Here is a 72,089-nt window from a genome sequence, read left to right as displayed (position 1 = left end):
CCGACTTGGTCCGACATTAAAAGATATCTTTATAAATGAACAAGAAGATAAAATCAAGTTTTTAATCGTAAAATAAATTTTTTCGTAATTAGAATATGTCAATTTATTTGAAAGGGTTCAACTACCATATTTTCTACAGGAATTAAAATCCTGCTTAAACTTTGAAGGTTTTCGTAATATTTATACTGGTCGAATAAATCAACACGAGTATATAGACACACAAGAAAACTACATGGTTCTATCAGCTGACACCCTGATCGATTAGATAATATAGAAGTAGTTTCAACAAAATATACCTACCGCACATATGGAAGAATTAGTTAAGCTCCAAAAAAGTTTTATTCGAAAAACAAGAAGAAATGAAACCAAAGCGTTGCTTTATTCTGTAAAAAATCTTCATCAATCAATCCAAAAGAGACGTATTGTTTGCAAACAAGCAAGTGACGGACATTTTAAATACTAAATTTGACGATTAAAAATGCTGCGTCCATTTTGGTTTATCGCAACTTTTTTATTGATTTATTTTAATACTGCATACGATATCATTTTAAAGAAAAGTTTAAGTATTTTTGTTGTATGACAACAAACATACAACTGTATGTTTGTTGTCATACAAAAAACAAGACTTGTTGATGTAAGACTTGTATGACACTCTGATGCAAGACTTGTTTAAGGAGAATGTTTCTTGAGAATGAAGTAATAAGTGATAATTATTGAAAATAAAATAATGTCAATACTTTTTGTAATCGATGTATTTTAAATAAGCTTTAAATAAAAGACGCACATATTTATTAAAATATTTTCGTGCACATATTAAAAACTCTCTATGAATCTAGTGAATGGTTGCTATTAATAAAAAAGTTTAATGTGCAGTTCATGAAATGTTTTAATGATTTGTGATTTTTTATAAAGCTCCATTACATCGATCTGTCTACAGAGTTAAACTTGATCAACTTGTGGGTCTTACTTAAATATTGAAGGAAAAATAATATTTGCTAAAAAGCTTAGGAGCTCACTAAAGCTATAATAGGTGTTTATTTTAATGGTCACACCATTCTACTTGACTGGAAGCAAAAATTACAATGAAAATCTTATTTAAAACATGAAACCAGAGCTTAGTGAGATCAATACTTTTGTAAATCTAATTTTTTTACGCTTTATTCAGAGTATTTTGAAAGGAAATTCTTTTGACAAATAAAGGCCTAAAGATTTTAAACAACTATGTTACTATTACTTTTTATATTAATGCTTACGCATGGAGGTTTGTAATTCGTTTTTATATATAATTAAATATAAGTGGAGTTTTAGTTGCGGAGAAACAAAAAGGAATATAACTTTTTTGAGTTTCAACATTAAATTATTTTTGAGCGTGCCTTGTGCACCACACTGTAAACACCAAAAAATAACTTATTTGATTCCGGTGAGTAATTAAAAAAACTTATAACAATCGAACGTTTATAAAATTTTTTACTGGATCGTTTTATTATTGCAGACATAAAAAAAATAGCATTATTATTAAGTAGTTTGTTTACGTTTTTTTTTAAAAAAAACTTTTTTCTTTTCAAAATAAAGCGCTTGGTTTGAAATGCTACGTCTGGTATGGTGATATACCTATGGTAAGCCAGACTTGTGACGAAGCTGACGGATTTAAAGCTTGCGTAGAGGCATCTAGAATAATTTATGGTCGGTTAAATATAGTAAAATCTTGTCTTTACGGAGCCGAAGCATCAAACTGTAGTTCATTGTGTGCAATGGAGAAAGCAGAAAATAAATGCAAGGTATATTAGTAAACATGGTTTGTGATTTGATATATCGCGACCGGTGAGCTCATTTGTTATAAATCCCAAAAATTCATTATTGAAAAATTGTGGATAAAAGATTCAAAGTTTTTTTACACGAAATTTAAATGTTTCTAAAATTTCAAACAAACTTTATTTGGAAGAGATGGCAACATGTTCTTTCAGAGTAATGAAAAAATGAAAAATTATAGCAAAATTACTTTTAAAATTTGAAATTGATTGATTAGGAGTCAAAATTATTCAAAATATTATATGTAAAAAAACGATGCTTATTAATTTTATCTCCAGAAACAGAAATTACGATCACATTCTCACTGTTTGTATTGCGAAAGTGGATAATTAAACTGTACACAAAAAAGATCAAACAATTGAAACAGAAAATCATTTTGAAAAGAAAACAAGATTATTTCAACAAAAAAATTATCAGTGTCAGTAAAATAAAAAAAATGTTGATTTAATTTTAATGTTGTTTCATGAAAAGTGCAGTAAATTGCACGCATAAAACAGAGAATTGATTTTATGGCATTAGTTTTTTCTTTACTCAGAGGAATTGGTGCTTTTAATAATGAAACACTGGAGAATGGGACTATTTCTTGCAAATGTGTTTTCTTTCCATCTCGTAACTTTCTTCCTTTTTTTCAAAATACTTACGCATATATCTGGTTCGATGTGAGCGTGAAATTCTTTGCATGTTATGAAATGTGGAAGATTTGAATGATAATTCAGCTATTTGACTGAAAAAGCGTGATCTTCAAAAAATTCATTGTCTTTGGTAATTTTTCAAAGTTAAAAGATATCTGCTGATTTTATCTGAAGTATGTGGAGTAGGGGCGTTCTACTCACTGTTTTTAATGTACGAATTAAGCTGATTGGGCTAAACACCTCATTTCTTTCTAAAAAATATTTCAATACAGCTGTTATTAGTATTAAGTTTTTTTCAAAGAATGACCTTTTTCTGCAAATTTTTGTAAAATTGTCTTAAACTGTGCATTTTCAATAATAAAACTTTTTAAATTAAAACCAATTATTAGCTTTCTATTTTGCAGTATACATGAGTCAGACCAAAGGATAATTTCTGTTACATTAGGATTTCTGTTTCATTGCATTTTCAAGCAAAGTTTGTATCTAAATGTGACTAACTAATGTTTGAAACAAAAAATAGTTTATAAATGCATTCAAGTAGCCATAGTACTTCACCATAGCAAACAGCTAATTTTTTTTCTAATCAATAAGCACACAGCTATATGATTAGACAACTTTGTATTTTTGTTTAGGCCTCTTGCTGCTATACTGATTACTGCAACGCTGCTGGAATAATATCTGTTAATGCTTGGATTTTTTTGGGTGGATTGCTTTCGATAGTTTATGCAACAAAAATTGTCAACTAGGATTTTGCTGTTGCTACTAGTAATTGACGTATGCTAGATGGCAACATTTGATTTGCTTTCATTTTTTTTAAATTTCATACCTTTTAGTATTATACAATAAGTCAGCGGCAATCGCTTGTACTGTTTTTTTAAAAATTTCTTAACAATCGTCATCATAACTAACTTATAAAACTAAGCAACTTCTCTTATTCTAGCTCAATGTGGTGTGCTGAAAATAACTTTGAAAGAATTCTGGCCTCTTGTTTTAAACAAGTAACTCGAAATGCGTTTAAAGTAAGATAGCGTAGGAAACAAATACTAATCTTGTTTAAAAGTATGGAATCCAAATACTTTTTAAGATATCAAAAAAATTATTGGATTTTCCCAACAGTAGTGTTTTTTTTTTTTTGTGAAACAGTTGTTAAACCAGAAAAATATAAGTTAGATGTGGTGTTTGCTTGTTTACACCATGATATTTCAATTAAACAAGACAACCGAGTTAACGTAAAAAACTACTTTTCATAATGGCAAATATCCTTTTCCGAATAAAAATTAGATGCTTTAAGGCATTGAAGCTAGAAAATCAAGAAAGTATTAAATTTCAACTTTGATGAAAAATTAGAACTTTGTACAAATTTGCTCTTGATATTTTGATATTTTTTAGTCTATAGTGTCAACTAGATTCTATAAGAGGTAGGGCTGCAACCATCCACTATCTTAAGCGGCATACTTTTTTGATGAAATGAAAATTTCAAAAGAAATATAACACTGTCCGGAATGATAATAACCAATGGGATTTTAAAAATATTTTTAAAACCAATAATCGTATAAGAAAAATATTCCTTTTTAAAGCAAATTTATCACCGTTACAAATAATATAAAAGTTAGATTTATAAAAGTTGTTTGTAAAGAAAGAAAATGTATTTGTTTTATATTGTTCAGAGGAAAACTGTCAACCTTATCATCAAACCGTTCAGGTGGTGGATTAGAAAGAAAGTTGATACACCGAGAAAGAGCTCCGTCAACTTTAAAACTTGATCACAAAGTACTTTGGGAGATCGATGCTTATCCAAAGTACTCCCATTCCGGATATCGAAAAAAAAATGGTGTTCACAAATAACAAACTAATAAATGAGAATTGGCCTCAAGACATGTAGGAAGAAATCAAAAGTACATTATAATGGATGATGAAACCTACTACAAATTCAACAGCTCGATGGTACTAGGCCAGCTATTTCATACAATCTCAAAAGGAATAAAACCTGCTATTTTTTTAAAAGTAGTTAAAACCATAAAATTTGGCAAGATAACGAAACTTGATTTAGCGAGCCATCTGTTTTCAGTACATAGCATAGCGTTCTCTATTACAGGCCTATTCATCGCGCAACCGGATTTTTTTGTGGAGGCCTACTTTTTTACGGCAAAAAAGATAATAATTTCGTAATTTTAAAACTAAAAAGTATTTTTAATTCTCTGTATAGCTTAATAATTTTCTTTCATGAAAAAAGAAAAAGAAAGAAAAAATATTTTTAAGTAATAAACAATGTAAATAAAAGACAAAGAAATTTTTTCTAATTTAAAATTTCACACATTTACATTATTATCACACCTTTAATTTTGGCTTTAACATCGAAATACAAAATTGATATTTTCTTAAATTGAGTAGAAATGTTATTAAACCAAACAAAGAATATTAGATAAATTTTGATTAAAATTGTTAACAAAATCTGAAAAAACAAACAAACTACTATATGAAACTTTTACAAATCTTTTATAAAATAGTATACTATATATATTATAAATAGTAGACAACTAAGTAGACTTCTAAGAGATTTTTAATACTTTTAGAGCAGGTTCTTTGCCAGATCTTGGAGTGACAGTGGTACATAAATTTTTTAAAAAAATGTTGCTCAATATTACACAATGATGTTCTTCCATATCCAATAAATAATGGTCTGATATAATCATAAAAATACTACTTAAAGATTTTCTGCAAACATGATCTTTAATTATTTGAAAAATTACAAAACAAAAAAATGTCCATTGGCAGTTATCAGTTGGAATTTTTAATCCACCACGATCTAAAAATTTAGAAAACTGACCATATTTCTGATAATAGAACGTTGTTTGATCTAAAAGTTCATAATCAGTTCGTTCTTTATCATTTCGTGTAACATAACCAGCTATGTGAATAAGTGACATTTTGACATCATCAGCAATAGAAGATTCTAGATCTTGCAAGTTATCAAGAATTTCACAGCAGTCTTCAGACAATTTGTAATGGCATAACGCACATTGATGACCAGACTTCACATTAAAATTGTCAACATCTACATTTAATTTCAAAAGTAAAGATACATGTTTGATACGTAATTTCTCAATAACTTGTTGAACACTAAGAAAATATGTACCACCAGAACCTTGACGAAGTATACTATATTCTTTTTCCAGGTGATCTGTTGTAAATTGACCAAGAAGTACATAGTTTTGCGTAGTGTTAAGTAAATATCTACATAAATCTACTAGTCCATAACAAGTTTGATGTATACAAGTTGCAGTATCTTTAGAAAGCTGTTTAATGCGTTTACCTTTGGGACCTGCCATTTTAAGTGCCATATCACCAAATTGTAGTATTAAATTTAAACGGTTGTCATCAGGATTATTGATAACAGCCTGCAAAGGATCATTATGCCTTGTATCAGCACCAATGGCTTTGACATTTAAAATTTTCCACCAACTAATAACTTTATTGATAAATATAGCAGTGTCGTTAACATCACTATGAATCATGTCAGGATGTTGCAAAAGAGCAGCGTAAGTTTTTTCAGAAAATACTCTTAAAACCGTCAATACACACTGTCGTTCAACAGGTTTAGGAGAAATAGAAATTTCATTCAGGTCAGATAACTTTAGAAAGCTTCTGGATTCTGCATTGTAAAGCTGCTTCAAATGAGTCCATTTTGCAATCCTGGTTACTCCGTTATCGTCAAATATTAATTCCTGAGTTTTTTCAGTTAACCAAAGATTACGAATATTTTTTATGAGGTGTACAAAATCATAAAGTAAATACTTTCCATCTACTGTTAACCATGGTTTTCCCGGAACAAATGTGTACATTTTAAAAAAAGACTGATTGACACGATTCCCATCACATATAATAGCTTTTACATTTGCATTGACTGAATCAATTATTTGATTGGTTAAATTAATCTGTTCAAAAATCAGATCGCAATTTTGATATTGGTATCATTTTAATTAACACCTTTGGACCTCCATTTAAACAAACAGCCATAATCCCTAACAATGTTTTGGACAATTCTACTGGGTTATCCTCTGATCTACCAAAAATAGTTCCACCATGGTAAAGCAAACTTTTTTTAACATATATTTCATCATGTAGTATGATACATAATTTCTGTTTATCCGGAAGAGAGTTAAAAATTGAGTTAACAAATTTGTTTTCATTAATATTAGAAATTTTTGAAGTAATTCGAGTCAGTGTTGAAATAGATGGAAGTTGATAGTCATTACTTAAGCGATTATATAATGCCCTTGATGTTGAAAAATATACAAAAGAGCGTATAAGTATTTCAGGTGTATAAAGTTTATCTCCAACTGTTTTTGGTCCCATAACTGAAATATGTTGCATTATTACCTCTTTTTTATTGTCCATTTTCAAGGAGCTTAAAAAACGAAGTATCTCATCAAACTTAGACCAGGTGTCAACAGTTATGATTCGATTTACTGTTAAGCTAGAAATGTGACACTTAATCCCATAATGAAATGTTTCAAAGGTAAGATTTTCATAAATTTTAAGTACAAAAAAAGGTATTCCATTAAAAAATTGCAAAGATTGTATAACAACATAGCCATCAACCATAAACGATATAACTGGATATTGGTGATCACTGCTATTGATAAACTTGTTTTTGATGTCACAAAAAGTAGCTTTATCTCTTTTAAGAAATGTGTCTAGCTCATCATCTAATGTACTTTTAATGCCACCTAAAGATCTTTTGGTAGTCCTTTCAGTTGGATTAGCAGTTGGAATTTGAGATAAAGGTATTCCCAGCCAAACAGAAGGAGGATTTTTTGGTCGACGTTTTCCTCCACGCACTATAACTGTATCAAAATTTGGAGGCCAGTGTAACTCACAGATAACAGTATACTTGTTAACAACCAAATTAGAGTTTGGAATAGCTTTTATCCATTTTGCACGCTCAACGTTATCACTTGGAAACCGATACACTGATATTTTATTAACTTCACTAGATATTTTGTTTTTTTCACTTTGATAGTTGGTGCGACAAGCATACACACAACATTTATTTGGCATGATAATTTAATCTAAATTTTATAAATATATTATTAGCTTTGAATTAAATCTGAAACTCCATAATTAAATTATATAAGTTTACTAACATTGTATTATATTCCATTATTTAAATATATATCATAAACGACATGACATTTTATCTGGTCTGAACATGGAGAAATAACTTTTTTTTTGCCGTAAAAAAGTAGGCCTCCACAAAAAAATCCGGTTGCGCGATGAATAGGCCTGTAGTAGAGAACGCTATGGTACATAGCCATAGTATCAATAAAATGGCGTCAACTTTATCCCAAGAAGCATGAATCTACCAAACGTGCCACAACTTTGTCTAAGTGAAAACTTTTTAGCAAGCTTTTGAAACGTGAGCTTTGCAATTGGGCAAAATTGTGGCAGTCATGAACTGACTCTGACAAATTCGGTGCGTGGTATCACAAAATATACGAAAAGTCTCGTTCAAATGCTCATCCGAAATGCTCGCATTAAATTCAGAAAATATTGTGATCAGCTTAAAGATTATGTTTTCTTAAAATTTCTCTGTATTAGGAAATAAACATGCTTTAAAACAAGAAAAAAAATAGTTAAAACTGATTAACTAGCTTTGAAAATATTTCAAAAATCCTTTTGATCATTATCATTTCTAAAACATCACCATTTATAGTAAATTGTCAATCTGGAAAATTTAAATGAAGGATACTTTTAAAGATAAAATATCTTCTTTTCTGAACTCTTTTGAACTTTATATTGTAATCATTAAATTTCGTTTTTGCTCTTCCCCTTTCTAAAACATTTGAGGAACACAATTTCTGAAAAAATTTAGATAATAAGTCTCTACTTAAAGTTATAAACCTCACCGTTTTGTGCTGTGTTTAAAAGTTATTATACAGAAAGATTTTCGTGTGCGTTTGCCATTTAGAGAAATTATGAAAAGCAAATTAAAATGTTATGTGTTATACAAAGCGTTTATTGTTAGCATAATAAACTTCTTTAAAATTTTATTGAGTTTTTAAGAGAATATTCAACAAATATACCGTTACACTTACAATCATTAGAAATAGTTAACAGTTTGGATTTTTGGTCCTCAGAGATGCATAAAAATAGAAAAAGTTTTCAGCATTATTAAAAATTTATTTTCTTTAAAAAGGAAATGTTTTTTAGAAACCCAAATAATCAATTTTACAAAGATGGTGATACAAGAGCATCAGAAATTCACGATTTCATTTTTTAAAACTAAAAAGTCATTTCTTTGAAAATCCTTATGTGCATACTGATTCTTTATTTAAAATTGCAAGCTCTAACATTTAAAAAAATAACTAGATATTCTCTTTTTAGAAAGACTGCTATGTGTTTCTGACGCTGACATTTTGCAGACATTACACCAACTTGCTTGAAAAAAAATGCAATATTTAAGTTTTACCATCGCCGCATATATATATATATATATATATATATATATATATATACTATTATTGTTATCATATAAACTAAATAATTAGCTTGGTTTATATTACATTACTTAAAGTAATGTAATATAAGCCAAGCTAATTATTTAGTTTAGATAATAACAATAATAGTATATTCGCTCTACTTATTCTACGCTGTATTGAGCACTCTTACTGGAAATATTAACATAATTTCTACAATACTTTATATATATATATATATATATATATATATATATATATATATATATATATATATATATATATATATATATATATATATATGTATTAAGTATCCATTATCACGTGAATCCATATTTCGTATACAAATTTAAAAATAGACTTTAGATTTTTTAGTTATAATGAGATTTAAGAATGATATTTAGAAAACAAAATATTATAGTAATAGAATATTGTTTATGTTTGTGAATATAATTGTTCTTTTATATTTACATGTTTCTGGCCACTTTGTACTGTAAGAAATGTTATAGATACGCATGTTCTATAATAGACTTAAGTCAAACTTTCATGTTAACATTTTGAGGCTGTAAACTTAGCAGCGATAACAGCCGCACAACGATTTGGCATTAAGTCAATTAATTGATTAATACAACCTGCTGAACTTCTATATCATTCTTCCTTCAGGACTTGAATAATCTAGTGTTTCCCATAAGTTAACCATAAGGTTTGATTCCGGTATTTGAGATGGCTTGCTTAAAACTCTTAGATTTGAAGCAGAAAACCAGTGTTTCAACAACTTAGATCTGTGGTTTGATTCATTTTTCTAAAAAGCGAATAGTCAGCTTGAAACTTCAAATGCACACCAAGGTGGAGTGCATTTGAAGTTTCTCATAGAAGATACTTTATATCAAAAAAACTTCTTTTTTTAATTTGTCCTGCAGTATTATGGTAATACTCTTTTTCTAATTTCACCAAAGAATCCTCCAAGACTATTTGTTTTACCATCTAGGTAATGCAATAAGTGTCGGAGAGGCAACTTATCAGTGTGCAAAAGACATACAAGGCCTTATAGTGTGTAAGCTGTAAACGTTTCAAATTACCTAATAACACCCTTTTTAAACCCTGTATTTATGGGAGTATTATTGCACCCAACGGCCTTCAACTCATCCACACTGTAATTTGAATTAAAACCCTTTAGGAATGCTTTGATACACATTGTAATATTTATAGCACTTCCAGGCTTCGGTGCTACTTGACCTAGATGTTTTAAATTTGCTTCGGAAACTAAGATAGTTGTTTTTCGGCAACAGTTTTATTGTTATATACAAGGCTTTATTTCACTCTCTGAATTGTCTTATCCTTCCTCCTGTGAAAAGGATAGGAGCAAGGATAAGACAATTTAGCGAGTGAAAAAAGGCCTAATATGTTACAAAAAATCTTTTCCCAAACGTTCCCTCAATTTTGTTATTTTATCTTCCGTTGTCTTCTTATTTTGCTTCTATCTCAACATTTCATTTTCAATAATTTGCAAATCCATGAGAACTGCGTTTACAAGTATTGAGGCTGCTCTATCTGAAAACCCTGTCCAACTTTTACTTAAGAAATTTTGTTTTTATATATTTTTATAAACTCTTCTTTTTAATATCCTATTATTTTTCATTGAAGTTTGCTATCAAGCTGAAAATTCTTTAATCAGAAACGTTTCCAAACATTTTCAATTCTAACAGTATAACCCGTGAAACAACACTCACACTGGGATATTTTCCATTTGCATTAGCTTTTAACAACAACCTTCATCATAAACTACATTTATAACATCAGAGTTTATTGGAAGAACCTTTAAATTCTTTTCATACAGCATGCGCTTCACAAAATGATTCTTTTTGTATTTTTGGCATTCCTTGTTTTTATTAGGACCTTGAATAAGTTCTTGCCGTTTTTTTGACAAAGTAAGTACTTTGAACAATGGACATTCGGTTTCATATAAGATGTCGATGCATGACCTGGCTTACCACATAATTTTTTACGTCTGGGATTATCATACTTGATCCAATTTTCATCTCCAGTGACTATCCAATGCAAAAAATGTTTCCTTTTTTGCCGTTCAAGCAACTGTCCACACATTAAGTGTCGCCGTTCAATGTCTCTTGGCTTTAACTCATAGAGCACCCAATGACCTTGTTTTTGGATCATCCCTAAAGCTTTTAAACTTTTCAAAACTTTTGTATCATCAACTTGTAACAATTTTCCGAGTTCATTTAGCGTCTGACAAGGATCTTCATCAAGCAACTCCTCCAACTCCTTATCTTCAAACTTTTTTGATGCCCTTGAGCGTTCTTTATCGTCTACATCAAAATCATTGAAGCGTTGAAACCAGTTTCTGCATGTCTTTTCCGATAGAGAACGCTCACCATACGTCTCGACAGGTATTTAGTGCGCCTCTCCTGCATTTTTTTTTTAAAAAAATAATGCAACAAAGTTCCACACAAAAACAATTTAACTGGTACTAAGCTAGATAATCCATTGTTGACACATTATTGTGTATTTAGGATATGCACGAACATGGCTTGACGCAATTTTAAACAATTTTTAAATTGCTTTGTGTGCACTAAGATGCAATAAATAAGCAAAAAACTGCAACTAGTTTACTGTTGCGCTTCAGTTTTCAAAGTAACGAATAAAAACTATTTTTAGAAATAAAAAGGTGAGTAAAAAACTCTAAATGTTTTTCTTAAAAATGAAGTAAAGCACCTTTCACAGCCTACGATTTACGTAGTAAAATTTTATTACCAGCTGTTTTATAAAAAGCAAACAACTAGTTCATAAGCTTTGCAGCATAAATTACTGCAAATAGCCCTCCCACAAAAATCCAAACATTAGTAAAAGGCAATCCAGCAACATTACAGTAGTCGGTGTAACAGCAATTGACCTGAATAATGACAAATATTAACTACTAACAAAATTGGTGGCTTTGTAAATTCAAATAAAAGTTGTGATTTAAAATCTTTTAATAACTTTGAAGAACTGTTATCTATATCTGTATGTATGTATGTATGTATGTATGTATGTATGTATGTATGTATGTATGTATGTATGTATGTATGTATGTATGTATGTATGTATGTATGTATGTATGTATGTATGTATGTATGTATGTATGTATGTATGTATGTATGTATGTATGTATGTATGTATGTATGTATGTATGTATGTATGTATGTATGTATGTATGTATGTATGTATGTATGTATGTATGTATGTATGTATGTATGTATGTATGTATGTATGTATGTATGTATGTATGTATGTATGTATGTATGTATGTATGTATGTATGTATGTATGTATGTATGTATGTATGTATGTATGTATGTATGTATGTATGTATGTATGTATGTATGTATGTATGTATGTATGTATGTATGTATGTATGTATGTATGTATGTATGCATGTATGTATGTATGTATGTATGTATGTATGTATGTATGTATGTATGTATGTATGTATGTATGTATGTATGTATTTATTTATAAATCCTTTTTACTTAAATTACCTTGCATACACCACTTGTATCACCGAAACAAAAGTCATTGCAATTTTTTACGTCGTATGCGCAGAATTTATCTATTTCAGAAGACTCTCTCATTTTGAAAGTTACGCAAGCTTTAATTCCTTTTCTCTCACCACATGTTGTAGTTACATCTGTGTTGTTTCTTCTTTCGTAACACTTCAGAGCGAAAGCTTTTAAAAAGTAAAGTGAAAGTTAAATTGTTTTGAAAATAAATATATAAAATGATGAACGAAGAAATAGAGTAAACTTATATTTTTATTTGCAAATTCACATTTAGGTTATACAGTGCTGTGTCTTGATAATCTAATAAAAGTCTCAAAAAGTCTTCACTTTTTTATAGCTTCTTGGGTATTTAACTTTTCCTAAAATTTATAAAAACACAATTTACTAACCTCCTTGAAAGAGCAAAAGAAAAAATATTGCTGACATCATTATTGTTTTAAAGCCTTTTAACTTTTTGTTTTCAGAAGAATATTTTTTTCGATCTCCGAATAAGACGTTAAACATATTGATCTTTCTAAACTGCTGTTTTCACCGTATTTGTCATACTAATACTTATATTTGAATAGCGCTAACTCAATGTATGGTTTCATCGCTCTGGTTTCATGTTTTAAGTAAGATTTGCAAAACCACAAATTTTCTTGGTTTATGCTAAGTTGAATATCGGTTTTACCATGAAAATGTTGAAGACGTGGATCTTTGTTGGTTCACAAATTAAACAGCACATAAGAGATTTTGTAGTAAACATAGGAGAAACTTGTTAAAAAATACAAATGCTGAGTAAGTATCTCCCAGCTAGCACACTTACGTTGGGCCAATGTATGTAAAACCATCGCGAACGTCGGCTGTTTTTTCTAATGCAAATTAACGTTGATCCAATGTCATATGTTTAATGATGAAATTAATACCGACGGAACGAAAAACAACTGGAAAAGTTACATTGGTCCAACGTATGTTTTTACATCGCAAAAAGTTAATTGCTTTTACGATGTAAATCCAACGTTGATCCAATGTATTTAAATTGACTTTGATTCAACCAACGTTGAATAAATGTATGTTTTTACATCGCAAAAAGTTTATTGTTTTTACGATCTAAACCCAACGTTGATCCAATGTAATATATATTGATCGTAAAAACAATAAATTTTTTGCGATGTTTTTAAGGGAAATGTAAGTGTTTTTTTTGCTTTGTTTATTATTTTTTTGCCTCTTTTTTGTCAACTTTTTGCGATGTATTTTCATATGGATGATCGACGTTGATCAAATTTATGTAAAAACATCGCAAAAAGTTGTTAGTTTTAAAGCCTTGTTGTTTTGACTAATAACTTTAGATCAAATTAAATTCTTGTTATGTTATGCTGCATTGTTGCTAAGTGGTCTTTATACGCAAGATCTGCATGTAAATATACACAGGATGTCTGCCAAATCAGGGAAATGTCAGGGAATTCGGATATCTTCAAACAAATCAGGGGATTATCAGGGAAATTAGTTTAAATTTTAGAAAAATCAGGAAAGATGACTATTTATCAAACTTATATAACTTAAATAAGTTGTATATAGTACACGTAATCTAAAAGTTTATTTGGCAGATAGTTTTATAAACTTCTCTTGATATATTTAATGTGGGTTGTATTATTGTTTATATTTTTGCTGTTGAAGAGGATTTTTCTAAACGATAAATAGGTAAATATCAGGGAAAAGCCAGAGAAATCCAACTTAAAATATTGGCAGACACCCTGTATATATATATATATATATATATATATATGTACAGTGCGTCTGCCAATACTATATATATATATATATATATATATATATATATATATATATATATATATATATATATATATATACATATTGGATAACACATTTGCAACCAAATAATGCTAATTTAGTTTCTTTATATAAAAGTGCTGCATTTTTACAATTTAGAGAAATAACTATGTAACTGTTAAGAGACAAAGTTCTTCAAGCTTTATTCACCACAAAGTTTATTATTTGTACACGAAAATTAATAAATTAATCAAAAGTATTAAAAAAAGTTGATTTCCTTCTGTACAAAACAAGTGCAACTGGACAAAATGTTGACCAAGCTGTATATCGCTATCAATATGTTCTGGCGAATCCTTTGTTGTCGATCACAGCCTTGCATCTTCGAGGCATAGATTCGATAAGGTGCTCAATGAAACTTTGTGGAATCGCTGCCCAGGCCTTTTGGATTTGTTTAAACAGTTGATCCTTATTACGAACACCTTCACGATTAATTCTGCGATTGACGATCTCCCATAGGTTCTCGATAGGGTTTAGATCCAGAGATTGAGGCGGCCAATCCATCACCGATAGATGGTTGTCTTGAAACCACTGCTTGACTACTTTTGCAGTGTGTTTCGGATCGTTGTCGTGCTGAAAAACCCATTTTATTGGCATATTCCATTCAACATGAGGAAACATAACATCTTTCAGGATATTTTTATACATGAAATGATCCATTATTCCATCGTTTCGATGTATTGGACCTAGACCGTTAGCAGAAAAATACTTCGAGACCATTACATTGCCTCCACCATGCTTCTTATGGCAGTAACGTAAATCAAAGCGTTTTCCGGCCGGTCGACGTACACGGCAAATGCCATCGCTCCCAATGATGTTGAACTTCGATTCATCACTGAACAGGACAGTTCGCCATTTCTGCACATTCCAGTCAATATTAGATGTAGCAAACAGGATTCTTTTCTTCTGGTTTTTTAGTGAAATCAGCGGTTTCTTTGCAGGGCGTCGAGAAAACAATCCGGCTTCAACAGCACGTCGTCTGATTGTTCGGTCCGATACAGGTAGCTCTAATTGCTTTTGTATCTCGACTGATGGTATCCAGGGATCCTTCTGGACGGATCTGAAGATCATAGAATCCTCTCTAGAAGTGGTGAAACGCGATCTTCCACCTTTGTTATCTGCTGCCAACTTCCCCGTAGAACGATATTTGGACCATAGTCTTGATACGGTCCATTTTTTCACGCGATATTTATCACAAATACTTTTTTGTGACATTCCACTTACGCAATCGCCAATAATTTTCTTTCTTAGTTCCAATCCAAGACTGTCGGGAGCCATTTTTGCACTTGAAGTCATAAAAATAATAAAAATAAATAATCACGCTTCTCAAGGCTTACCGTGTTACATTTACCTTGTGATGATACAATAATGCTCTGTGGAACACAACGTCTTGGTTGGATGTGGACTGTATTGATGTAATAAAACACTTGTTGTATTTCACTTCTTGTATTGATGTTCTTCGATAAAACACTTTGATAAAGCTCACTTCGATTAACTGTCTTGATAATATGGATAATACCTGTGTGAACCTGTTCTGGAAGATTCTAGATGCTTCTTTTCGATGCTTCTGGAAGCTTCTGGATGGGTCTTGATGCTTCTGAATGTTTCTGGATATTTCTGAATGCTACTGGATGCTTCTGCATGCTTCTTCTGGAAACTTCTGGAAGCTTCTGCATGCTTCTGGAAACTTCTGGAAACTTCTGGAAACTTCTGGAAACTTCTGGAAACTTCTGGAAAATTCTGGAAACTTCTGGATACTTCCTTTAATTATTAAAAAACTTCCGTGACGTTGACACGGACTAGACTTAAGAAAATGAAACAAACCAAAAAAGTTGCACTTGTTTTGTCCGCTGCAAAATGGCACTTGTCAACGAAATTCTGCCTGTGTGTTGTCACCTGTCAGCTGATTGCTCATGTCATGGCATGCTATGACTCCAGACTCCTGAACTGTTTGCTGTGGTAGTATAGTTCGTTTCGTTTTTAAGAAGTAAAATTAGGAACACTTTTTAGTATTGTTCGATGTTGGTTGCATATGTTTTGTCCAATACTGTATATATATATATATATATATATATATATATATATATATATATATATATATATATATATATATATATATATATATATATATATATATATATATATATATATATATATATATATATATTAGGGGGTTGATTTTTTTACAACTATATATCAGTATAGTGCCAAAATATGACATTCTACATTAGGTTACCGATTTTAAAAGTTCTATTGAGTCAAGTTACAAAAACATCCCCCGTAATTAGAAAAATATGTTTTTGTTTGAGAAATACATAAAAGTCGACAAATTAGCATATAAATAATTTATTTTGGCAAAATAACTTTTAGTTAAACAAGATACAATTTAAAAGTTCTTTTGCAAAAAAAAATCTGTTGTTCATTTTGTCTATATCTCTGGCATGAATTTCTTGCATAACTTTTATGGCTTTTTCAGCACAAATATTGGATCTTTGAGTTCCTTGTATTCAGCTGGGCTCCTCTGACCAAAATCTTTTTAAGCTCTTCATGGCTGAAGTAGAAGTTATTGCTTGTTTTATTGAAGTTATTTTTAAAATCGTGTTCTGAGTATTGCATGTCAGAAAAATCATATATCAGACCAAATTGATGCAATGAAGTCTCAAATCGAGCGCAATTGATTATTATCCGATTCAGTTAAAATAAAAGCCAGAAGAGCATAGATTGCTCTTGAATTCCATCTGGCAATGTGCAACGACGGCAGACTTTAGAAGTTTATAGCTGGAAAGCTGCCAGTCACCTTCATGTATTGGTAACTTTGTACCAACTCGAACAAAAATTCCATTTCGTCTCTTCATTTATTAATCTTAACTTTACAAATTTGTTCACCTTGCTTGAAGCTTGACTTCAAATTTTCATAATTTTTTTGCAGGTTTTCAATAAATTTGTAATGCAATTTTGGCGATTTTGATACTCCTTCGTTAAGAATTTCATTCATAGTATGTTTCAAAATTGTGTCCAACACATGATGCTGACAACTAATAAATTGAAATGGTTCAAGATTTTTTCTTTCAAATTCTCTTTGCAGTTGAATTACAGCTCCATTTCTACTCCCAGTATTCACACTTTTAGTTTCAGATATTGTAACTTTAATACTACTTCATAGTTGAAATTTATCCAACAGTTCAACTATTCCACTGTAAATACTAATAGCTTTCCGATCATCTAGTTTTAAATTGGCTAGTTTCACCTCCTTTTCTGCATTTTTTAAAACCAAGAATTGATAGTCCTTCTCTGACATTCTTTTACTGTCAAAACGCAACACCCAATTCTCATTTTTTAAATTACTTATCATGTGCTTTTCAACTTTTTGAGCTGCTCACATTGTAGCTCCATAAACCCTAGATTTAGATGGGGCTTGTACATTGACACCACATTCAGATAGGTTTTTGCAAACTTCTGCTGATTTCTTAATACTTAGCTTTGACTTCTTAACTAAGTTAACAGCCACAGCGGTGTTCTTATACTTTCTCTTAAATATTTGTCTGGAGGAATATAATTAGAATCTTGCTCATTATTTTGTTCATTGCCTTCTTCATTCTTGTCACTGACCTCTACTGTTCTGTTTCAGGTATGCTAGGTCTCTTCCTGCCAGCCTTAGATGGGTGTCTTAGATGTCTTAGATGATTATATGAGACCGTCAGCTTCAAAACCGGCCCTTTGCACTAAAGCAAATTTTACAGGATACACTTTTTTTTTTGTGCAAATAAAAAAATTAAAAAAAACATATACACCTCATTTTTAGTCACTAATGAATGGTTTTCTATGTGAATATCAGTAATTGTGATAATCATTGAATAGAAATATTTAATTAAAGGGCATTTTTTTCAAAAAAGAGCCGGTTTTGATCCAGCCACTGCACATTTTAATAAAATTTTAATTGTTTTGTGATTAATTTCGTTGAAACCCATGGTTATTTAAAGTCCACCGCGATTTCACACGCTTTTCAGTATATTTACGCCATCTATGGACAATTTTAGAAAACTCTCTCCCCCCTTTTTTTAGCAGGATAGCCCGCTAATGTTTTTTAAAAAGTTAAATATATTTCGAAATAATTTTTGCTATCCATTAAATTTCTATTAAAATGCAATAACGTAACTAATTATTAGTGGTCATAAAAATTGAAGAAATACCTGTATCACATGTCATATAAGTTTAGCTACCTGGGTTTTATAAATACATGTGTGAACAACATTTAAAAGATTAAATTTACTTATGTAATAATTAGCAAGACAAAAGTTATATAGCTTTCTTTTTTTTATATGCACCTTAAAAAACACATTAAAAAGGCAAGTCAATTTCATAATAAGAAATTCTTTACAATAAAATAGTTTCAAGTTCACAAAATTTAAATTACTAAATCCTAACATCAGCATCATCAACATCAGATGATCCATCTTCACCACAGCACAGCTCATTATTTTCTTCTGATTCACTGTCCTGATCAGAGTCAATGCCATCTATTTCCCCATTAGGTAAAATTTTATTGTAAAACTCAAGATTTTGATCTTGTCTCCAATCAACACCATAATGAGAGTTCAATAACTTTTCTACATCCTTTATTTTCTTCGGGTTAATTTTAATTTGTGAATGAATGATTGGTAAATTAATTGAATTAAAATTTTTACCTTTCTTGGTCAATGACTTAAAAGCATTAACTTCTACTGTATAAAAAGGTTCACCTCTCACCTCAATAATTCTTGGTCTTTTTAACACAATGATTCTTTTACAACTAGCTATTTTAAAATGCCAAGAAACATTATTTCTTAGAACTGTTTTCAAATAACTTTTCCAATCAAAAATTTCATAATCTTCTCCTAAGTGGAAAACTGCAGAATGTTTTTCAATGACCTCCACATACTCTTTGGGGCTAACAATGGTCTCCTTCTTATTGATGACCTTTTCAATGGTGCCAAACACCCTATCTGGTGGGATAAAGGAGTGACCTGTCACTGGGAAATCCAGTTCCACTGTTTGAATATGAGGATGAGCTTTATTGTGGAGCCAATAACTGATCATACCAATCATTACTGTATTCTTATTTTGCCCAGGGCATCCATCACAGCACAATCTGACTCTTTTTATGTTGCTAGACATGCTTAAATTATTCAGAGAAAAATAAAGAGCAGATGCAATTTTATTTGATCCCTTAGATTGCTCCCCCTCTATCCAATAGTGAGAATCAATATTTTCTTTGTTAAGTGTATTATGAGAGCTCCCTTTTACAATTGTAAAATTATAAAAGTTGAGCTGCCTCCTATAATATGCAGCTTGATCTGATAGTTTAGGTAAGACTTGGTTCTTCTCACAATCAAATGAAAGGGTAACAAGGTCATCACTTTCTTCCCTCAGCTTGTCAAAATAAGCATCACCTCTTTGGCAATGGATGTTTAATTTTAAAACTATTTTTTCTCTGGCTTGGAGATCTTTTGTATTTTTGATTCTAGTTTTAAGTTCAGAACATGCAGAGCCGGTGTCAACTCTAGGGGTCCCAAAACCTAGATTATACTCTGTATTGAATATATTAGTAAAAAACCATTTGGTAACTTTTAATTGACTATCACACTTTTTGTTATACATCCTCCACATTGCAGCAGTTGAGAGTTCAGCTGGTAAGTACTGCCTACATTTTGAGTGTGACCTACAGTAGTGCTTTTCACTAACTTGAAATGATTCTATGAATTTATTTACTTTCTCTTTTTTCTCAACAAACTTCTCTGCTTTCCTGTCTCCACCTCTACTTTCTTTGGCTGAAGTACCAGATTTGTGATATCTACTGATAATTCCAAGCAGTCTATGTTTTTTTATGCCTAATATTCCTAAATATGTTTTCCTACAAACTGGTACTCTTATAGAGGAAGAGACAGCCTTTGTAACAAAATATTTTACAGTAAATTTTCTTTTCCTATTTGATTCACCTTTAACACGTTTCGGCTGTAGGGATGAACAATCCTTCAAAATGAAGTTGTCCTGGTCCATTTTCTTACTTGTTTGATAAAATCGCTCATTGAAAGTGATGACATCACTCTGTGACAGGCAGTGACATTGGAAAGCACCCAATTTGTGCTTGCATGAAGGGATTTTTGGTGGACTCTTCTTTGAATACCTGCAGAAAAATAGAAGTTAAAAGTTAATAAACATAATTAAAAATAATACTTCATCAGTAATGCATACCTAGCTTTCTTCTCCCTTGCTCGTTTTGTGTTTTCGGGGTCTGCCACGCGTTTGCGTGAAAGCAGTCTGCTTGTTTTTTTTACTTTTCGATCGTTTTCCATCGCAAAAAGTCTGTAAATGTTTAGTTAGTTAATATTTCATAAATATTTTCTACTTTTTCTATTACTTACAAGACAAATCACGAAGAATTTGCAATTTCCAGAGGATAAAAGCATTAAAAACGAAAGTATTTTCAATATCAGCTGTTGTGATCACGTGGTATGATAAGTGCTTTCCTATTGGCTGAAATAATAAACTGGTTTTGAAGCAGCTGCGCAAACAAAAAGAGCCGGTTTTGCACCATTTGCTGAATTTTACATAGTAAAAACTATAGGATTGAACAAGTTTTGCATCATTTTTTTAATTTTTCAATATAGTGCGAGCCATTACGAAGCATTTGGCGTGCTTCATTCAAAATCGAAAAAAATGTCAAAGGGCCGGTTTTGAAGCTGACGGTCTCATATATATATATATATATATATATATATATATATATATATATATATATATATATATATATATATATATATATATATATATATATATATATATATATATTACCGTTATTCGTAACATGCAAAACAATAAAAAATGTATAAAAAACGTAAAAAAGGTTACCTTTTTAGCTTGTTTAAAAAAAAATGTTTCTACGGGGGATGTTTTTGCAACCAAAGATCTAAAAGCATGTATTTCTATAAACAAATGTAATAATGTCAGCTTTTAAAAATATACCCATTCATTTTTAAGTGAAAAAGTTGAAAAGTCAACCCCCTAATATACATATATATATATATATATATATATATATATATATATATATATATATATATATATATATATATATATATATATATATATATATATATATATATATATATATATATATATATGTATATATATATAAACTATGTTAGCGTATTCTATAAATAGAGTGCTCAAAATTCTTAAAGAGCAGAGCAGCAATAAATTAGTAAAACCACTTATCTTATTTTTTCTTCCACAACTTGCTTCACCATCAATAAGTAATCAGGAAGGTTAACAAATTAATCATTAGTTAACATGTTATATATTAACCTTACATATTTACAATCTTATCTTTCACCATCACTAAGTTCATCAGACTTCCTGATGAACCTACTGATGGTAAAACAAGCTGTCAAATAAAAAATTAGATAAGTATTTTTGCTAATTTATATATATATATATATATATATATATATATATATATATATATATATATATATATATATATATATATATATATATACACTACCGTGCAAAAGTCTCCGCTCATGTGTAATATTTGCAAGGAACAGTAAATGCAATACATTTTAGGATGATTTTAAATATATAAAAAGAATAAAATGTTAATATAAAAAGTTGATGAGGCTAAATCATATTTTTGCATACTTTTTCCTTTTCTTTTTGTTTCAAATAATTTTGTTTACATTTGTTTTGTTGAGTTCTGCTGCTAAAAACATGGCAGAAATTTTTCTATATGAATAACCTTTTTCACGTAAAATAAATATAAAGTTCTTCAGTATTCTTTATTAAATTTAAAACTGCACAAAAGTTTTAACCAAAATATTTTTTGTAAGCTTAGGTTTGACAGTAGCATGATACTTTCCGGCATGGTAAGGATGTTTTCAGTAATTTTAATTGGTTGCTTTTAATAGACTTATGTTTATATTTATACTTGAAAATGGCATTAGTGTGCGCATTTAATGTCTTGAATTTAATAAAGAATTTGAGAAATGGTGAAAGTAAAGAAAGAATATTGTGAAGAACTTCGTGGCAAAATATGTAATTTACGTGAAGAAGGTTATTCATATAGAAAAATTGCTTCCAGGTTAAAAATATCCGAATCAGGTGTGAGATATGCTCTACAACGATTGCATGATATTGGTTCCAACAGCGACAGATCACGTTCTGGAAGACCAAGAGTTACATCACGGCAAGAAGATACGTTTATTGTTGTGTCCAGCAAAAGAAATAGAAAAATTCCAGCCACAATTTTAACAGCAGAACTCAACAAAACAAGGGTAAAGCCAGTATCAACTGATACTGTAAAAAGAAGACTAAGATCAGTCAAGTTAATTGGACGCATTGCTGCACGTAAACCTTTGTTGAGGGCAGTAAATAAGAAGAAAAGATTGGAATGGGCAAAAATGCATAAAAATTGGGGATTAGAAGATTGGAAGAAAGTTCTATGGACAGACGAGAGTAGGTTTGAACTTTTTGGTACCCGACGTCGCGTGCATGTTAGGCGTTTACCTAATGAAAGAGTGCTTCCTCAATGTATACAAAGTACTGTAAAACATGGAGGTGGTAATATTATGCTTTGGGGATGTTTTGGCAATGGGTTAACTGGAGATTTAGTTAAAATCACATCTACCATGGATAAACACATGTACCATAATATTTTGGTTAAGCACGCGATTCCATCTGGTATTTGTATAATTGGGAAAGGATTCATCATGCAGCAGGACAACGATCCAAAACATGCATCTGGATTATGCAAAAATTATTTGAAACTAAAAGAAAGGGGAAAAGTTTGCAAAATTATGACTTGGCCTCCTCAATCACCAGATCTATGACCCATCGAAAAGTTGTGGGATGAACTGGATCGGAAGATCAGAGAAGCAGGTGAAACATCTTTTATTAATCAGCAAATGCTATGGGAACGTTTGCAAAAAGCTTGGAATGAGATAACAGCGGAAACCATGAATAAATTATTAGCCCGAATGCCAAGATTATGCGCTGCTGTTATACGCTCCAAGGGGTCTCATATTGATGAAAATAAAATTTAACATTTACAACTTAGTATATTACCATTTTCTTGATTTTATATATTTAAAATCATCCTAAAATGTATTGTATTTACTGTCTAATTCATTGTTTAATAAACAATTAAAAATAATCGCAATTTTCTTGCAAACTTTTGTTACTTTATTGAAATATTACACATGAGCGGAGACTTTTGCACGGTAGTGTATATATATATATATATATATTTAGTAACTAAGATCCTAACTAACGAAATTATTGTGATATATGTATGTATATATATACAGTGAGAGAAATAAGTATCCGAACAAAAGATTTTTTTATGGAAAATAAACTTTGTCAGGTTTTTTTCGAAAAAAAACACTTTATAGAAATAAAAGAAATGATTATTCTGAAAGAAAATTTTATTACAAATTCAATATGCAAAAAAAAAATATCAATAATAATATTTAATTGATAAAAAATTAAGATACATTTAAACTATGCAATTTTTTAGCATTAAATAAGTATCCGAACAAAATTTTAAAGATTAAGGCTTAAAGATTAACGTTTCTCCGAGTAATTATTTTTTTGACTTTTTAATATCGAGTTGGACCGCCTTTAGCTTTTATGACTTCTCCAAGTCGACATGGCATCGATTCAACTAATTTCTTTGTCGTATCTGAGTCGATATCAGCCCAAGCTTCTTGGAGCATGATTTTTAAATCTTCTTTTCTTTTTAGACATCGTGTGCCACATTTTTTATCCAGAATTGCCCAGAGATGTTCAATTGGATTGAGATCTGGACTTTGCGCAGGCCATTCAAGTAACTCAATTTGCTTTTGGATGAAAAACCCTTTTGCTTTCTTTGACGTATGTTTAGGGTCATTGTCTTGTTGGAAGATAAAATGCTTTCCTAATCGCAGTTTTTTAGTTGAAGCCAGAAGATTTTTATTGAGAATTTTAACATAAACCTCAGAGTCAATAATTCCATCAATAAACTCTAGTTTTCCTGTTCCGTTCCAAGCCATCGATCCCCATACCATAACATTGCCTCCACTAAATTTTACTGTGCCTCGAATACAACTGAGTGTGAATGCTTCCCCTTTTTTTCTCCAAATTTTTTGAGCTCCATCGGACTTCACAAGATTAAATTTTGACTCGTCCGTCCACAAAACTTTCCTCCAGAATGATACCGGCATATTTACATATTTTTTAGCAAATGCAAGTCTTCGTTTTCGATGGATTTTTGAAAGGGATGGTTTCTTGCGTGGAACTCTTGCTTTGAATCCACTTTCTTTCAATCGATTTCGAATAGTACATGAGCTCACTTTTAACCCAAAATCTTTCTCAAGGAGGCTTGACACTTTTGGTGCTGATAAAAAACGGTTTTTTTGCACCATCTTTACAATTTGTCGATCTATTCTTGATGTTGTTTTACGCTTTGCTCCGCATCTGGGCTGATTTTGCACATATCCAAACATATTATACTTTTTAACCAGATCGCTGATGGTTCCTAATGCCATTCCAGTCGCTTTATTTATCGACCTAAACGTTTTACCTTGCTTGAACAAGTCAATAACCAAATTGCGCTGAGCTTGGGACCATTCCTTGGTTTTAACTCCCATACTTGATGATATCAATGGTAAATCAAATGAATTTAAAAAAATATCAGTCAATTATTAAAAATTACTCGTTGTAAAACAACAATATTTCTAAAACCATTGGTTTAAAAACTTTTTTTAATAATCAATTTCAAAACTTCGCTTACAAAACAACATGTTCGGATAATTATTTTTCATTGAAGTTTTAACACTCCTTCGGGAATCGTTAAATTTTAGCAACGCAAGTTAATTACCTTTGATTAATTTTTTGCAACATAAAATCGTAATTAAATTTGCTTTTAGAATAATTATAAAAGTATTTATCAAAAACATATGTTTTTCGAAAAAAACCTGACAAAGTTTATTTTCCATAAAAAAATCTTTTGTTCGGATACTTATTTCTCTCACTGTATATATATATATATATATATATATATATATATATATATATATATATATATATATATATATATATATATAAAAGTAATAAAAAGTATAGGAAACAATGCTTTTAGACCAACTTAATATTCTCTAAATTCAATCTGAAAGTGTTAAAAACTCATACGAAAACGCTAAAACTCGCCATTTTTTCAACGTAATGACGAATTTAAAAAAATTAGTAAAATGTTTAAATTATAGACCTGGTTTTTATTGCTTGGTAGTTTTATTATTTTCGCAATGATTACACAGGTCAACAGCATTTTGGGGGCCAAAGATATTTCAACGAATTTAGGGTAATGTTTAATACTCATGCATGAGTTTTTAACTAGCTTGTGTTTAGTTAAGAAGCATCTCCAAAAAAGAATGGTTTTAAGTAGACAACAAAGAAAAATCCACAAAGTTTGATTGCTTAATGAACAAAATTAGGTTAATAACAATAATTTTGTTATTTACCATCTAGATTACTATATATATATATATATATATATATATATATATATATATATATATATATATATATATATATATATATATATATATATATATATATATATATATATAGTAATCTAGATGGTAAATAACAAAATTATTGTTATTAACCTAATTTTGTTCATTAAGCAATCAAACTTTGTGGATTTTTCTTTGTTGTCTACTTAAAACCATTCTTTTTTGGAGATGCTTCTTAACTAAACACAAGCTAGTTAAAAACTCATGCATGAGTATTAAACATTACCCTAAATTCGTTGAAATATCTTTGGCCCCCAAAATGCTGTTGACCTGTGTAATCATTGCGAAAATAATAAAACTACCAAGCAATAAAAACCAGGTCTATAATTTAAACATTTTACTAATTTTTTTAAATTCGTCATTACGTTGAAAAAATGGCGAGTTTTAGCGTTTTCGTATGAGTTTTTAACACTTTCAGATTGAATTTAGAGAATATTAAGTTGGTCTAAAAGCATTGTTTCCTATACTTTTTATTACTTTTGGACGACGATCTTTTGTAATCTGCAATAAAAGTAAAAAAAGTAGGTGGGTATACAGTCGACTCTCGATATCTCGAATACTTGATATCTCGAACTTTTGAGTATCTCGAACTTTTTTAGCGGTCCCATGGACATAACGTACTAGTTTAGGCTAAAATCCTCTCGATATCTCGAACCTTATTATCTCGAACTTTTTGGTATCTCGAACAATATTTTCGGTCCACAGGGCAATTTTCTCTCGTTATCTCGAACTTTTCAACATTTTTTTTTTAAAAAATGTTTTAATAAAATTTAATTTTTTTAAATTCCAATTTTCGAAAAAAAAAATTTTTTAATTCGATTTTTAAATTAGATTTTTTTTAAGAATTGAATTTCTGAAAAGTTTTCCTTTAATATATAATTTATTCTTTTTGTCAAACGCAGCAACATGCCGCTCGTTAAACGAAAACTCACGAACAAATCTATTATAGAAAAATGCAAGGCATTAAAAGACCTAGAGACTGGGATGTCTAACAAAGAGGTTGCCAAAAAGTATGGAGTCCCAAAGAACACATTATCAACCTGGATTAAAAATAAAACCAAGTTATTAACCTGGAAAAAAATGGCACAAAATCTAAACGGAAGAAACTTCGTAATGGTAATTTCAAAAATGTAGACAAGGCCATATACATGTGGTTCGTTGCAAAATAAAGTCAACAAGTACCAATTGATGGTACCATACTAAAAGAAAAGGCACTAAAATTCGCAGAAGCATTAGGAGAGTTGGATTTTAAAGCATCTGATTGTTGGTTTCATAATTGGAAAGAAAGGTCAGTTAAATTTTGTCAAATCTTGTTCAATTTTAATATAAACAAATAACATGTATCTGTTTATATTTAATTTATTTAGTTTTTTAAACGTGTAATTAAAATTCAATTATTCTGTTCCTATTTTTAGGAGCGGCATCAGCTTTAAAATAATCTCAGGCGAAAGTGCCGCCGTGACGAATAATATGACTGCTTCGTGGAATGAAACTACACTTCCAACATTGCTTTTGAATTACAAGCTTGAAAACATTTTCAATGCCGATGAGTTTGGACTATTTTACCGGTGCCTACCAAACAAAACATACCATTTATCACGAGAAAAATGTTTTGGGGGAAAAAATAGTAAAGTCAGACTAACAGGCACAGCAGCAGGGAGTGCAACGGGAGAAAAATTACCTATGCTTGTTATTGGAAAATCTAAAAACCCACGGTGTTTTAAGCACATTAAACAACTTCCTTGCACATATAAAAATCAGCTAAAAAGTTGGATGACCGGAGACCTTTTTACAGAATGGGTAATGAAACTTGACTCATTTTTTCGTGCTCAAGACAGGAAAGTAGCACTCCTGGTGGATAACTGTTCTGCCCACCCACACATTGAAGTGCTAAGCAACATCAACCTAATATTTTTCCATAAAATTCTCTATAATAATCAGCAATAAAAAAAGGGGGGTGCGAAAGTGCAGTGGCGCCGAAATTTGTTTCTATGACTGCATTTTAAAACCAATTCATTCGTCTTATCAAACAAGATACCTTCTTGAAACATTATCATCATGTACTTCTTTATATATATATATATATATATATATATATATATATATATATATATATATATATATATATATATATATATATATATATATATATATATATGGCGCTACTGCACTTTCGCACCCCCCTTTTTTTATTGCTGATTATGATAGAGAATTTTAAGCTGAGTCAGAAAAATATAAAAACATGGACCTGAAAATTAACGGAAAGTGCTCTAATTCGAAGTCAAAGTTGTAAAAAATCCCACTAAAAACCCTTATATTCGCCATTTTGAGAATAATAAGTTAATGATCGTTTAGCTTACAAAAGCAATACGTTAATAGCATGGTTTTTACGTTACAAAAGTCGTTAAAGTATGTTTTTCCCACTGATCTCAAAATATAACTGGATAGCGTATAAGAAAAAATTTTTTGAAGCCAGTTTTGGCCTCCCAAGATGGCGGCGGAATTAAGGAATGGTGATATGAAAATTAAGAAACTGATGATAATCAAGTTTTATATCTAAGCTCAAATAAAAATCTAGTTTTTTTGTTTAACATAAGATTTTATTCATAAAAATAACGGAATATTACATATTTGCATAAATTTCAAATATAAATATTTTTTTATTTAACAAAACATATTCTTACAATAAGTTGCTTTATATTAACTTTCTGTTTTTCGTTTTTTAGAATAGATATAATAAAATAAAAATTCTCAGTAAAACTAAGTACAAATTTTAATTTTAATTTGCTTAAATTTAGTTTGTTTAATAAAAGTAAAGAAAAAGTATTTGTTTGCTTGTGCAGAAATCTCAAGTTTCAAATAGTTAGCATTTGTTATATAACTTATGTACCTTTTAGTTCTTAACTACCCAATGCTGTGTGCTAGAAGGTTAATAACACAACAGCATGGTAGGCAGCTGATTTTGTTTTTAAGATAAAATGTTTTTTAGGCATTAGTTCATCAGATAGGCACTAAAAAATTATAAATGTTGCATGAACTATTAGCTAAGCACTGTGATTACACACAACTCAGAGGTTCCTTCTAGAGTTATTATATATATATATATATATATATATATATATATATATATATATATATATATATATATATATATATATATCAAAAATATTTTTGATTGGTTTTTGAATAGGATAAGTTTTGTTACTTGCTTTCTAAGCTTTTTTCCAGTTATTTTGGCAGTTTGTTTTTTACCCAGTTGATAAAGATATATATTTGCATAGTTTTCTGAAATAAGTTTAATCAGTGCAAATAAATGGTTATCAGTTATAGTCAAACATATGAGATGTTTGTTCATTAAATATTTTTGAGTAATCAACTGATCTCAAAACAGCACCAGAAATGGCATTTTGAATTCCTATTTCATTTGGAAGGTTGCCATTTATTGAGGCAAGCAACCTTTGGAAACATCTTTCAGTTTCTTCGCATATGATAGTAACACTTTTAGTTGGTTTAATTAAACATCCTCTGTCTTTGAATTTTAAAAAACTGGTTTGTTCGAAATGATAAGAAAGTACTAATCCATTCCAACATTTAATGCAGATAGTTTATTGTAAATTTACGTATCATAAATTTTTTGATCAGATACATAATGTTGATAATGTTTGATAACATACAAAATATATCTTATCAAAATATTCCCTTAATGATTTGTTTTGAATAACAAGTTAAAAACAATTGACTCAATTATTAAGAGCTAAAATATTACAAAGAATAATATATAAGTAAAATAACATATTAAAAAATAATATTTTGTACTTAATATTTTTATTAAATACTATATCTATTAATTACATATATGTATTAAATAATCCTAGAAGGAACCCCTGAGTTGTGTGTACTCACAGCGCTCAGCTAATAGTTCATGCAGCATGTACATATCTTGCTACAAAAATTGAAAATATAAAATTTGTCAAAATTGTAAGTAGACACCACTGCCGCTTACCATACAGTCATGTTATTAACCTTCTAGCACACTGCATTGGGTAACTAAGAACTAAAAGGTACATAGATTATGCATAAATATTATTTAATCGTAAAGTAAATATTTAATCGTAAAGTATCGAATATTTTGTACCTTAGTATAAAAATAATTACTGATTTTTAATTGTCTAATTTTTTAGAAATCATTTCATTTCTTTAAAGTCATTAAAACTTTGTTTCATAGTCAAGTTTTTCTTTTAAAACTCTTTTTATTTTCTTTAATATTTCTGTAAAAAGCCTTATAAAATGTACATCGATCACCGCTAGGAGCTCCGATCGCCGCCATCTTGGGAGGCCAATTTTGGCTTCAATTTTTTTTGAAAAAGGCAATTGAATACGCTATCCAGTTATATTTTGAGATCAGTGGTTTTTCCCAAGTGTCTTCGTAGAGCGCAATGCGCTCTACATAGTCATAAGCTACTCAGAGCGCAATATTGTACACGCATGCGCAATTATTTTATTATAACTACGATTTATATTTCACAATAAAGCTGGTTTGGGTAGGCGGTTAGGGATAGGGATAGGGATAGGGATAGGGCAATACAATAATAATTATTCATCAATTTGTCAACATTCTCACATTCTACGTTCAACCTATATTTGAAATCTTCCATTAATTTCATTTCGTTATAACACTTTCGTTAAAATACTTTAAAATATAAATGTTAAGGATAATTGAAACCAGGTCTGCTTATTGCGCAATGTAACGGTAATTAATTTTCGTTAAAACTGAAAGCGTTTTACAAAAGATTTTTAAAAAATGGCGAATATTAGGGATTTTTAGTGGAATTTTTTACAACTTTGACTTCGAATTAGAGCACTTTCCGTTAATTTTCAACTCTATGTTTTTATATTTTTCTGACTCAGCATGAAATTCTCTATCATAATCAGCAATAAAAAAAGGGGGATGCAAAAGTGCAGTAGCGCCACAAATTTCTTCTTTCCAAGTTTGACACTGGCGACTAGGCCTAAATTCTTACTTTCTTTCTTTTTTCTTTTCTTTTCTTTTTTTCTTTCTTTCTTTAATTCTTTCTTTATTTCTTTCTTTCCTTTCTTTCTTTCTTTTCTTTCGTTCTTTCTATATTTCCTTTTCTCCTCTCTTTCTATTATGATGTCAGAGCACACGACACAGTAATTTTTGTAATTTTGTAACAGTTTTTACATTTTTGATTTGTATTTCATGGCTTATGATTGCCATTAGGCATGAAACTTTAAGTACCATACAAAGTTGTTTTTTTGTTATATATATATATATATATATATATATATATATATATATATATATATATATATATATATATATATATATATATATATATATATATATATATATATGGTAAAGCTACAGTTAAGCGGCCTAAAATAAATTTAAATTTTCGCTTTTAAAAATACGGTGGAGAGTTTGAATGCATTTAATTAGAACAATAGTATGCACGCATGAGTGATTTCAAAAAAGAAATAAATTTTAGAAGTGGAATAAAAATAGTACAGCGCGCTTGATTTCAAAACTATATCTTATATTTCTATAAAACTTAAAAAATTGTCAGGTAAACACTTGCTATTATAATACGGCTATTTTCATAGCCACAGGTCTCTTAAAAACACATCAGCATGAACAATTATCATTTAAACTTATATTCTTTAACTATTACAAATAACTTTAGTAAATAAATAATCAAAAATAAATCTACGCATAACATATTAAAGTAACAAAGTAAAAACAATATCATAAAAATAACAATAACAATAGAAAATGTTATATAAAAATTACACTGATCCAAATTCAAAAAAAAAAAAACTAAAAAAACTACTTTGAAATTTATCTACTTTGGTTTTATCTACTATTTAATGATGCTTTTAGTCTCTGCGAACGAGAGCGCAAAAAGCGAAAATGTAAATTTATTTTAGGCCGCTTAACTGTAGCTTTACCATATATATATATATATATATACATACAAAATTATATTTAATCTACAATAAATAATTAAAAAAATTAAATTGTATTAATTAGTAATAGTAAAAGTATTTCTTATTACTAATCATTTGTTTTATTGCAGCACTTTCTATTTTATTTCTTGTTTGGCTGGTATAAACTGAAAGTTTAATTAAAGTTTTCCATTTGTCTGTGGGAAAACTTATATCATTAGTATATTAATACTTATGGTAAAGCTACAGTTAAGCGGCCTAAAATAAATTTACATTTTCGCTTTTTGCGCTCTCGTTCGCAGAGACTAAAAGCATCATTAAATAGTAGATAAAACCAAAGTAGATAAATTTCAAAGTAGTTTTTTTAGTTTTTTTTTTTTTGAATTTGGATCAGTGTAATTTTTATATAACATTTTCTATTGTTATTGTTATTTTTATGATATTGTTTTTACTTTGTTACTTTAATATGTTATGCGTAGATTTATTTTTGATTATTTATTTACTAAAGTTATTTGTAATAGTTAAAGAATATAAGTTTAAATGATAATTGTTCATGCTGATGTGTTTTTAAGAGACCTGTGGCTATGAAAATAGCCGTATTATAATAGCAAGTGTTTACCTGACAATTTTTTAAGTTTTATAGAAATATAAGATATAGTTTTGAAATCAAGCGCGCTGTACTATTTTTATTCCACTTCTAAAATTTATTTCTTTTTTGAAATCACTCATGCGTGCATACTATTGTTCTAATTAAATGCATTCAAACTCTCCACCGTATTTTTAAAAGCGAAAATTTAAATTTATTTTAGGCCGCTTAACTGTAGCTTTACCATACTTATTACTAGTTAACTAATTTCATTTAGGTTGTTCGATTGGACTTAGTTAAAGGTCCAGTTGTATATGGAGAAAATGTTGTTGTACAGTGGTCATCAAGTTTTTTCAATGCAATGTTGCAGAACCAGGCATTAAAGTCTGGTTCTCCTACTTGGAAAAATTATGAGGCAAAGCTCTTAAAATCGGGGGTAAGCAGAATTTAGGATATATATACATTTATATGCAGGTGTAAAATTTCCATTTTTTGTAATGAAACAAGTATTATACTATTTTATATTTTAAATGATTAAGATGATTTGGAGGAGTTGAACAATCAAGCAACAATCAAGAACAATCAACTTGTAAAAGTTTTTCCACCATTACCAAATCAGATAACTTTAATGGTGTGGTTATGATGAACATTTTTAAAAACTGTTTTTTATAAATGTTAAATACTATTTTAAAATATTTCATTCAAATTCATCAGCTTATTTTAGAAATATGATTGTAAAAGTTGTGCAAAAACCAAAAGATTGCGTCTTGAAGAAAACATTGAAGTTATTGAAAACATTGTAAATGTATTGTATATTGTAAATACTTCTAATTTTAGCTAGTTAAATTCAGTATTCCTTTATGTTCTTATTTTAGAATGCAGATAAAGTTGCTATAGAAATTAATCTTGGTGAACTTATTCAATGGAGTTTTGCAGTTAAACAAGCCCCCCATGATTTATCTTCCTTAACACATCATATACCAAAATTGACAAAAAGTACACGATCTTTTGGTGTCATTGGTGGGAAACACAGACTATCTAAGAAGTGTCAGTATTTCTGGCAAGCAAAGTAATGCTCACTCTGACAAAGTAGCAAAACCCAAAATTTGTCAAGACCTTGTTGATGGTGTTGTTGGTAAATAGTTATAGCATTTGAATTTCTTTATTAAACGGAAGAAATCAATAAAAAATTTAACTCTTTTGTATTTTTAGCCTTTGCCTGTCAAATACCGGGTGTGTTGTCAAATGATATGTGAACAGCAATCAAATTGAAATTAAATATTGCGTTGAAAGTTAAGAAGAGTTAAAATATGAAAGATGTTATAAGAATGTACATAGTGTATTTCTTGTTTTAAAAGTTTATAAACGCACTTTTTCTTGTTTTCTCTCCCAATAGGAAATATTCCTCATATGTAATTTACAGATGGTCTATAGAATATCATAAAAAGCCTATGAAATTTGTATATGAAGCAATTTTATTTTCTATAATATATGTAGTATATTATTTATGTAATATATAATATAGACTATAATCGATGGAATATATCCCAACGATTCTATAGACCATCTAAATGATAATAGAAAATATTTTCTATACACTCTCGAAAAATACGATCAAAAGAAACTTCTATAGACTTTCTGTAGTTAAGTTTCTATAGGCCTATAGAAAATAATATTGACCTTTTCTATAGAAACTTCTATAGACTTTCAATTGCATATTCTATAGACTTTTAGTAGTTGAATTTCTATAGAGAATATGTTCCAAAAGCCTATTTTTTGTATGGAAAATCTATACAAATTTTGTCCTGGGTACTTGAATTTAAATTATAGTCACATTTAGGTAATTTTTAACTTTCGAAATTATAACTTAACATACTAACACAAATTATCTAAAAACATCTACAACTTTGTAGTCCTAACATATTTTTAAGATCTAACATATTTTATTTGACGATAGCAATAATACACTTGAATTAATTAATTTTTGAAGCTTAACAAACCAACTTGTTATTTTCACATTTAACCAAAACATGACTGACTGCTATATGCTATATAGTAAACCTATATAATATAGATAACACAGTAACACTACTTTTTTTTTTTCTGTTGAAAATAGACAAACTTGAAAAACACCAAACAATGTTTCGAATAAGCCTCGTAAAACTGTAAAACGTTTTCTTAATCCAGTAGCATTTTAGTTTCAAATTAAGTTTGAATACATACAATTGGTTTTGCGATCAGGTACACTTTGATTAATTCATGATGTGTATACGCTAAGTTCAGAATTGAGATTAAAGTTGATGCACACTGTTCTTATTTTAGCTGCTAAAATGATGTTCTAAAAATATTGTAAATTTTTCATTTGCATTAACATACCATATGTCATATAGCTATTTAAAATAATTACTTCTAAACAAAATCAAATGTAGCAAGTGAAACTTTGTGTTAAAACTTATACAGATTTATATTTCAGGAATAGATGGAAAATAATGCAACTGCCGCCTTCTTATTAACAACTTTTATCATCAGATCTCCCATTTGTGGTGAAATCACATTTTGACAAGGCGTATTGTTTCATGCAATAAAAACTTTGAACGCCCGGAAAATGCAGATAGTTCAAAAATAAAGCTGGTGGAAAATGCAGATAGTCCAATTTTGTTTTACGCGGGGATTGCAGATAGATCAATTGAAGACCTTAGTGCTAAAAGTACTTAAGTCACAAAATAGTCTTTTTGAGAAAATGGAGTTTGAATATTCAAACTGACCCTGAAATCAGACAAGACATGCTAATGAATTTCTAATAACTCCTATACATTTGCATTATTATAATGAATAAACCTGCTTATTTTAAAGCCTTACGCCCTAATCTTTTAGAAGATATGTTTAATTTATTATTTGAACTTAAGTACTTTTTGTCCTATTAGGAGAGTTAGGTACTTTTTGCACCAAAAAAAACACACAGAGCTAATGTAACTTTTCAACATAATATTACAATAAAGAAATAAGTATATTCTATATCTTCAATGTCACTCGTGTCTCCATCTATGCCATGAATATTGCTATAAATAGTAACTCCTTCGGGAAGATTGACATGTGTTAAGAGATCACAAATGTCATGAAATTTTGCAGTTTTAACAGGCAAAAAATTTACGTATGCTCGATTAGGTTTGAGTGAAAGGAGAGTTGAAAGTTTTTTACCACATTTAAAAGTTTTTATGACATCACAACATTCTCCGGTCATTGAATTTCTACTTAGTGGTACATTGCCTCGTTCGAATTTTGCTCCTCTAAGCTTGCTGATTCCAGTTACTGGTTTTATTAAAGGATCATTAGCCCTTTTAAAGTCCAGTACTTTAACAACTGGGGTTCCATCTTGGATCATGTTGTCTGTAAGAGGATGCTCCACGTAAACAACATTAAATGGTTTTCTGGTATCTGTATTCTTCACAAGCGATACCCACTGTAAAGGTAGAATTACCCTGTCCTTCTTTCTTCTCCTTTTTTCAATGCGCCCAAAATTACGATCACAAGGCATTCGGCTATTTCCTGGAAGGGGATACTTTACATAAGCTTGTGTTATAGAGACATTCTTACTTACCAATCTTTGTAGATAAGCAAAGATATAACGGTTTTTATTCTGTGAAAAACAGTTATCCATGAAAATCACAATCTTTGTAGTTGTAGGATTTAAGACCAGAAATGTAATGATCCAAACATGAAATGACTTCATTTGGGCCCTTAGCTGCAAAATGCTCAGCATACATAAACATGTGAGCAGATTCATTTATATTGTCATGAATGCACAGTTTGTGAATCCAAAGTTGACGCTTATAATATTCTTGTCCAATGCCAGTTAGAGGAAGCGGTAAATTTTTTTCAAAGTCCAAACAGATCACTGCAGTGTCTTTGGTTAAATTTGCAGCTTCTGTGGCTTCGTTGATTTGCACATTAAACACATCAGCTTTCTTTATGTGAAGCTCATGTTGAAATTTCAGTTTATTTACAAGAATGGCATCATTAATTGACTCAGCTGCTTTTATTTGTGCCTGGAATTTTTCACATTTATCGCATATGTCACTCCTTGGAAATCCAAATTTAATATTAAATTTAAAGTTAAATATGTCAAGGTAAAGCCAGTATTTACAATTATTAGGTATAAGATCTGGGTTTGCCTTTAAAAATAGGTGATGCATTTCTGCCACAGTCAGAGATGAATCCAGGTATTTTTTGCATTTGTATTTTGATCGGCTGAAGTGGCTTTCACGTACAGGAAACAGTTTAATGTGATCACAAACACGATCTCTAATTTCTTTAACAATTGTTTTGTGATTTTCGTGTTTACCCCGGCCATTTTCAATGGGAACAGTAAAGTTAAGAACTTTTCTCTTAAGCAAAGATTTCTTTACCCCATGTATTTCAAGAAACGCTACTTTGCAAGCGGTAACAGTTTGATCCATTGCAGTGACTGAATAAAAAAAGCTACTTCGTTCTTTGCCATTTTCTTTTCTAGTTCTTCGACGAATATTATTGACAGGGGTTATATTTATGCAACCTTGCAGATATATATTTTGTTCATCATGATTTTTAAGAGCAGAAAATGCAGAAAAAATCTGTTCTTTTTCAATATCTGTGAACTTAGTTAGACATCTACAACGACATTCAATTATGGCAGGCTTCCTTGATGGCTTCAGCTTTTTGCCATAAGTTTTTTACTAATTTATTACTGCTCATTACATTAGGAACAAGTACACTTTTTGTGAGTAAGAAAAAAGTGCTACAGAAAGTGAACACACAGTGTGCTTTATATAAAACTATATAAAAAATATATAGTTTTATATTATATATAATAACATTAGAAATAATAACAAGTGCATATAACATATATTTGTATTATATATATAACATAACTAGTACTAAACAAGTTTAAATATCAATAATATATATATATATATATATATATATATATATATATATATATATATATATATATATATATATATATATATATATATATATATATATATTGTGAGGGCGGCGGATTTTATTAATTTTTATATTTTATTTTATGTTAATTATGTTAAGGATGATGATTATTAAATGTGGCTGTGGTGGTTCTATGTAAGTGTAATGGTAGCGCAAATATAGAGTGATAGAATGTGAGGTAGGACTTTCAGTGTGTAACGCAGATGTGGTAAAAGCGCGATAGGAGCATCAGACTTTTTAATAAAAATTGTTTGCTCAAACAAAGCAATAATAAAAATATTTATAACGATAATATTGCCTTACTTAAAATGAAAACAAAAGTAAAAATACTTACGACTGATTTTTCTTCTCTTACTTATTTTTCTTAATCAATATTCTCAATTATTTCTCATCAATATATATATTCTCTTAATATTAACTCATACAAATAACAATACATTAATACTTATAACAACGCAAATTGAAAGTTGCTCAAATACATTTCCTCACCAAATCCTTCTCATAAGTTCCTCTTTAAATTGTTCATAAATTCTTTTCATTAAATTCTCTTTAAATCTTCAAAAATCCTTTTCTCATAAAATCCTCTTTTAAAATCTCTTAAAACTTTTTCTTTCTCTTAAAATTCTTTTTTTATAATCTTTCATAACTCTTTCTTAATACTTCTTCAAAAACTCTCTTTAAAACATTTCATCAAAATTTTCCGAAAACATCTCTCTAAAGAGAGGTCTCAAGAAAATCTACTAAAAAAATCTCCCCCAAAAGAAAACGTAAAAATCTAAAAGATTTTCTCAACCGTTTCTTTTTCTATCTGTCCGCAGGTGTTATTTTGAATTCTCGTCCAGACAATAGATTTCTTTTTCTTCAAGTTCGTTCAGTACTTTAGTTTCAACTTCTGAGTCATGGTATTCTTTAAAACAAGTTTTACTGGTTTTCTTTTTATTAGACTTTATATCAAAGTGGCTACAGAACTTTCTAGAACTTTACTAATTAAAATCATATGATTGTGTTTCAAGTCGTGTTTGCGAAACAGTTTTAATCATTTATGGTGTGACTTATTCATTTTTCATGTTATTAGACATGTGTGTCCACCTGGTGTTTTTTTGGTTGACTCACTCTTTTCCTCGTTCGAATGTGGCGTGTTTGAGTCGGGTAAAACTTAAAGATAATGTTTAGAATTTTCTTCATCTTCCCTCCTCACAATATATATATATATATATATATATATATATATATATATATATATATATATATATATATATATATATATATATATATATATATATATATATAACATATATATATATGTTATATATATATATATATATATATATATATATATATATATATATATATATATATATATATATATATATATATATATATACTGTTACCTCTGACTTATCCAGCTTAATGCCATTTCTTTTCCATTTTGATGGTGTTAGTGTTCTTTTTTTGGCTTTGGATTTTATTTTGGGTAAGATAGCGTTCGCCTCGTCCACCATTTTTTTTCAAGTTATAAACTAATTCTAACAGCCGCATGGTGGGAAAAGCTAAGTTAAGAACTTTTAGCACCGAAATTAAGGACTTAAGTACTTTTTGTCCATAAAGTTGTATAATTCTTATTTTTGGTATGTGTGAAAGAGGGGCTTAGGTGCATTTTTAAATGTTGCAATTTATCCAGTACAAAGGGCTTAACCGTGTTAGAAAAAATTACTAGTTAACTTAATTTCGTCAAAATGTGACTTAAGTACTTTTAGCACTGAGGTTTTCAATTTTGTTTTGGGCGGAGATAGCAGATAGTCCGATTTTGTGCGGAGCCATCGATTATTTAAGGACTTATCTGTGTTTAATAATTTTATGAAGTCTGTGAATTAAATGCTAATTTTGGTTACTTTATTTTCAACAATTTTCAACTGTTGTTGTGCAACAACACCGCGAAGTAAAGGGATATATATATACATATATATATAAAACCAAGAAACAACAACTATGTTTAATACCTAAAGTTTCATCCCCAACGACAATCATCAACTATGAAATACAAGTCAAAAATATAAACACTATTAAAAAAAAGAAAGAAAGAAAAAGAAAAAAAGAAAGAATGTGTATTGTCAGCCTGGGTTAGTATATCTTTCGGAATTAACACAAACAAATGCCCCCAACACGTTAAAGAAATGGCACATTTTGAAAACGGCTTTTGGATCTAGTCAAGAATATCAAGTTTCGAAAAATAAGAAGCAACTTCTGAGCTAAATGATGACATTATGAATATAGAAAAATCAGAAAAAACACTAACCCAGGCTTACAAAACATCTAACATGAACATGTTGTGTAAATAATAACAAAATTAATTATGTTGGCTCAAAAGAGCTATAATTACACTATTCTATAACAAAATAACAAAATACATAAAGTATATCTATTATAATACAAAACGTATACTTATGCATAAGTATATCAGATAAACATAACATTCACCCTCCTCTTAAAAGTGTTCAGGTGTATTTATAAGTTAAGTTTTTCTGGTATTTTAGATATTCGTGAAGATCTACGAAGAAGAGTTTTAATTTGCTCTATTGAATTCATTTTGATTTCTAGTTCCTTTTTGGAGATTAAAGGAGTTTGATTGCTACCATTAAGGGTTGGGGGATAGTTATCGATGGCTGTTACTTCTAAACTGTTGTTTAATGTTTGTGTTATTGGAGTTGTTCCAATGGGAGCCAGCTGTTTAGTAGACACTGTAGTCTCATGACCACTAGGAAATCTCACATAAGCATAATGAGGATTTGCTTCAATGAGCTGAAACTCATTTACTGATTCTTGATATTTACTTTGGATCGCATTAGAAGTACAGACACTGGGTTAACAATCCATGAAGGAATTGAGGACCAAGATAATGATCTTCTTTGAAAATTGAAAAGACGTTCATGTGGACTACAATTAGTAGAAGTAAATAATAAAGACCTTGTAGCATGAAGTGCATCTGGTAGAACTTTTTTACATGATGATATAGGCAGATTCCGAGATTTCAGAGTTATTAATGAGGATCCACGATCAGAATGAATATAGCTAGGCATACCAAACATGGAAAAAAGATCAGCTAAGCAGTTTATTATTGTCTGAGTTGTCATATCTTTTATAGGATAAGCAAAGGGAAAACGTTAGTATTCGTCTATAATTGTTAGCATATATTGTTCAGGGGTTGAGGAAGGTAATGGACCTTTGAAGTCAAGAGGTATACGTTCGAATGTCTGAATTGCTTTAATTAGGTGCACATCATTTAGGCGATAGCACTTGAGTTTTATTTTTTTACATGTTCTACAATCTTCACATATTTGTTTTACGTCTTCTACTGAGTTAGGGAGGTTTCTTGATTGAATAAAATGAAGGAGGCGATTAACACCAGGATGGGAAAGTGTAGCTTGCAAATCATTCATAATAATTCTGAACTTATTGCTGCACATCTAAAACGAAAAAATCTGGACCACTATTACATTGGCCAGGACGATAATGGATGTCATAAGAATATGGATACAAGGCTATTTCGAACGCATTATTTTATCATTCTTTATTTTACTGCTTGATTTATAATCATACATTGATGCCACAGATCGTTGGTCAGTGATGAGAATGAAATGTCGCCCCGAAAGAAAATGGCGCCTGTAATTTATGGCTTCGACTATCGCTTGAGCTTCTTTCTCAGCTAATAAATAGTATTGTTCACTCCCTTGAAGGGTTCATGAATACAAAGTCGACCATGCTTATTTCAAATGTTTTGTCTATTTTTGCGGAAAAAGTTTTTTTTTATTGCTTTAAACGTTTTTCATTTCACAATGGACATAGATGGAAGTTTATTGAGAAACTCCTCAACAAGTCTCAACACTAACCCTTACATTTATTTTTCTAGATACAATCAAAAAAATAAATACTTGGGTTACTATTGAATACATTTGTATTTGCATTCAAATATTCCTGCGTATTTGTTCATTTAAGGTCCAACTTATGACACTGGGGCATGACTGTGAGTTATACTTTCACAGTACACTCTTATTATAGTCAGGGGTTAAAATAACGCCGAAATGTGATTTTTATTTAGAGTTTAGAATCCAGAAATTAGCTGTTTTCAAAGTGTCGACTACTTTTAAAAGATGTTAAATAATATTTTAACTTAGGGTTAAATTCTTTAACTAAAAGCCTAAAATAAATATATTAACATTACGCAGTTATTAAGTTAATAGGTATATTACTTCAAAGTTGTCTACAAAGATACTGAAGCGATAATACAAATAAATTACGGGAACTCAAATACCAGTTAACTTGAACTTTTATAATCTCGAACTGTTTTCTTTGTTCCCTTGAAATCGCTAAGCTAATTTCTAGAAAAATTTTCGTGTTCAGTCCACCCTTGGATGAATCGAACTTCGTTAAGTCGAACCATTTATCGTTCTACTTTGGCAAATTTCTTTGGATAACAAGAACTTTTCGTAAGTATAGCAAGCTGTTGGACGCACTTTTATTTTAATACCAAATAATAAAGAAGTTGTTGCGTTTCCAATTTTTTTACGAATGTTTTCTTTTGAGTGTAACCGTAAACAATTGCTTTTTGAATTCAAAGATTGCAGCATGGCGACAACTGCTACTAAGCAAAAGATGAATACAAAAACTGTTAAAGTCAATTACAACGCATTGATGGCACCCCCAATTCAAAGTTATATTAAAGTATGCAATACTAAAGAACAACTTATCCACCCGGTGGAGGAAACAAGGCAAAAATCACTGAAATTGTGAGGAAACAACCAAAATTATCAGGTTGTGAGGAAAATGTCATTTGCAAATTTAGATAAACTCATTTAAGAACACCTTCTGATCGTTTGTAGCAGAAATGACAATGTCTTTTCGTTAATTCTCATAACCCTGAAAGTCGCTGCGAAAATGATGAACTTTGATGATTTTTATGGTTTAGATGTTTGAAAACACCGTTGGAAGATATGATCTAACATATTATTCAAAACGGTTTCTGGTGAAGCTATTGCATGCGCCTGTGAAATGGTAGCACCATGAAAGAACACTATGTTACCAACTGTTTCATCGAAGCGTTAGCTAAACAAAATTTTTAATGCTGACGATCTTCCCTTGGTTAATCGAATCCAACCTAATAAATCTGTGGATCTTAAAAATGAAAAATTCGTTGGCAGGATATATAGTTAAGTTACCTATGACAGGATTGACTTCCGCTAAAACAATTGGAGAAAAATTGCCAACTTAAATTTTTAGCGAAGCCGAATTTCCTGGAAGCTTCAAAAGTGTAAGGCACCAGCGTTACATCCTGCCTTCCTTTAAAACCAGTTGATAGCAGTTTCTGTGCAACTGTTTGTCTATATAAAATAATTGGGATAATGTCAAAGCTGCGCGGAAAAATATTTTTCTTTGATCAATAGCGTAAGAAAAATGAAAGGAAATCAGCTTTGGTGTCAATCCTAGCCAATTCAAGCTGCGACATTTTGCTTTGCATTATCGTTCCATGTTTTGCTTTAGGCAATAAACTTTTTAACTGGTGCAGTTATGTCTTTTGTGGTTCTTTCTACGACTCATGAATGGCAAGGTATATGAAACAGTATAAGTGATTGTTCATAACTCAGTTGCTCATTTTAAAGATGAGCCTACAGCAGCGATGATGTAGCAGTATGTTGTGTTCTATCAAGCATTTCGAATTATGAGTTTGCTGCTAAGTTCAGAAAAAATCCCAACTAATGAGGATGTTTTCAAAACATTTAAACAACTTGGGATTTGTCAGAAAGTCAGTCAGAAACAAACGACATTCGGGACAACAAGTTTCTATTACTTGATAGTGACTTAACAAGTGATAATGACGGCGAGTGTTGCTTGCTACAGAACAAAAACGAGTTCAAGAAGCTATGTAAAGCATATTATCACTGTAAAAACAGGTACCGATATTCATACCTTACTACAACTGTAGTTTTTAAAGACAGCTAGATAATTCTGGCTGTAATTTCGTAATTATTTTCTATGAGTTCCCGACATATTGTTTCATACAAGCGATACTAACTCAATTCAAAATAGGTGAGCGTGAGATATAAATACCAAACACTCTAAAAAGAGCGGAATCTTTATTTTTCAAATATATTATAGCGTTGAATTTTAAACAAAACACGAGTTCAGTATGCACATTAACATCCTAAATGCCCAGCAGTTAAAAGAATATCAGCATTCTCAAGAGCGGTAAAGCTTACTTTTTTTTGTGTAACATCAGATTGTCAGATGTTTGATGATTATTCGTCGTTACAATTATATTTGAGTTAAACAAGATTGCGGTTTTTCAAAATGTTTTCAACTTGCCACAAGTAAGGATTATTCTATTTGATTACAAAATCAAATCAATTGACACAACTCCCATTTAAAGTCATTGCCGCAGGTGGCTATTCCTGAAGAACGCTATGTGTGATATTGTTTCGTCAGGCTTTGAGAATGATACAAGGGACCATATAATAGTTTCGGGATTGTAAATATAAGTTGCTTCCGAAGAAACAATAACACACAATCCTAATAACTTATTTTCACGTTCCAATTAAATGCGAAGAATTTATTGTTAATTTGAGATAAGTAAATGCATCTTATCTCGTTATAGAGAGATTTACAAAGAATAAAAAATCTCACTGAAAAAAAAAGGAGTTTGTTTGCGAACGTTATCGTGCTATCAAAAACTCTCTTAAGTTGTAATGGAATCTCTTCCCTTTTGAGAATTTTCATGACAGATCTGTTTTTAGGAAACCAATATAAATAGCAGAACAAAGATCACATTTTAAGTTTTATGCTGCACCCAATCTTTTTAAAATCAGTCAGTTAAAATATTTTCATTGTTCTCAGAAATTTTGTTGCCACGAAAGCCCATTTCAGCATTAGCAACTAACCGTGCATGCTTTAAGCTTAATTTGGCTTTATTGAGTCTTTAAACTCTGGATTTTTAAATATCCAGACTCTTTAATTATACACTATCATACTCAAACCCTACTGCTTTACATAAAGACTTAATATGGACCTATTTATTTCAGTTGCTTAATACCACAGAAGCAGCAATCAGTTTCAAGGTTAACGGCTCTCTCAAAACCATAGAAACTTTTTCTTTAATCATTTCAAGATATTTGCTAACCTTACATCATATTAAAGTTTATGCATAACTAATGTTAACAAACCTTAATCTGGTGACCAAAAAAGTATCGTGCTTTTCTCTATTTTGGTATTTAAATCTGTCGCTTTTATACTTGATTCTCTGCGCTTTAAAAACCAAATCAAAAATTCGGTTTACATCCAAAGTGGATTGGTTTATATCTTTTGGTAAATCCAAAGGCGGTAATTGTTGTTATACTATGATAAACCTGACTTATCATGCGTTTATCACGCGTCAATGATTGCTTCTGTTTTGTTAATGGTAAAGTTTTGTTTTCATTTTCATTTTGCGTATATTAACTTTCATTTTGGGAAATCTGCAAAACTCAAATGAAGAATTCGCTTAAATTAGTGGACGGTGACATCCCTACTTGTTATGGTATCTAGTAGACACTGGATTAACAGTCATATAAACATCAAAATTGTAAAAGTTGGCTAAATCTTTAAGTTTTTCATTTAAGGTTAAGTTTAGTAATTTTTTCCAAGATCTTCAATGGATAAAAGAATAAGTAACGTTTGTTTTCTGGAAAATGAAGCATTTTTTGAAAAGATTATTTAACAGCCTTTCAAATTAAAGGTGGCATGAGAAAATGATAATTAATTTAACCCTACTTCATAGAAAAGTATATAGAAAATATTTTTAAAATCTTTAAGAAGCTACTTCAACTAAGTGTATTGCATTTAAAAAGTTATAGTTTGGGAAAGTTTAAGTAAGGGTGCTAACAGCATAGCCCACTATCAGAAAAACTAATTGTGGCAGTATAACTTTTCAATTCAGTTTTGAAGAAAATGATGAGTATCCTTGGGTGGTAATTTTGAAGTTACAACAAGAAAAAAGGATCTAAAAGCTTTTGCCTCTGGCAGACGTTACTGGTAACAGCTTTAAGCTAGAATAAAACGAGATATTGCTTAAACGTCATATTTGTTAACGAAGATGAATAACGTTAAAAACGTTTCAAAAATACGGCACAAGCAATAGACGCCGGATTACAATATAAAACAAATTTGTATAAAAGATTAAAAAAGGGAAGCAAAACATAGTTAACCATCTTGTACACGTCAATTACTAGCAGCAACTGCAAAAAACCAAATATTAGTTGACAAGTTTCGTAGCATAAACTGCCACAAATAATCCGCCCAAAAATAATGTAAATAAACTTTCTTTAAAGAAAATTGAAACATGCACTGCTATATATTATATTTATATATACATTTGTGGCACTTGTTGTATATATATTTTACATACTTTACATACGATAGTGCAAGAAATTTTAAGTCCACTCGTTAATTTATAACAACCGGTGAAAGTCGTATAAAATGAAAATTTCTTTTGAAATGTATTCTAATCATGTTAAGCTAAAGTTTAAAAAAAATTTATCAAAGAGTGATAACCGGAACAGGAAATATATTGAGTTTTATGAACTCATGTAAATAATAACACTAAAGAGAATTATTTTAGACAAAAATGTTAAAGCGCTTGTATGTTTGAACTTATTTTTAACAGAATTTTTTCCAAACAGTCTTCCGGTCGGACTTTTTTTGAATAATCTATACAGCTATATTTTTTTTACTGTCACTTAACTCTATTTAAATTTTTGAAAAGGCCTGAAAAAAATTACAAAATAGTAACAATGGTCAAATTTTGAACAAACTTCAAAAAATTGTGGTAAAATGGGAAGAAAAAGCGTCAGTGAAACCATCAAATGGCAAATTATTGGTTTGAGCAAAGAAGGCAGCAAGAGTAAACGAGAAATATGAAAGATTTTAGGAGTGAGTGTTGTGTAAGGAATACAATTAAATAGTATAACATGACAGTTGAGCTCAAAGATTCAACAAGGTCTGTGTAGGCCTCAAGAGTTAACAAATAGAAATGAACACCATCTCTATAGAATGTCTAGACAAGATCCTACGTTAAACTCAAGCAGGTGAATTGAACACAACACCTTGTTCATTTTTAAAATAGTAACTTGTTTAGTTGCTGGAAATCCTCTCCTAACCGTTAAAGACCAGCTAAAGAAAAAAAAGCTTTGTAAGGAACTCTTTTCTTGGTTGGTTGAAGGTTGGGCTAAAGTCATTTTTAGCAAAGAATCAAATTTTGAGATCTTTAACAAGAAAGAAGAGTATTCATTAAGAGATTGAAATCAGAAAAACTCAACCCCAAGTTTGTGGTACCAATGCTTCAGGGCTGTGGAGGATCCATAAGCATCTGGGGTTGTTTATCTTTTAAAGGAACAGGTCAATGAAACATTTTCACGGGTAGAGTTAATCAGTTTAATAATATTTCGAACTTGAAAGACTGCCTTTTGTCATCACCTGCAAATTTTTATAGACGTGGCAAATGCATCTTTCAACAAGATAGAGCTTCAGCTCACACTACAACTTCCGTAAAAGAATGGTTCACAAAAAAAAACTGATGCACGTGATGCCCTGGTGTACCAGATTATCGAATCTCAATCCAATCGAAAATATTTGGGCTGGGATGGATGTTCAAATGATCAAAACTAAAATAACCTCTGTAGAGCATTTAAAAGCGGTTTTAGTGGAGGTCTGGAACTCAGTACCGACGGAACTTTGCAATAAAGCTAGACCAGTTAATGCCAAATTAGAGTGAGATGATGATTAAAAGCAAACGGAGAATATTTTTGTTACTAGTTTGTTGTTTTTTTTGCCTTTGAAAACATAGTGCGCTTAAATTTATTTGTCGTTTCTGGATTCTTGTATTTTGCGATGTTTTATTATCATTATGTTGATTCTTTTATTTGCGATGTTTTATTATCATTGTCTTGTATTTTGCGATGTTTTATTATCATTATGTTGATTCTTTTATTTGCGATGTTTTATTATCATTGTCTTGTATTTTGCGATGTTTTATTATCATTATGTTGATTCTTTTATTTGCGATGTTTTATTATCATTGTCTTGTATTTTGCGATGTTTTATTGTCATTATGTTGATTCTTTTATTTGCGATGTTTTATTATCATTGTCTTGTATTTTGCGATGTTTTATTGTCATTATGTTGATTCTTTTATTTGCGATGTTTTATTATCATTTTTGTTGCATTTTGTAAGTTCTTTATTGCCTAAGTTGTAAATATATATGCTAAATAAACAACAACAACAAAAAAAAACATTTCTCTAAATCTTTTATAGTCTTTATTTTATGAGAATTTGTCACTATCGAATGTTAAAAATTATTTAGTGCGCTTAAACTTTCTTACTCTACTGCATGTCTATAAACAACATGCTGCAATAAAATATAAGACAAATTTATTTTAGTTGTTACCAAAAATTCAAATGAATTTGTAGATAGATTAATCAAACATGAAGAACAAGGAAGAAATGTTACTAGAAATAAAGGAAGCGCTCGAAAGCCAAAACTCAAAACCTCTAGTTTCTGTGCAAAGCTGAAAACGAATGCTTAATAACAAAAAAAGAAGCTCCTTAAGAAAAGTATCAAAAAAAACTCAAATGCAGCAATGGTTACAAAACCTATGAATTAGAAAGACCAAAGGATCATTTGTACAACGTTTGGTACTTCGCGGCATAAAGTTAAGTAAAGAAATTACAAGTTTGTAATTGATGGTGAGTCGTACTTCATATTATTGAACTCCAATTTAATTGAGAATGATTGTTTTTATTGCAGTGACCGAAATAAGTATCAGATAATATGATTAAGCAAAATATGAAGATGGCTTAGTAGTTTGGATTGCCATTTCTAAATATCAAATTGTTTCGTTGTATAAAGGAAAAGGGCGGTCTCCACGTTTTCTTCCCAACCGCATTAACTCCATTCAAAATGATTTTGAGAAAATCGAGAAAAAGTTTTAAACTCATCTACATTCAAATCTTCGGAAAAGTTTGATTTAACGAATTCGCATATAAAAAATCATCAAAAGCATTGAAACAATCAAATCTCAGTATTTTAAAGCATGTTAGTTTTTATAACTCAGTTCGGCTTGCAATTCGTTTGCGCACAAAAGTATGGGTTTATTACATTTTGAAACAAAAAAATCAGAGAAACAATTATTTAAAAAGCTTATTGTTCTTCATCTTCACTTTCAATTTCACCAAATGAAGACATCTCCTCAACTATTTTGTAGAAATTCAATGCTTCGTGACTCTCATTAAGTCCCATATTTGCAATCAAACTTTTGATTTCACACAGTTTGGCATTTTTAACGTGACTTTCACAAGAAAGCTTGGCTGTTTTTAAAGGCAAAAACATTTGACCTTTTTAAAAAATACTATGATTAGGATATGAACCGGAATATGTATTCATCAACACTTTGATTTGTTTGTTCGGTGAAAACAACATTCGATTAACTTCAGAAACTTTAAATGTTTGTTTTGCTTTCAAAATTTTTAACAGCAAACTTTTCCCATCATACAATTTGCAATCTATCCCTATTTTACTTTTTAATTGACCGATTGTTTTCTTATCTTTCTTCCATTTTTCGGAATTTCTACTCCGCTTTCGTCCTTTTCCAGGTTCGGAAACTGTCACATACTGAAGCTCTGATTCAAAAATTATTAAGAATCTGTTACCTTTTTAAAAACCACGTGCTTTCATGGTGTTGTTATGGGAAATGCGTCAGAGATTTGAATGGCTTAATGTATTATCGCTCTTTGGTACAAAAGTTAATTTGGATTTAACAAGTTGTGGAAAAAGAATTAAACATACTTTTCTGTCGGTTCAATCGTTTTTCAACCAATAAAACAATTTCAATAAAATTCTAGCCTCAAAGTTCAATAAGGATCAATGTTTATCTCAATTTTCAAAACTTAGTGACAAATGTTCTCGGAAAAAAACAGTTTCATGTATATATATATATATATATATATGTATATATATATATATATATATATATATATATATATATATATATACATATATATATATATATATATATATATATATATATATATATATATATACACACATAAACAGAGAGACAGAAAGAGAGATAGAAAGAGAGACACACAGAGAAAGACACAGAGAGACACAGAGACAGAGACAGAGAGACAGAGACAGAGAGACAGAGGAAAAGGAGGGTTAATAGGTGAATTCAATGTACTTAGTTTACCTTGCAGTTGCTTTCTTTTGGCGCCAAACTGCAAATGTTATCGCAAGCTGATTCAAACGAACAGACTTTCACAGTCGTTTCTTTACCTGATTCTTTAGCAGTTATAGTTGCACAGGCTGGTTTTCCCATTGTATCGCTACATGTTCCGTTTTCTGCTGATATATTTGGTTTCTCGTAACATTTCAGTGCAAAAGCTTTTGAAAAAAAAATAAAAAAGCTGAAAAACTAAGACCGGTTCAAAAATGTTATATGAGATAATAGGTGAACAAAGAACTAAAAGGAAATGTTATTTTTATCTGCTAATACTCGTGCTCAGTACACAGTGCTGCGACATTAACCTACTGATATTGCGGGTTTCTCAAAATAAATAAAAAAGCAATCAAAAATGACTTGTACATTGATTTGTTAAAAAAGTTTTCATATTTTAGAACCAATTATAACTTTAACCGCAAATCTCAGCTTGAACTTAAAGCATTTGTGAGATGTTATACCTAAGTATTAGCTTGCGAGCATTTCTTTAGCATAAGCACTTTTTAGCATTTCTTTAGCAGAAAATACTCAGGACAATTGTTGCATACCATTACATAACCTACAGAGTTGTTGAACAAATGTATGGGTTGGTGGGAGAAAGACTGTATACTCTTACTTTACAAATATTAATGCTTTAGGGCCACAAGTGATGTTACACTATAATAGATTGATTTTCACTTACTTATATGAAAAAACAAAACTAATATATTGTTGAAAATTTGTATAAAGAAATTATGCTTTTCATTTTGCTTGGATTATGTCAAAAATTTGTTTTAAAGTTTGCTTGTTTGTTTTTTTAGAATATAGCGTACTAAGTTATGTTCAGTGACTTAAACAATGTTTGTAAATTTCCAAAGCCTCCACACTCTTTCGAATCGTAGGCTAAAATTTGCTGTCCTAAAGAAAGTAAGGAGCATGGAAGTTGTTGCTTTTTAAACGCTAAGAAAATGTGGCTGTTTTTTAAAGTTTTTGTGTATTATTTAAACTCAAATTAGTCAAAAAACACTACGCAAAATATATGATTTCTTAAGTCTCAGCTCTAAAAGATATATACACCCTAAGAATTCTAACACTAATGTATACATAAAACTAAAAAGTTAAAAGAATAATACTTATAATTATAATTTGAGGCCCACTACTGATTCTAAAAGATAATGCTTCATTTATCTATGTGAATGTCTAACCCTATGCATTTCTATCTACAATCGAGGTGCGCATTCTTGGCTACTATGTTACTAATGTGTGAAAAAAGTTCTTGATGCAATTTTTAAAAGTGAAATATTCGGCCAAGTATTTGCCAAACGGTTGACGCATCCTTAAAGAACAATTAAATAAGGAAGCCCAAGAAGTCTATGCTCTTTTTTTAGCTTCTCAGGCATTTAACAAGTAATTACATTTTTACACAAATTACAAACCTCCTTGCAAGAACACTAATACAAATATTGATTGCACAATCATGGTTTAAAATCTGTCAGCCTTCAGCTTTCAGCACTGCTAAGACGACGAATGACAATGAGCTCTGCTTAAAATTGTTATTAACATGTTTATTTTCATATAGTACAAAATCATTGCAAAGTTTCAATACCCTGGTCTAATCATTTAAGAAAGATTTTTGTAGCTGTTTTGGTTCACAATTTGATTAGTGAGACCAATGAAACAAACATTTACTAAAGGTTTGCCGAGTCACAAATACTGCCATTTAACATTGCATAGTATGATAATCCTTTACGTATTACTGAAGCTTAAGGCTTATCGAGCCTAAATCAACAAAGGGAAGAGCTGTTTATAACAAACTCGGCCACTGAAAACTTATTTCTTATTTTTAAATAATTGTTTAATGTAACTTTATCCAATTTTATTTTGATGTGTATAAAGAATGTTTTAAAAGATAATAAAAGTTTAAAAATGTTTAATATACTGTAATATAGAATATTTATAGTATAAAGCAAAAATCTTCTTAGATGAGCTTAAAATGCACAAAGTTTTTGGATTTGAGTATTTGATCTAAATGGATTTTTGTTTTTAACCACATCAAAATAAAATTGGATAAAGTTACATTAAACAATTATTTAAAAATAAGAAATAAGTTTTCAGTGGCCGAGTTTGTTATAAACAGCTCTTCCCTTTGTTGATTTAGGCTCGATAAGCCTTAAGCTTCAGTAATACGTAAAGGATTATCATACTATGCAATGTTAAATGGCAGTATTTGTGACTCGGCAAACCTTTAGTAAATGTTTGTTTCATTGGTCTCACTAATCAAATTGTGAACCAAAACAGCTACAAAAATCTTTCTTAAATGATTAGACCAGGGTATTGAAACTTTGCAATGATTTTGTACTATATGAAAATAAACATGTTAATAACAATTTTAAGCAGAGCTCATTGTCATTCGTCGTCTTAGCAGTGCTGAAAGCTGAAGGCTGACAGATTTTAAACCATGATTGTGCAATCAATATTTGTATTAGTGTTCTTGCAAGGAGGTTTGTAATTTGTGTAAAAATGTAATTACTTGTTAAATGCCTGAGAAGCTAAAAAAAGAGCATAGACTTCTTGGGCTTCCTTATTTAATTGTTCTTTAAGGATGCGTCAACCGTTTGGCAAATACTTGGCCGAATATTTCACTTTTAAAAATTGCATCAAGAACTTTTTTCACACATTAGTAACATAGTAGCCAAGAATGCGCACCTCGATTGTAGATAGAAATGCATAGGGTTAGACATTCACATAGATAAATGAAGCATTATCTTTTAGAATCAGTAGTGGGCCTCAAATTATAATTATAAGTATTATTCTTTTAACTTTTTAGTTTTATGTATACATTAGTGTTAGAATTCTTAGGGTGTATATATCTTTTAGAGCTGAGACTTAAGAAATCATATATTTTGCGTAGTGTTTTTTGACTAATTTGAGTTTAAATAATACACAAAAACTTTAAAAAACAGCCACATTTTCTTAGCGTTTAAAAAGCAACAACTTCCATGCTCCTTACTTTCTTTAGGACAGCAAATTTTAGCCTACGATTCGAAAGAGTGTGGAGGCTTTGGAAATTTACAAACATTGTTTAAGTCACTGAACATAACTTAGTACGCTATATTCTAAAAAAACAAACAAGCAAACTTTAAAACAAATTTTTGACATAATCCAAGCAAAATGAAAAGCATAATTTCTTTATACAAATTTTCAACAATATATTAGTTTTGTTTTTTCATATAAGTAAGTGAAAATCAATCTATTATAGTGTAACATCACTTGTGGCCCTAAAGCATTAATATTTGTAAAGTAAGAGTATACAGTCTTTCTCCCACCAACCCATACATTTGTTCAACAACTCTGTAGGTTATGTAATGGTATGCAACAATTGTCCTGAGTATTTTCTGCTAAAGAAATGCTAAAAAGTGCTTATGCTAAAGAAATGCTCGCAAGCTAATACTTAGGTATAACATCTCACAAATGCTTTAAGTTCAAGCTGAGATTTGCGGTTAAAGTTATAATTGGTTCTAAAATATGAAAACTTTTTTAACAAATCAATGTACAAGTCATTTTTGATTGCTTTTTTATTTATTTTGAGAAACCCGCAATATCAGTAGGTTAATGTCGCAGCACTGTGTACTGAGCACGAGTATTAGCAGATAAAAATAACATTTCCTTTTAGTTCTTTGTTCACCTATTATCTCATATAACATTTTTGAACCGGTCTTAGTTTTTCAGCTTTTTTATTTTTTTTTCAAAAGCTTTTGCACTGAAATGTTACGAGAAACCAAATATATCAGCAGAAAACGGAACATGTAGCGATACAATGGGAAAACCAGCCTGTGCAACTATAACTGCTAAAGAATCAGGTAAAGAAACGACTGTGAAAGTCTGTTCGTTTGAATCAGCTTGCGATAACATTTGCAGTTTGGCGCCAAAAGAAAGCAACTGCAAGGTAAACTAAGTACATTGAATTCACCTATTAACCCTCCTTTTCCTCTGTCTCTCTGTCTCTGTCTCTCTGTCTCTGTCTCTGTGTCTCTCTGTGTCTTTCTCTGTGTGTCTCTCTTTCTATCTCTCTTTCTGTCTCTCTGTTTATGTGTGTATATATATATATATATATATATATATATATATATATATATATATATATATATATATATATATATATATATATATATATATATATATATATATATATACATATATATATATATATATATATACATGAAACTGTTTTTTTCCGAGAACATTTGTCACTAAGTTTTGAAAATTGAGATAAACATTGATCCTTATTGAACTTTGAGGCTAGAATTTTATTGAAATTGTTTTATTGGTTGAAAAACGATTGAACCGACAGAAAAGTATGTTTAATTCTTTTTCCACAACTTGTTAAATCCAAATTAACTTTTGTACCAAAGAGCGATAATACATTAAGCCATTCAAATCTCTGACGCATTTCCCATAACAACACCATGAAAGCACGTGGTTTTTAAAAAGGTAACAGATTCTTAATAATTTTTGAATCAGAGCTTCAGTATGTGACAGTTTCCGAACCTGGAAAAGGACGAAAGCGGAGTAGAAATTCCGAAAAATGGAAGAAAGATAAGAAAACAATCGGTCAATTAAAAAGTAAAATAGGGATAGATTGCAAATTGTATGATGGGAAAAGTTTGCTGTTAAAAATTTTGAAAGCAAAACAAACATTTAAAGTTTCTGAAGTTAATCGAATGTTGTTTTCACCGAACAAACAAATCAAAGTGTTGATGAATACATATTCCGGTTCATATCCTAATCATAGTATTTTTTAAAAAGGTCAAATGTTTTTGCCTTTAAAAACAGCCAAGCTTTCTTGTGAAAGTCACGTTAAAAATGCCAAACTGTGTGAAATCAAAAGTTTGATTGCAAATATGGGACTTAATGAGAGTCACGAAGCATTGAATTTCTACAAAATAGTTGAGGAGATGTCTTCATTTGGTGAAATTGAAAGTGAAGATGAAGAACAATAAGCTTTTTAAATAATTGTTTCTCTGATTTTTTTGTTTCAAAATGTAATAAACCCATACTTTTGTGCGCAAACGAATTGCAAGCCGAACTGAGTTATAAAAACTAACATGCTTTAAAATACTGAGATTTGATTGTTTCAATGCTTTTGATGATTTTTTATATGCGAATTCGTTAAATCAAACTTTTCCGAAGATTTGAATGTAGATGAGTTTAAAACTTTTTCTCGATTTTCTCAAAATCATTTTGAATGGAGTTAATGCGGTTGGGAAGAAAACGTGGAGACCGCCCTTTTCCTTTATACAACGAAACAATTTGATATTTAGAAATGGCAATCCAAACTACTAAGCCATCTTCATATTTTGCTTAATCATATTATCTGATACTTATTTCGGTCACTGCAATAAAAACAATCATTCTCAATTAAATTGGAGTTCAATAATATGAAGTACGACTCACCATCAATTACAAACTTGTAATTTCTTTACTTAACTTTATGCCGCGAAGTACCAAACGTTGTACAAATGATCCTTTGGTCTTTCTAATTCATAGGTTTTGTAACCATTGCTGCATTTGAGTTTTTTTTGATACTTTTCTTAAGGAGCTTCTTTTTTTGTTATTAAGCATTCGTTTTCAGCTTTGCACAGAAACTAGAGGTTTTGAGTTTTGGCTTTCGAGCGCTTCCTTTATTTCTAGTAACATTTCTTCCTTGTTCTTCATGTTTGATTAATCTATCTACAAATTCATTTGAATTTTTGGTAACAACTAAAATAAATTTGTCTTATATTTTATTGCAGCATGTTGTTTATAGACATGCAGTAGAGTAAGAAAGTTTAAGCGCACTAAATAATTTTTAACATTCGATAGTGACAAATTCTCATAAAATAAAGACTATAAAAGATTTAGAGAAATGTTTTTTTTTGTTGTTGTTGTTTATTTAGCATATATATTTACAACTTAGGCAATAAAGAACTTACAAAATGCAACAAAAATGATAATAAAACATCGCAAATAAAAGAATCAACATAATGACAATAAAACATCGCAAAATACAAGACAATGATAATAAAACATCGCAAATAAAAGAATCAACATAATGACAATAAAACATCGCAAAATACAAGACAATGATAATAAAACATCGCAAATAAAAGAATCAACATAATGATAATAAAACATCGCAAAATACAAGACAATGATAATAAAACATCGCAAATAAAAGAATCAACATAATGATAATAAAACATCGCAAAATACAAGACAATGATAATAAAACATCGCAAATAAAAGAATCAACATAATGATAATAAAACATCGCAAAATACAAGAATCCAGAAACGACAAATAAATTTAAGCGCACTATGTTTTCAAAGGCAAAAAAAACAACAAACTAGTAACAAAAATATTCTCCGTTTGCTTTTAATCATCATCTCACTCTAATTTGGCATTAACTGGTCTAGCTTTATTGCAAAGTTCCGTCGGTACTGAGTTCCAGACCTCCACTAAAACCGCTTTTAAATGCTCTACAGAGGTTATTTTAGTTTTGATCATTTGAACATCCATCCCAGCCCAAATATTTTCGATTGGATTGAGATTCGATAATCTGGTACACCAGGGCATCACGTGCATCAGTTTTTTTTTGTGAACCATTCTTTTACGGAAGTTGTAGTGTGAGCTGAAGCTCTATCTTGTTGAAAGATGCATTTGCCACGTCTATAAAAATTTGCAGGTGATGACAAAAGGCAGTCTTTCAAGTTCGAAATATTATTAAACTGATTAACTCTACCCGTGAAAATGTTTCATTGACCTGTTCCTTTAAAAGATAAACAACCCCAGATGCTTATGGATCCTCCACAGCCCTGAAGCATTGGTACCACAAACTTGGGGTTGAGTTTTTCTGATTTCAATCTCTTAATGAATACTCTTCTTTCTTGTTAAAGATCTCAAAATTTGATTCTTTGCTAAAAATGACTTTAGCCCAACCTTCAACCAACCAAGAAAAGAGTTCCTTACAAAGCTTTTTTTTCTTTAGCTGGTCTTTAACGGTTAGGAGAGGATTTCCAGCAACTAAACAAGTTACTATTTTAAAAATGAACAAGGTGTTGTGTTCAATTCACCTGCTTGAGTTTAACGTAGGATCTTGTCTAGACATTCTATAGAGATGGTGTTCATTTCTATTTGTTAACTCTTGAGGCCTACACAGACCTTGTTGAATCTTTGAGCTCAACTGTCATGTTATACTATTTAATTGTATTCCTTACACAACACTCACTCCTAAAATCTTTCATATTTCTCGTTTACTCTTGCTGCCTTCTTTGCTCAAACCAATAATTTGCCATTTGATGGTTTCACTGACGCTTTTTCTTCCCATTTTACCACAATTTTTTGAAGTTTGTTCAAAATTTGACCATTGTTACTATTTTGTAATTTTTTTCAGGCCTTTTCAAAAATTTAAATAGAGTTAAGTGACAGTAAAAAAAATATAGCTGTATAGATTATTCAAAAAAAGTCCGACCGGAAGACTGTTTGGAAAAAATTCTGTTAAAAATAAGTTCAAACATACAAGCGCTTTAACATTTTTGTCTAAAATAATTCTCTTTAGTGTTATTATTTACATGAGTTCATAAAACTCAATATATTTCCTGTTCCGGTTATCACTCTTTGATAAATTTTTTTTAAACTTTAGCTTAACATGATTAGAATACATTTCAAAAGAAATTTTCATTTTATACGACTTTCACCGGTTGTTATAAATTAACGAGTGGACTTAAAATTTCTTGCACTATCGTATGTAAAGTATGTAAAATATATATACAACAAGTGCCACAAATGTATATATAAATATAATATATAGCAGTGCATGTTTCAATTTTCTTTAAAGAAAGTTTATTTACATTATTTTTGGGCGGATTATTTGTGGCAGTTTATGCTACGAAACTTGTCAACTAATATTTGGTTTTTTGCAGTTGCTGCTAGTAATTGACGTGTACAAGATGGTTAACTATGTTTTGCTTCCCTTTTTTAATCTTTTATACAAATTTGTTTTATATTGTAATCCGGCGTCTATTGCTTGTGCCGTATTTTTGAAACGTTTTTAACGTTATTCATCTTCGTTAACAAATATGACGTTTAAGCAATATCTCGTTTTATTCTAGCTTAAAGCTGTTACCAGTAACGTCTGCCAGAGGCAAAAGCTTTTAGATCCTTTTTTCTTGTTGTAACTTCAAAATTACCACCCAAGGATACTCATCATTTTCTTCAAAACTGAATTGAAAAGTTATACTGCCACAATTAGTTTTTCTGATAGTGGGCTATGCTGTTAGCACCCTTACTTAAACTTTCCCAAACTATAACTTTTTAAATGCAATACACTTAGTTGAAGTAGCTTCTTAAAGATTTTAAAAATATTTTCTATATACTTTTCTATGAAGTAGGGTTAAATTAATTATCATTTTCTCATGCCACCTTTAATTTGAAAGGCTGTTAAATAATCTTTTCAAAAAATGCTTCATTTTCCAGAAAACAAACGTTACTTATTCTTTTATCCATTGAAGATCTTGGAAAAAATTACTAAACTTAACCTTAAATGAAAAACTTAAAGATTTAGCCAACTTTTACAATTTTGATGTTTATATGACTGTTAATCCAGTGTCTACTAGATACCATAACAAGTAGGGATGTCACCGTCCACTAATTTAAGCGAATTCTTCATTTGAGTTTTGCAGATTTCCCAAAATGAAAGTTAATATACGCAAAATGAAAATGAAAACAAAACTTTACCATTAACAAAACAGAAGCAATCATTGACGCGTGATAAACGCATGATAAGTCAGGTTTATCATAGTATAACAACAATTACCGCCTTTGGATTTACCAAAAGATATAAACCAATCCACTTTGGATGTAAACCGAATTTTTGATTTGGTTTTTAAAGCGCAGAGAATCAAGTATAAAAGCGACAGATTTAAATACCAAAATAGAGAAAAGCACGATACTTTTTTGGTCACCAGATTAAGGTTTGTTAACATTAGTTATGCATAAACTTTAATATGATGTAAGGTTAGCAAATATCTTGAAATGATTAAAGAAAAAGTTTCTATGGTTTTGAGAGAGCCGTTAACCTTGAAACTGATTGCTGCTTCTGTGGTATTAAGCAACTGAAATAAATAGGTCCATATTAAGTCTTTATGTAAAGCAGTAGGGTTTGAGTATGATAGTGTATAATTAAAGAGTCTGGATATTTAAAAATCCAGAGTTTAAAGACTCAATAAAGCCAAATTAAGCTTAAAGCATGCACGGTTAGTTGCTAATGCTGAAATGGGCTTTCGTGGCAACAAAATTTCTGAGAACAATGAAAATATTTTAACTGACTGATTTTAAAAAGATTGGGTGCAGCATAAAACTTAAAATGTGATCTTTGTTCTGCTATTTATATTGGTTTCCTAAAAACAGATCTGTCATGAAAATTCTCAAAAGGGAAGAGATTCCATTACAACTTAAGAGAGTTTTTGATAGCACGATAACGTTCGCAAACAAACTCCTTTTTTTTTCAGTGAGATTTTTTATTCTTTGTAAATCTCTCTATAACGAGATAAGATGCATTTACTTATCTCAAATTAACAATAAATTCTTCGCATTTAATTGGAACGTGAAAATAAGTTATTAGGATTGTGTGTTATTGTTTCTTCGGAAGCAACTTATATTTACAATCCCGAAACTATTATATGGTCCCTTGTATCATTCTCAAAGCCTGACGAAACAATATCACACATAGCGTTCTTCAGGAATAGCCACCTGCGGCAATGACTTTAAATGGGAGTTGTGTCAATTGATTTGATTTTGTAATCAAATAGAATAATCCTTACTTGTGGCAAGTTGAAAACATTTTGAAAAACCGCAATCTTGTTTAACTCAAATATAATTGTAACGACGAATAATCATCAAACATCTGACAATCTGATGTTACACAAAAAAAAGTAAGCTTTACCGCTCTTGAGAATGCTGATATTCTTTTAACTGCTGGGCATTTAGGATGTTAATGTGCATACTGAACTCGTGTTTTGTTTAAAATTCAACGCTATAATATATTTGAAAAATAAAGATTCCGCTCTTTTTAGAGTGTTTGGTATTTATATCTCACGCTCACCTATTTTGAATTGAGTTAGTATCGCTTGTATGAAACAATATGTCGGGAACTCATAGAAAATAATTACGAAATTACAGCCAGAATTATCTAGCTGTCTTTAAAAACTACAGTTGTAGTAAGGTATGAATATCGGTACCTGTTTTTACAGTGATAATATGCTTTACATAGCTTCTTGAACTCGTTTTTGTTCTGTAGCAAGCAACACTCGCCGTCATTATCACTTGTTAAGTCACTATCAAGTAATAGAAACTTGTTGTCCCGAATGTCGTTTGTTTCTGACTGACTTTCTGACAAATCCCAAGTTGTTTAAATGTTTTGAAAACATCCTCATTAGTTGGGATTTTTTCTGAACTTAGCAGCAAACTCATAATTCGAAATGCTTGATAGAACACAACATACTGCTACATCATCGCTGCTGTAGGCTCATCTTTAAAATGAGCAACTGAGTTATGAACAATCACTTATACTGTTTCATATACCTTGCCATTCATGAGTCGTAGAAAGAACCACAAAAGACATAACTGCACCAGTTAAAAAGTTTATTGCCTAAAGCAAAACATGGAACGATAATGCAAAGCAAAATGTCGCAGCTTGAATTGGCTAGGATTGACACCAAAGCTGATTTCCTTTCATTTTTCTTACGCTATTGATCAAAGAAAAATATTTTTCCGCGCAGCTTTGACATTATCCCAATTATTTTATATAGACAAACAGTTGCACAGAAACTGCTATCAACTGGTTTTAAAGGAAGGCAGGATGTAACGCTGGTGCCTTACACTTTTGAAGCTTCCAGGAAATTCGGCTTCGCTAAAAATTTAAGTTGGCAATTTTTCTCCAATTGTTTTAGCGGAAGTCAATCCTGTCATAGGTAACTTAACTATATATCCTGCCAACGAATTTTTCATTTTTAAGATCCACAGATTTATTAGGTTGGATTCGATTAACCAAGGGAAGATCGTCAGCATTAAAAATTTTGTTTAGCTAACGCTTCGATGAAACAGTTGGTAACATAGTGTTCTTTCATGGTGCTACCATTTCACAGGCGCATGCAATAGCTTCACCAGAAACCGTTTTGAATAATATGTTAGATCATATCTTCCAACGGTGTTTTCAAACATCTAAACCATAAAAATCATCAAAGTTCATCATTTTCGCAGCGACTTTCAGGGTTATGAGAATTAACGAAAAGACATTGTCATTTCTGCTACAAACGATCAGAAGGTGTTCTTAAATGAGTTTATCTAAATTTGCAAATGACATTTTCCTCACAACCTGATAATTTTGGTTGTTTCCTCACAATTTCAGTGATTTTTGCCTTGTTTCCTCCACCGGGTGGATAAGTTGTTCTTTAGTATTGCATACTTTAATATAACTTTGAATTGGGGGTGCCATCAATGCGTTGTAATTGACTTTAACAGTTTTTGTATTCATCTTTTGCTTAGTAGCAGTTGTCGCCATGCTGCAATCTTTGAATTCAAAAAGCAATTGTTTACGGTTACACTCAAAAGAAAACATTCGTAAAAAAATTGGAAACGCAACAACTTCTTTATTATTTGGTATTAAAATAAAAGTGCGTCCAACAGCTTGCTATACTTACGAAAAGTTCTTGTTATCCAAAGAAATTTGCCAAAGTAGAACGATAAATGGTTCGACTTAACGAAGTTCGATTCATCCAAGGGTGGACTGAACACGAAAATTTTTCTAGAAATTAGCTTAGCGATTTCAAGGGAACAAAGAAAACAGTTCGAGATTATAAAAGTTCAAGTTAACTGGTATTTGAGTTCCCGTAATTTATTTGTATTATCGCTTCAGTATCTTTGTAGACAACTTTGAAGTAATATACCTATTAACTTAATAACTGCGTAATGTTAATATATTTATTTTAGGCTTTTAGTTAAAGAATTTAACCCTAAGTTAAAATATTATTTAACATCTTTTAAAAGTAGTCGACACTTTGAAAACAGCTAATTTCTGGATTCTAAACTCTAAATAAAAATCACATTTCGGCGTTATTTTAACCCCTGACTATAATAAGAGTGTACTGTGAAAGTATAACTCACAGTCATGCCCCAGTGTCATAAGTTGGACCTTAAATGAACAAATACGCAGGAATATTTGAATGCAAATACAAATGTATTCAATAGTAACCCAAGTATTTATTTTTTTGATTGTATCTAGAAAAATAAATGTAAGGGTTAGTGTTGAGACTTGTTGAGGAGTTTCTCAATAAACTTCCATCTATGTCCATTGTGAAATGAAAAACGTTTAAAGCAATAAAAAAAAACTTTTTCCGCAAAAATAGACAAAACATTTGAAATAAGCATGGTCGACTTTGTATTCATGAACCCTTCAAGGGAGTGAACAATACTATTTATTAGCTGAGAAAGAAGCTCAAGCGATAGTCGAAGCCATAAATTACAGGCGCCATTTTCTTTCGGGGCGACATTTCATTCTCATCACTGACCAACGATCTGTGGCATCAATGTATGATTATAAATCAAGCAGTAAAATAAAGAATGATAAAATAATGCGTTCGAAATAGCCTTGTATCCATATTCTTATGACATCCATTATCGTCCTGGCCAATGTAATAGTGGTCCAGATTTTTTCGTTTTAGATGTGCAGCAATAAGTTCAGAATTATTATATGATTTGCATGCTACACTTTCCCATCCTGGTGTTAATCGCCTCCTTCATTTTATTCAATCAAGAAACCTCCCTAACTCAGTAGAAGACGTAAAACAAATATGTAAAGATTGTAGAACATGTAAAAAAATAAAACCTAAGTATTATCGCCTAAATGATGTGCACCTAATTAAAGCAATTCAGACATTCGAACGTATACCTCTTGACTTCAAAGGTCCATTACCTTCCTCAACCCCTGAACAATATATGCTGACAATTATAGACGAATACTAACGTTTTCCCTTTGCTTATCCTATAAAAGATATGACAACTCAGACAGTAATAAACTGCTTAGCTGATCTTTTTTCCATGTTTGGTATGTCTAGCTATGTTCATTTTAAAAGAAGGCTGGATGTAACGCAGCTAAATGCTTTTCGCTACTGTATCTTTTCCAGCAGATATTAACGTAGATCATCCTGAACCTAGTAGCAATTATTGATGAGTGCAAACAAAAACTGTGAGTTGTAAGAGATGCATGTTCAACAGAAAGCCTTTCAGCTTTAGTATGCGATGACACAGATAACTACACCGGGAGAAGAAATAGAATAATAAGAAATGGAATTGTGGAAAAGCCCACGCAGTGTCTCCTGTACATATATATGTAAATATATATATATATATATATATATATACGAACTAATTTTAGGTCGGTCTATCACATCCTGATGATATATGTCTTCAATGTTTATGAGTTGTCAGTAAACCATAGGATATGGGGGAGCGATGAGGTATTTTTGAGTGCAAAATGTCTGCATTTTGTTTTTGTCAACTTTATGGTGACATGTCTTATAGTCTATTAGGTTATTCACATCATGAATAACGCTTCCATTAGAGTTGTTTAGTACTCTAAAAGGTATGTAAAAGAAATTAATGAGTATATGGGAGATGAATACAATAAAGATGAACAACCCAAGTGATCTTCTCTCTAGATGCGATTGGTTTATATTCAAGTGCATTATGCAATTCTTTACCAACAGATAGTTATGAGTGAATGACAGAAGATGAATTTAATTCATGATTTGTATTTGAGGAGTAGATTTGGAATCTCAAAATTATTTGAAAGATTTACCCAATGACTACCCTCCAGCTCTGGAAAGTAAGCGAATAGATAATGTTGATAAACTATTACCTAACTTAAACAGTAAAAATAAACATGTTATTCTTCATAAGAATCAAATTACTAGTGAAATATGGCATGATTACGTTACGCATTTTAATTGAGAAATAAAATTGAATGAAAGCCCATGGTTAAAGCAATGTCAGTATGAGCAATAAAGACCGCCAGGTTCTGCTTTTCTCCACCTTTAATTGTATTTCATATTAAGATAAGTGTTGGTTAGATATGCTATTTTTTTGTATTAGACAAATATAAAGTTGTAAAGAAGATAAAAATTTATTTTTTACCCATTTTACCCCACCCACCCCTCGCCTTTAAGCGATAAAGCTGCCCCTTTAATGATATTACCTTTCAAAAATAATAAAAAACTTTATTCTCAGCATTTTGTGCGAGGAAGGATAATTAAATTAAAAATAACGTTCGAAAAAGACGCACACAAGATGATTCTTCAGCTCTTCATATTAATTAATGATGAAGCAAAAAGAAGTTAAAAATAACAACTGAGGAAAGTCATAAACACGGAGACTTATTCAACCTGTCAATTCTATAAATGGTAAAGCGAAAAGAAGAAAAGTAAAAAAAACAACTGGGAAAAGACGTAAACACGAAGACTCATCAACCTGCTAAAAATAAAAAAATGAAAAGGTATCGCAACTTGAAAAACAAGTAAAAACTATAAAAGCTCAAAAAAAAGAGTCTAACGGATGGAGGAAGGCGTAGTTTTAAAGAGAAAAAAATAAGAGTTTTTAAAAAAGTTTTTAAAAATTTTAAAGATAGAGAATTTTAGTGATTGAAAAATACATTGATGAACAAGCAGTTTTATAAGTGGGTAAAAGAGAGAAAGAAGAAGAAGTTTTTGATAATCAGAAGAAGTAAAAAATTACATAGAAATTAGAAGAAATATTGATTAAAGAAAAATCGCCAGAAGTTTCAGATAAGGAAAAGATATTAAAAAGAAAAACCAAAAAGAGGAGTAATTGATCAAAATAGTATCGAACACTACGAGTAGAGTAAGAGAATACTGTTTGTATTTTATAAGTGTAATGAGTATAAGAGTGCTAACCATAACACTCTAGTAGAGCGTTTATTAAATTTTTATTGTATAAAAAGAAGGCAAACATAACCTTAAACCTTTTACAACTAAACCTTTCCTATTCCTAACAAAATTATCCCCAAACCTCGTCCTTTCCTAACAAAGCAATTCCCAGACCACCAACGTCGATCCCAACCATCCAAATACCTTTACCGCATAGCTCTACAACCCATACCTCCATAATCCCTTATCACATCATCACCCTAACATACGAAAAACATTAAATAATTGATTATATAAAAACGCTGCCCTCACATAAGTAACAACTTAAGGACTAACAACATTTTTTTTCAACAAATCTTTCATCTCTAATTGCTTTATCCCATTTTTAACAAATAAGTTGTATCAATGATCAAAAGAACTTAACGTTCTTGGAGTACCAATTTCTAGGGAATACTTGCCTTCACATCACAAGAAGGCATATTTATCTGAATGAGAAAACAAACCAAAGATGCTGTTAGCACATTTTAAGTCAAATGCAAGGTGATACGTAATTTAGATTTAATCAACTCCAGATTAAATCTAAATTACGTATCACCTTGTAAAAAGGAGGCGAAACCCCCCCCCCCCCCCCTCTTTCAAGATATTTGCGAAGGAATGTTGATATTTTTTTCGAGAAGAAAAACGAGTATTATTATATAGATGGAAACATAACAATATAAAAGCACAAAAATCAATCAACTGCATTATTTAGTATTAGTGGTAACTATGCAAGTAAGATAATTAGTTATTTTACGCCATTAAAAAAAGTCAGTCAAAAAAAAAATTATTTACTTGAATTCATCAACGGTGGTGAGTTAACTTAAACTGCAATACTTTTTTTAAAATTAAAGATTTTTATTAAATTAATAATTTATTAGTGTTGCGATAATAAAATTAAATGTTATCAATAACTTTTAAGATTGTTCTAATTGTTTGTTTTTATTTATATGTATTATACATTTTTATATTTTCGACTAAAGATAAAAAAAGCAACAACTAATAACCACAATTCTCAAAACGAAAAATTGCACTCATTTTTAAGTCCCTAAGAATGAGTTCCAAACACAAAAGATAAAATTATTTAAAGCCAAATTACTGTATATTCAACGTTTTATTTAAAATTTTATCTAAATAAAATTAGTTTTGGTCAAATGGTTTTTTACTCGACAACAATTCGATTAACATAAGTAATTCAATTATATATTTTTTCAAATGAGTTTATTGAAGCGACAACTAGTGAACAACATGACAAGTCTTTAGTCTGACAGTGAACAACATGACAAGTCTTTTTTAAATGAAGTTCAACATTTAGAAACTATCCACACTGAAAATCAACTTTTTCATCTGCCCAAACATTATATTTTCCCTAAAACTAAAATCGGGGCTCGAGAGCGTTTATGCCAACATAAATCGTTCATAGATTTTCCATGGTTGCATTATGATGAAAGGAAAGATACATATATTTTTTTTACTTGTCTTTCAAAGAATCCAAGTTTACTAAAAACTGCTGTTTTTAAGGTTTGGTACTCTAATTCTTCATTACAATGATCGCATTTTATTTAGAACTAACATTGCCTTATTGTGTTATTCAAGAAAGAAAGGGGAACCTGAAAGATCACAGAAATAAAGAAGACGCTTATATTACCAAAGGTTTCGTTTCATTGAAAAAAGCTCCAAAATATTTTTCAGACTCACCAAGATTTAGCACGTCACAAAACAGCCCTGTTCTATCAACTCAACGTCGTTTAATCTCAAGATATTGCGGAGTTAATGGATAAGCAGACTTCCAATAGGAGAGCTATAGAACAAAATTATCTCTTGGACGTTATCCGATGCCTACTTTACTTCGGACGACAAGGAATAGCTCTGCAAGGTCACGATGGTAAAGACAATTTTATCCAACATTTGCGCCTGTTTGGTACAAACAACAAAAATAGAGCAGATCATATTGATGGAAGAATTGGTTACAAGTATACACACAACGAGGTGCAAAATGAGATTTTGGATATGATAGCTACTCTAACAATACAAGAAAAACCATCCGAGAACGCAATTTTTTTTTCCTATATTGCCGATGAAGGTACTGACGTGAGCAATTAAGAACAGCTATCGTTTTTCTTCGAACTGTAGATAAAGATTTTAACTCATTTGAAGGCTTTATGGGATTTTGCCAGTTTAAAAATGTTAAAAGTGATACCATTGTATTTGTTATCAAAGATATTCTCATTAGAATAAACATATGTTTTGATAATTGCAGAGGTCAAACCTATGATGGCGCATTTAAAATGATGGGAAAGAATTCTAGAGTATCAGCTCAAATTCTTATTGAACAGCAAAAAGCCGTTGCCATACACTGTCAAGGACATTTTCTCAGCCAAGCTGTGAAATTGCTGGCTAAGGAATATGACATTTTTCGAGATACTTTCAAACCGAAATTTTTATTTTCCATAAAAGTTTTTTTGTTGCCCCAAAAATATTTGGAACCAAAATAAATATTTCACTTTTGCCCAAAGAACTCAGTCAAGAACATGGTATTGACAACCAGTGAGCTGTGGTTCTTTCCATTTCTTTTGAAAAAAAACTCTTTTTAACTGAGTGACAATTTCATTCCTTCTTCCAGTGTTTACATTCGTAGTACCCGCTACAATCATCTTCATATTCTTCCATAAGTTGTGTTCATCGAGAACGGTTGTTATGCCTTTGACAACAGTCTCTGCTTTTCCGTCTGGTATATCTGGTGCTTGTAACTTAACTTCTCTTTGTGTATCCTCAACAATTTATATTCTTTGTGGCTAAAACTTCTTAAATAGTGGATCTGAAGAAGCAAGATTGTGAAAGTGTCTGAATCTCAATACCATCTTGAGATAACTGTCGGTTGCTGCTTTTCTGGTTGACATTTTTGAAGATGTAAATATTTTGGTTGCAGTTTTTGGTTTTGTTGTACTTTTTGCTTGTGCTTATAAATACTCTTCTGAATCTTCAGACCCTCGATATTCTGTCTCAGTCTCTGATTTGGAATTTCACGATGTTACTGTAGCTGTTGCAACTGCTGTTGTTACATAATACAAGTACATTTTTCTTTTTTTTGATGTATGGATAGTTTTTGCACTCGCAGCCTTCCCAGTTATATTTCCAACCTGCCCTTTGCTTTCTTTTTGAAGATTATAAATTTTTTTCCCTCATAACAGAGCCATACACCATCTCTTTTTTTTGATGTCAAAATCTTCATTCAATGAACCATATATTTCTTCTCTTGCATATTTATATTTTTGCGTATGCGATTTGAATTGATAAATTCAAAAAATTTAATTTCTTTTGCCATAAGCTTGCTACTGCTCTCTCAATTTGATTTGTGCGATTACGTGTACCTTGGAATCCCCCAGAAAACAAAAAACGACCAACACTTGAACTTTGAATGGTATCCTGCTACTATTTTCCAATGATTTTTTTCAATTGGAACACTTCTTCTTTTCCTATTTGACTCATGAAATTGTATAGTTAAAAAATTTTCTAGAAGATTAAAAATTTGTAGAAGATTTATTGTCTGTAATTCCAACAGTTAAAATTAACGTATTTCCACCTTAAAGATAAAGTATAATTAATTATGTTTTTTTTTAACCTAGAAAATATACGAAGGACCCGAGAAAAAAAAACCGGCTAATCCTGTTAAGTACTTAATAAGTTTCCTTCTAAAACTTAGTAAGTTCCTAACGAGTACTTACTAGGAACTTACTAGGATTAGCAGGAAATTCATAAACGTCATCTGCAGATGACGTTTATGACTTTCATTAGTCATGACTAATGGGAAACTTAATAAGTTTAGCCGTATTAGGCGAAAACTTACTAGGATTAGCCGTATTAGCAGGAAGTTAAACAGATTCCTAGTAGTATTAGCCGGTTTTTTTTTCTCGGGTATCTTTACTAAATCTTGTAATTTGTGCTTTACGGAAAAATGCAACATTATCACATCGCAGATGAACTTACTTAATTAACGAAGCGAGCTGACGTCAAATTATCGTCACTAAAATAAAGTTCTAATAAAAAAAAAGTTATTTTTGTAACAGCAGACAATCCGTAGCGTTTTTTTTTTGTATATAGGCGAATTATGTATTTTGGGCCATACAATCGATCGATTTTATTATTTTGGTATCTGAGAACAACATTTATGACCATTGATCCAAAAATTTAATTTTGGACAAGAATCCTTTTTCACTCACCACAATGATCCCAAGCTTAGTCAAGGATTGGCTAAAGCAAAGCAATGTTTAATTATTAGCTGACAATTCATTCTCGCCCGATCTTAATCCCTAAGAACATTTATGGGATGAGATCAATCCGAGGTAAAAGAGAAGCACAAGCCTTAGAAATTCCATGACATTGGGGACCTCTTGAAAAACGAATTGAATAGCATTGAGTTGTCTCTTTTTCAAAAACTTGTCGGATTAATACACCAAGTAGATTGCAAGAATGCATCAAAATCAAAGGTTTACCCAACACGATACTAGATTCGATGAAATATCTTTTTTTCTTTCCTCTGGGCTAATAATTTTTGTATGTGATATTTGAACAAACTTATACTGTTTTATCAATAATATAAGATCAAAAGTAATTGAAAAGTTGAAACTTGAATTATATATACAAATAATAACAGGCTACACAATCATGCTAACACTCAGTAACTTTCTCCTAAAATTCTTATATGATAGCAAAGATAAAAGAGTTATGCAAGGATGAGCCATTATTTTTTGGATTAACTGCTTGTGTATACATACATGTATATATATATATATATATATATATATATATATATATATATATATATATATATATATATATATATATATATATATATATATATATATACAGTATTGGACAAAACATTTGCAACCAACATCGAGCAATGCTAAAAAGTGTTCCTAATTTTACATGTCTTAAAAACGAAACGAACTATACTACCACAGCAAACAGTTCAGGAGTCTGGAGTCATAGCATGCCATGACATGAGCAATCAGCTGACAGGTGACAGCACACAGGCAGAATTTCGTTGACAAGTGCCATTTTGCAGCGGACAAAACAAGTGCAACTTTTTTGGTTTGTTTCATTTTCTTAAGTCTGGTCCGTGTCAACGTCACGGAAGTTTTTTAATAATTAAAGGAAGTATCCAAAAGTTTCCAGAAGCATGCAGAAGCTTCCAGAAGTTTCCAGAAGAAGCATCTGGAAGCATCCAGTAGCATCCAGAAATATCCAGTAGCATCCAGAAATATCCAGAAACATTCAGAAGCATCCAGACGCATCCAGAAGCTTCCAGAAGCATCGAAAAGAAGCATTTAGAATCTTCCAGAACAGGTTCACACAGGTTCATTTTACTATATAAGAGACATGTAAATCGACATGTAATTCAGTCAGCATATGGAAGTCAATCAGTCAGTATTATGAAGACAGTTTATCGAAGTGAACTTTATCAAAGTGTTTTATCGAAGAACATCAATACAAGAAGTGAAATACAACAAGTGTTTCATTACATCAATACAGTCCACATCCAATCAAGACGTTGTGTTCAACAGAGCATTATTGTATCATCACAAGGTAAATGTAACACGGTAAGCCTTGAGAAGCGTAATTATTTATTTTTATTATTTTTATGACTTCATGTGCAAAAATGGCTCCCGACAGTCTTGGATTGGAACTAAGAAAGAAAATTAGTGGCGATTACATAAGTGGAATGTCACAAAAAAGTATTTGTGATAAATATTGCGTGAAAAAATGGACCATATCAAGACTATGCTCCAAATATCGTTCTACGGAGAAGTTGGCAGCAGATAACAAAGGTGGAAGACCGCGTTCCACCACTTCTAGAGAGGATTCTATGATTGTCAGATCCGTCAAGAAGGATCCCTGGATATCAGTCGAGATACAAAAGCAATTAGAGCTGCCTGTATCGGACCGAACAATCAGACGACGTGCTGTTGAAGCCGGATTGTTTTCTCGACGCCCTGCAAAGAAACCGCTGATTTCACTAAAAAACCAGAAGAAAAGACTCCTGTTTGCTACATTTCATATTGACTGGAATGTGCAGAAATGGCGAACTGTCCTGTTCAGTGATGAATCGAAGTTCAACATCATTGGGAGAGATGGCATTTGCCGTGTACGTCGACCGGCCGGAAAACGCCTCGATTTACGTTACTGCCATAAGACCGTGAAGCATGGTGGAGGCAATGTTATGGTCTGGGGGTGTTTTTCTGCTAACGGTCTAGATCCAATACATCGAAACAATGGAATAATGGACCGTTTCATGTATAAAAATATCCTGAAAGCTGTTATGTTACCTCATGCTGAATGGAATATGCCAATAAAACGGGTTTTTCAGCAAGACAACGATCCGAAACACACTGCAAAACTAGTCAAGCAGTGGTTTCAAGACAACCACCTATCGGTGATGGATTGGCCGACTCAATCTCCGGATCTCAACCTTATCGAGAACCTGTGGGAGATTGTCAACCGCAGAATTAATCCTGAAGGTGTTCGTAATAAGGATCAACTGCTTGAACAAATCCAAAAGGCCTGGGCAGCGATTCCACAAAGTTTCATTGATCACCTGATCGAATCTATGCCTCGAAGATGCAAGGCTGTGATCGACAACAAAGGATTCGCCACGAAATATTGATAGCGAAATACAGCTTGGTCAACATTTTGTCGAGTTGCACTTGTTTTGTCCAGAAGGAAATCAACTTTTTTTTAATACTTTTGATTAATTTATTAACTTTCGTGTACAAATAATGAACTTTGTGATGAATAAAACTTGAAGAACTTTGTCTCTACACAGTTACATATTTATTTCTCTAAATTGAAAAAATGCAGCACTTTTATATAAAGAAACTAAATTAGCATTATTTGGTTGCAAATGTTTTGTCCAATACTGTATATATATATATATATATATATATATATATATATATATATATATATATATATATATATATATATATATATATATATATAAATTAGGGTAGGTCCATTTTACCCGGGCCTACTGCATAATGTCGCAGTAGTATGAGGTAGTTAAAATAAGATACCTTACAAAATTTTAATGATTTAGGAGCAGTGAGGTCAATCAAGGAATTTCTTTCAATTTATTTTGCAGACTGGCCAAGTTTATTCTGTAAATATACTGCTGTGATTGCGTTTAAAAGAATAATAAAACAAGTTCTCTATTTAAGAGACTAAGTTAATTAAATGATTTAAAAAGATACCCTTGTCTAGAGACAGTATTGATTTTAAACCATGATTTCGGACCCTGATGTCATTATCTTTAACCTTGGCATAAAGAATGTTTTTAGGTCTTTGGTAGAAGGTGTTGTTTTTAATGTTC

The 72,089-nt window shown here is 30.6% G+C and overlaps 4 protein-coding genes, 1 long non-coding RNA gene and 4 pseudogenes across 7 annotated transcripts in view; 3 read left to right on the top strand and 6 right to left on the bottom strand.

Moving 5' to 3' along the window:
• LOC149888584 (uncharacterized) overlaps positions 1-494 on the bottom strand; it is a 33,436-nt gene extending 32,942 nt beyond the window's left edge. Inside the window, exon 1 of the mRNA XM_090087155.1 lies at positions 301-494. The gene's annotated coding sequence lies outside the window, so the exon portion shown is untranslated. The remainder of the gene's footprint in view (positions 1-300) is intronic.
• A 650-nt stretch (positions 495-1,144) lies between these two features.
• LOC149888583 (uncharacterized) lies at positions 1,145-3,718 on the top strand. 2 transcript variants are annotated; one of them, XM_090087166.1, is made up of 3 exons: positions 1,145-1,261; positions 1,573-1,778; positions 3,074-3,718. In XM_090087166.1, exons 1-3 carry the CDS (start codon positions 1,222-1,224, stop codon positions 3,185-3,187), a joined length of 360 nt encoding a protein of 119 aa, XP_089943292.1. In that variant the 5' UTR covers positions 1,145-1,221; the 3' UTR covers positions 3,188-3,718. The 2 variants fall into 2 exon arrangements, with proteins under 2 accessions (XP_089943292.1, XP_089943293.1); XM_090087167.1 differs by lacking the exon at positions 1,145-1,261 and adding an exon at positions 1,269-1,420.
• Positions 3,719-4,968: 1,250 nt separating this feature from the next.
• On the bottom strand, positions 4,969-6,263 carry LOC149888582 (uncharacterized; annotated as a pseudogene).
• Positions 6,264-11,612: 5,349 nt separating this feature from the next.
• Positions 11,613-13,580, bottom strand: LOC149888581 (uncharacterized). The gene is made up of 3 exons (XM_090087165.1): positions 12,863-13,580; positions 12,453-12,640; positions 11,613-11,828 (listed from the first exon to the last, which is right to left on the bottom strand). The coding sequence occupies exons 1-3, from the start codon at positions 12,975-12,977 to the stop codon at positions 11,715-11,717; spliced, it is 417 nt and encodes a 138-aa protein (XP_089943291.1). The 5' UTR covers positions 12,978-13,580; the 3' UTR covers positions 11,613-11,714.
• A 5,075-nt stretch (positions 13,581-18,655) lies between these two features.
• On the bottom strand, positions 18,656-20,744 carry LOC149888580 (uncharacterized). The gene is made up of 2 exons (XM_090087130.1): positions 20,532-20,744; positions 18,656-20,463 (listed from the first exon to the last, which is right to left on the bottom strand). Exons 1-2 carry the CDS (start codon positions 20,630-20,632, stop codon positions 18,714-18,716), a joined length of 1,851 nt encoding a protein of 616 aa, XP_089943256.1. The 5' UTR covers positions 20,633-20,744; the 3' UTR covers positions 18,656-18,713.
• Positions 20,745-35,418: 14,674 nt separating this feature from the next.
• LOC145185806 (uncharacterized) lies at positions 35,419-38,926 on the bottom strand (annotated as a pseudogene).
• Positions 38,927-39,929: 1,003 nt separating this feature from the next.
• On the bottom strand, positions 39,930-51,322 carry LOC149888579 (uncharacterized; annotated as a pseudogene). The gene is made up of 3 exons (XR_016452427.1): positions 51,140-51,322; positions 49,695-49,888; positions 39,930-40,888 (listed from the first exon to the last, which is right to left on the bottom strand). The product of XR_016452427.1 is annotated as an uncharacterized LOC149888579 (transcript).
• A 699-nt stretch (positions 51,323-52,021) lies between these two features.
• LOC149888578 (uncharacterized) lies at positions 52,022-53,794 on the top strand. The gene is made up of 2 exons (XR_016452431.1): positions 52,022-52,204; positions 53,456-53,794. It is a non-coding gene; the product is annotated as an uncharacterized LOC149888578 (long non-coding RNA).
• A 4,981-nt stretch (positions 53,795-58,775) lies between these two features.
• LOC149888577 (zinc finger MYM-type protein 1-like) lies at positions 58,776-67,257 on the top strand (annotated as a pseudogene).
• The last annotated feature ends 4,832 nt before the right edge of the window (positions 67,258-72,089 follow it).

This window comes from Hydra viridissima, unplaced genomic scaffold (genome assembly GCF_058129835.1).
Source record: "Hydra viridissima isolate aposymbiotic clone 2 unplaced genomic scaffold, HvirCarnegie_v1 scaffold_5, whole genome shotgun sequence".
Lineage (NCBI taxonomy): Eukaryota > Metazoa > Cnidaria > Hydrozoa > Anthoathecata > Hydridae > Hydra > Hydra viridissima.
The sequence above is the reverse complement of the archived record's forward strand: the minus strand, read 5'-3'. Positions and strand labels throughout refer to the sequence as shown.

Excerpts from the sequence above, each read along its gene's own strand:
- LOC149888583 (XM_090087166.1), top strand. The coding sequence starts at position 1,222 with ATGTTACTATTACTTTTTATATTAATGCTTACGCATGGAG. Across the intron at positions 1,262-1,572 it reads ATTAATGCTTACGCATGGAG|CGCTTGGTTTGAAATGCTAC; the intron begins GTTTGTAATTCG and ends TTCAAAATAAAG. Across the intron at positions 1,779-3,073 it reads AAGCAGAAAATAAATGCAAG|GCCTCTTGCTGCTATACTGA; the intron begins GTATATTAGTAA and ends ATTTTTGTTTAG.
- LOC149888581 (XM_090087165.1), bottom strand. The coding sequence starts at position 12,977 with ATGTTTAACGTCTTATTCGGAGATCGAAAAAAATATTCTTCTGAAAAC. Across the intron at positions 12,641-12,862 it reads TCTTTTGCTCTTTCAAGGAG|CTTTCGCTCTGAAGTGTTAC; the intron begins GTTAGTAAATTG and ends ACTTTTTAAAAG. Across the intron at positions 11,829-12,452 it reads ATACAAGTGGTGTATGCAAG|GTCAATTGCTGTTACACCGA; the intron begins GTAATTTAAGTA and ends GTCATTATTCAG.
- LOC149888580 (XM_090087130.1), bottom strand. The coding sequence starts at position 20,632 with ATGGAAAACGATCGAAAAGTAAAAAAAACAAGCAGACTGCTTTCACGC. Across the intron at positions 20,464-20,531 it reads GCAAGGGAGAAGAAAGCTAG|GTATTCAAAGAAGAGTCCAC; the intron begins GTATGCATTACT and ends ATTTTTCTGCAG.